We start from the raw sequence: 72,089 nt of genomic DNA, 5'->3' as shown, positions 1-72,089 counted from the left end.
GCACATGTCTAAAAGATGTACAGAAATGGTTTCCCATATAGATGCATAAATACTTAGAATAGCTTAGGTGGTATAGCCCAAGCTCGAACAATAGATGAATTCATATCTAAATATAATAAATGGAAAAAAGGATATAGATTAAGTTGGAACTGCACATGTATTTGAGGTTAGGCATGATAAAATTGGAGAGTAGGGGACGGTACCCAATGAGCGTTGCTCCTTTCCTGTACAATCAGATACAACACAGGCGTGCGCGTGCGGCTCGACGGCGCAATGTTACCGTTCGCAACCGCTAATCCAGCGGCCTGAATTCGATTCCCGCCTAGGAATTAAATAATTTCAGCATTGCTGTACTTCGAGCCAGCAATCCAGCTCTCGTGGGCAAGGAGTTGGTGAGGTGTGTGTAAGGTCATGGAATGAACTATAGATTGGGCATATATAAGGTCTGAGCTCTCATCTGTACGGATGTAGCTGTCGATCACTATCCCAACACGTAATCCAAGACCATAGTGAATTACAAACATATACTAAAGGAGGAAGTAAAGAGAAATCACTAAACTACAAACCAATATTTCTAGCCATCATTATAGCAAAATCCCGTGAAAAAAATCTTGAAGATTGGTGGGTCTTGAAGAGATCATCATTTCTTAGAACTAGATCATGAGTATCAAGAAATGCATGAAGAGGGTTAACGTGCAGCAACAGATGGTTGGGTGGATTGCGTGTACTTAAGATCTAAAGAAGGCACTCGACAAGGTACCTCACATTCTATTATGGGAGAAGTTGGAGCATATAAAAGGATCCCTCGGGATGGATTAGGATTTCCGAAAGACGCATGAGAACAGAGACGTGTGGAGCATTATAAGGTCTGCCATAACCCGTGGATGTTGTTTATGAATGGTAGAAAAATCAACCGAGGAAGCTTATGTAGATCTACCAAAGCGAATACTATTGAAAGCTATTTTTTTTTTTTTTATCCAGCATGTATTTAACACACTCGGCGACCTCTTTGCACTCCGATTCCAACCTGAACAGTCATTCGATTTAACATTAGGTCCAATATAAGACCTCTCTTTGAAGTGCGTCGTCTCCAGGATTTTATTCAGTTAACGCTGTACTTTATCATTCACATGGTAAGATCACCTATTCTTTTATGGCTAGTTATGAACTATTTCGTTTGAAACTTGAATGTGTCGTCCAATGTTATTTTTAATAAAGCTTCAGTTGGAAGAAAGAACCACTCCTTAGTAGGTATAAAAACAAAGCTTCAGTGGATCCGAACACCTAATCTCAAACTTATGTAAAGTTTAATTTCGATGACTTTTGCGGAAATTAATCAAACGACATATTTCTTACCATTTATTAACAAAATATTTGTGTACAAAGATTATGTCACGAAATACACAAGAAAACGTGACCTGTCACTCCTATCCTTGATACAAGGCATGCTAAAATAACAAAAATAAATACATTTATAAATAAAAAGACAGATAAATGATCTATGACAAATACAAGACGGAATAAACTGACCGTGTATTCCGTTCCTTTCTCCTTGGGGAGATCCACGCCATCAAAATATTCTGCCCTGCCCAAAATGAGGAAAGCTCTTGACAGACGTTGAAGAAAACCTTGAAATCCCCTTTACAGCCTAAATAAAGCACATCATATACGTTTATACAAGTATGCAGTTACGGGATGCTCCATCGCTGAAAAGAGTATCACTACGCTGCATGGGGGATCAAAGCTTCAAAGTCATCTTGAACGAGATGTCTCCCTAACAGGATTTTACATTTGGCAACAACAAATGGGTCAAATCACGGCATTATTGCCCAAGTCCACACGTACTCGTATATCACAGACCAGTGAATTCCCCCGCACTGGATAAAAAATCCCCACATTTGGCACACAAGTAAAACTAGTTACAAATAGTCCTATATACTACATAAACTTACGCTACAAGGGCGAATTTACGTAATAAAGGCTAAGTTGACGTTAGTGTCATAAACACTTACAAATGCCCATAAAATACAAATTATATGTGCGCTGGTAAAATACCTGTACACTAGGCCATAGTACATAAACAATAAACTAGCAACACAACAAACTGTGGGTGAACAATAGATAAACGGTAACATGTATTACAATAAGCACCAGTTTAATATTCAACATTTTACAGTCTACACACAGTGTATGTATGCATGTATAACGTTTGATCAATGCCCCATTAATAGTCATGTTTTGCTCCCCTTTTCTTATCCATTGAGTGAAAAAGGCACTGTTTGTTATCTGACTATGAACTTATTTTCAGCGGTATAAAAAAGGGCCCATAAGTATAATACCATCATATAAGACACTGAAATTTTAAGGCCAACGGTGATGTTACAGAAATAGAATCCTGTTCATACTCATGAGTAGTGGTAGGAACGTATTTGTCGGAAGCGGAGAGTAAAATTATACTCTCCCTTTCGCCGGGTGGACACACGGAGGATGGAGATAAAAATCAATCAGAGGAGCATAACAGACGCAGCACAACCTAGCGCGATACACAAAAAACGGGAATATATTTAGTTTTAATCTGCCTTACCGTCTCACCGAGGCAACGCGACATGACATCACAAATCTTGTACAACATACCTCACAAGGCTAGGAGAAACAAGCAGGATTCTCTTCTCTAAGGTGTTAGAAATCCGGTCGAGGACATGATGAAAAGGCGAGTAGCTAGAACATCTGGTCTGCTGGAGTAGACCTGTGAGTTCCCGGGAGTTCGCTGTAGGAACCGTAATGGCCGACACATATGTTGGTTCCTGCTGCTGGTACACCCGGAAAAGTGTTGGACTTAATCTTCGAAGTTCTGTCAAATAGGGTCTCCCTATGATAAGTGACAGCGTGATGAAGTAGAGGATGCCGTAGAAACAGTACAAAACGCGTGTGCTTGATGTCTGTCCCGGCTCCAGGACAAGGAAGATCAGGTAGAAAAGTATCATCCCGAAGAGGGCCATGACTATGAGTTCGTGGAAGGACGCGAGATTGCTCCCGAAGCCACGGCTGGCGACGGGTTCGTGGAGGGACAGGTAGAGCCAATCCTTGTTAACAGGAACGAGCTCCCCTCGACGAATGCTGCAGTTTATTCTTGTAGACAGCAGAGCGCCGAGGGTGCGAAGAAATCCCGGGTAGGGCACGACCACGTCCCAGATGATCGTCATGTAACGAGCCACCGACACCTCCCGCGCAAGACCGAGGCAACCAAGGAAGTCACGACGCTTGATGTCCTCCTTGTTGAAATGCTTCGAGCTGGCGTTGTTGGAGGTTGTTAGGACGGGGTAGTAGCGGGACAATATGTCCAGTTCGGTGAACTCATGTTGGGAGGTGTTGCAAATGAACATTCCAGAAGACATCCCTTTGGAAACGGACACAGAGCGAACATTGGCATCCACTTCAGTAGCAAGTTGAGTAAGGACGTGGTGCTTTTCGTTTCGAGGACTCTTCGCCAAGACGACAATGAGATGGTCAACCGTCCCCTTCAACTGTTGTTCGTGGTAATAAATGGACTCCTCCATACTCAAATTGCCCAAATGATGAATAGAGCCAACTTTTCTGAATTCTTGTTTAGTATCCTCAATTATACGGTTCTCTATATCACTACGGTAATTATAGAGTGAATATATTTTACCTCCAGACAGAGCTGGAAGCAAAAAGACAAGAACAATAAAGTAAAGAAATATCAAAAATATACTATAGGGCGTCATTTTGTTTCCTAAGGTCACCGCTACAAAAGATGCACTATTTCTAACTCGATGTGCTTGTTACTTCGGACACCAATCTAATTCTGATGTGGAGTTTAGCCTACGCCAGGGGGCAGGTTGTGCATATCGAACTGTGGCAACTGGTAATCCACGAGCCATCGTATACTTACGAGGTGGGAATGAATCCGAATGTGCCACCACGGCACATCGAACGATCCTGAAAAAAAAAAATAAACAATCTTCAATGAAGGAGGCTCACAATAACACAAACTAGAGCATAAGAATGGAGGGGATTACAAGAGACCATGAGGCCTACAGTTCCATACCCCTTACCACCTTTCACCCCTATCCATAAAGTTATCTAATTTTCTCTTAAATTTAGTTTCAGCGCTCACTATATTGTCACTAGATCTATTCCACTCGTTAACCACTCTATTGATAAACCAGGTCTTGCATATTTCCTTCTTAAATCTAAATTTGCCCAAATTAAATCAAATTCTACGAATCTTTTCCTGCTATAATAACATGATGACCTTCCCTGCATCACCTTTGTTAAAGCCCTTGACCTATTTGAATACCTCTATTAGATCACCCTGCATGCTTCGTCTTTACAGAGAGGAAATTAGTGCCTAACCCTGATGGTCAATTTCAAAACCCGTGTGTTATTTTCATTCTCTTCTGCATTGATTCTAGTTAATTAATATCCATTCTATGGAATATGTTGTCAGTAATGTTAATAGAAATATCAATAACTGATTGATGTAGTATAATCTATAACACTTGGCGTCGCACGATGTTCTGCGTAACTATTATTCTTTCCTTCCTCTTTATGAATTACTCATTAGACCGCGCTCTTCTTTTACGCTTGTGAGCAAAACTACATTTTCCAGACGCCCTTCTCAAGTGATTTTTTTTTTTTTTTTTTTTTTTTTTTTTTTTTTTTTTTTTTTTTTTTTTTTTTTTTTTTTTTTTTTTTTTTTTTTTTTACTAAATCTAGTCTTGGCTTGGTCTGGCGACCCAAAATGTGCATAAATGTAGTTTTAATTACCAGTCATTTAGATAAACTATATTTTTAGTTTTATACGTTATGATTATCATACTTCCGTTTTTTCGGAAACCGTTCAATAAGCCTCAGAAACACGACCTTCATTTGGTCCGCAACCCTCACTGATCACGAATTGCCGTAGAACACCTGAATTCTGACTTAATAAATCGGTTTGGGACAAAGAAAACTTAAGGCCCTGTTCACACTAGCAGTCTGAACCGCAGCGATTCAATTACAATGTAAGTCACTGAAAGCGTTCACATACAACCACGGTTTTTCCTTGACTATGCGGTACCGCAGCGATTTCCGCGTGTCTCCTCCTTGACCACTCTTCAATAGTTATAGCATTTTTTTTCTAATGGAATACATTTCCCTACAGACATTAAGAATTCTTGTACGCTTACCTTGTAAAAATCATCAGGGGAAATTATATCTCAACTACTGCCAGAGAAGCTTCACTGAAATTAGGTTTTTTGTACAGCCTGTAAAATTCTTATACGCTATGCAACAACAATATGTAACTTCTAAGCTACCAGAAGAGGCTGGACGACCGTGTTGTGAACAGCTGCCCAGGATGTAACACTTCACCCCATACCATACAACACATAATGGAAGACTGCATTATACACAATCATGCACGCAAACAACACAACATACACTCTATAAAGGATTTGTGGGAAAACCCAGTTTCGGCTGTGGCATTCCTTGGGGAGACGGGACTGCTCGGACAGACAGTCTAGGGAACGACAACAACAACAACAACTGTTTCATCGACATAGCCTTAATCCCACTGACGAATGAATCAAGGTTTCTTCTCACTGAGCAAAAATGTCGGGTGTTATCCAAAATAAAAATGTTAAATGTGACGGCACTCCTCAACATGTTAGAGTTAATAATTAAGAATAAAGTTTAGTCATACTGATGTATACGATAATAGTTTGAAAATTCTAATATATTTTCTTATCAATGCTAGGTCCTTTCATAAGAAATCGAATGAAGTGAGGGAACGATAATGAAAAATTTTGTTCAAGATACTCTAACATCACGTGCGGTAGCATAATTAATCGAAAATATGTATTTTTTGCATTTGACCGCGTGTGTCTTGCGCTTCCCTCAAGTCTCCAGTTCCTAGCTTTGTCTGTTACCTGCCTCTACAATTCAAGAGCATAGTGAAAAGGTGACTACTTTGATGGTACCAATCCCTCTCACGTATGCTCTTTAAAATTAGGAGAAGAAAACAATCATCGTCTGAACTGCCAGAATACTTCCCTGTACCGCAGGGAGGGGAAGGGGGAGCGGAACAAGAGGCCCATAAACAAACGGTAATCGGTGATGGGGCGGAGTGATACTGCAAAACCATGATACCAGAAGAGTTGTGAGATAACGTTAAAACTTGGTGGAAAATACTGTAAAATGTTGAATGTCCTGTGTGTAAATAAAAATAATGAATGGTAGATGGTGATAATAAGGCGTCGGAGGATAGCGAGTTCTGACCGAAGCTGGTCTAAGGAAAGGGATGAAAGAAAATGTCGTGGTTGTACAAGACATGAATACGAGAATGAGAAAGGGCGGTGAAGGATATGAGTAGCAGGTTTGGAGGTCGAAGTGAAATAAATATATTGGGAGAACTGTTCCAAATAAGTGGATGGAAACAAATAACAAGAGGAACGCGTGCTTCATAACAACCGCAGATGTGAAGCACACTAGGCATTCCTCGCTGGCGTGCTACTTGCTTTTGCGATTCTGTTTTTGGTATCCAATGTCAGTAGCATGCTACTGACTCTTCCTGCTGGGAAAAGTGGATAACTTGCTGGGAAGAACTAACGGCAAGTTTTGCTACTCACTTGAATGCTTAAATGAGCCACTATTCCTGGGGTTATGCATACAACATAAAAAGAAGCGAGCATGCATATTATTGTTCATACGTGTTTGTTTTTCATTTGACTACGGCAGTAATAGACTCGTTCGTAAGCATAGCTGGAGAATTCTTGGCAGGAAGCTTTGTTGTAGTTTTCGCTAGCTGCTAGCCAAAAAGTCATCAGCAAAACATTCCCTGTGTGACGTATGCGCGTTTGCATGCAAAGCAAGTAACAAAAGCGAGTAGTGTGCTATCCAGAAATGCCTGGTGTAACGCCACCTTATTCAAGAACAGTCTCTATGTTCAACGCCTAATTCTTACTTTGTACAGTTGACCATGAAAATGATAACATCGATAAAAATGCCCAGGTTATCAAGAGTTGATTGAACCTTGTAAATCACGTGAAGATTAATGAACTGTTCAATAAATCATGTGTTCATTGCATCGATTTCTACTCTAGCTATCGCCAGACACTTCTTTTGACTGGAAGAAACCTCCACTCCTTAGATTATTAAAGAATTTACATTCTGTTTACTTCTTAGTTTTGTTAATTCCCTGGTGTTTTTATCCAGCTAAAATTAAACCCCGTGTTGATGGGCTTAATATGTTACATTACCACACAAGTCCCTCACAACTATCAGAAATTAATAAATGTAAATCGGGCACTACAAATTTTCTTGCAAGTGGAATATATTTCTCTTTGCCATGGGCCTTTTCCACCTCATGGGAAGTATCCAGCCAAGACACGTACCCACTCCCATCCACCACGATTTTTTGCAAGTAGAATAACGTGTACCAATGCCAGAAATCTTTATTTATATTGAAAATAAGATTTGACAAGGTCCCTCATCGCTACCGCTAGCTATGAGGTATTTATTCTGCTGGACATTTTTCAACCAATTTTGCATCATTGTTGTGGTTTATTCTCCTTCCCCTGCGTAAGGTAATATTTTTTATTATTATTCATTTATATATGTTTGTTAGTTTACATATCTTGTGGCTAATGTCACATGTTATTCAATTTAGAGTGAGTCATCGAGGTTGAAAACGGATATCCACACAAAATACCAAGTGCTTGCAAAATTTGTGTTTAGTTGAGTAAGTGGCAAGCAGACTTTTGTGTTCTTTTATTTTTTTATTTTTTTATTTGTTTATTCATTCAGAATTAAAGTTCAATAAATCAATTCACATAGCTTCCGGTCATCTGAGCTGACAACTAAAGATGCGGTGCTAAGCAGGAACTATCCTTTCTCATGTGAAGCTTTATTTACTTTTTACATATTCGTGTTTATGAATCATCTTTATATTTTTATGTCTTCACTGCAAGGTATGTAAACTATGTTCGTACGAGTTTCTCTCTTTTATCTATTTATTTATTATTTATACTTATTAAAAATGTTCTTGTTATTTAAAGACTTCCAACATTTATTCCAGTTTATTTAGTTGTGGGACCACCCACACTGCAGGAAAAATATTTAAATACATTTCATTACATCTTACGCTGCGTTTTACTTTGCTCCTCCTAGCTAGCGTCAGGCGATTTTGTTCACTAAGGGAAAGTCATTCAATGAAAGTGAATGAGGCTCGGTGGCTTTGCAATCGTCAGCCTTCCACTTCTCGACCAGTTTGAACAACTGCTTCCCACCACTTACCTTCATTCCCATGCCGCCCACACCAGCTGTTACAGCCAAATGGGCATTGGATTACTGCAACCTCTATTCTATTTTACCCGTATCAGTAAATTCATTTTTAATTCCGTGCTCCTTTTAACACAGCCCTAGTTGACATGAGTGATCTAGTATTTAACTAACGTAACAGCAACACGGGAGGAGGGGTGCAAGCAAAACAAAAGCACCCTGAGGATGGGGTGGCGTGCAAACCCAACGGGAGCGAGTGTATCCGTTCGACAAAACCTACGACAGTACGAAGGCGATCTGGACATCAAACAACCGACTCTTGGGCATGATGTTATATGCTTATTAACAGTGTCTTACCTCCACTCCTCAGCACTTGGTAGAGACGACACGATGGCGTTCTCACGACCCACCCACATATCCTCACAAACCGGGTGCCAACTGCTTGCAGCGCCATCTATACGATATACACGAATGATGCTGCCATAACGGCGAGCTTTGTAGTGTTTTTGTTTCAGCTGTTATCATTATTGAAACATTAGGTAAAATACAGCCAAGATTTTCAGCAGAGCATTTACACTTGTGAGAATTATCGGCCAATGAAATATATACATAGGTAGCACAATTAGTCACATTTTATGCTAACCGGCAACTGAATAGCCTCCATTTACCCGCTCTCCCTCCACTCACACCTCCGATTCAATTGTGAGGTTGTCCCTGTAGTGAATGATAAGTAAAGATAAGGTGTAGATAGTAAGACTCGCAAGCAGCAACGAGCATAGAAGAGTGGCCATGTTCATCGTATCAGTAAATGTTATGGTATTTCATGTGGACAGTCGCTGAGCATAGAAACTTAATGGGACTTGGATATGTTAGTTGGTACTGGAGGTTACTGACAGACGCACCGATGAGACACATACGCATTTAGATTTACATCTGCCTATACACCGTAACACGCCAAGTTGCAATAACATAAAGTCTGCCTTAGATCAATGAGGCACAGAGTATCGTTGTAAGCTGCGTGCAGTGCGTGCATTGCCCCGATTAACAATACTCTATGATCAGATAACTAATCATTGACATCATATTTGTAAACATACTCGGAAAAATGTGGTTGGATCGTAAAACATGGGTGTTCAGATCGTCAATATTATTTCTTTATGTGAACGCACATGCCTTTTCCACAAACCACCACTATTAACTCTTTCCCATTTATTACCTGTGGTAGAAAATATCTATAACATTGACTCGGTTATAAATCATTTTACTATGTAAATAAATCCTTATGACCATGAATTATCCCATTTGTTCCAGGTGATACATTCCTACCTAGTAATATTGTCGATAAATAGATAAATGAATAAATAAATAAAACCCACGATGTATGTTATGCACATGTGTAGAGGTGCATTATGGAACAGCGAACCCTTGGCTGGCAAGTCTGCCAGGATAACTGGTTAGCCTTAGCTTCGTCACGTTGTATGCAACCTACCAGGTAGGGTCTCGCTCTGCTTACAGCGAAATGGCTGGGATCAGGCAGCCCGTCATTACAAGGGTACTCAGGTAGACAAATATTTTAGTAGTCCCAGTAAGGCTGGTAATATGTACCCTAAAATGTTTTAGCTGAAGTTAGGATTGGAAATTTCAACCTTTTCAGTAGAATTGAATAACGAGTTATGGAGTTCATTGTGAAGAAGTAACTTGAAACGGTCCAAACTAGTGGCATTCACTGTTCTTAGAGAGCGAGTTCCACCGCTCTACACTATCAGCGTTTCTCAACCTTTTACCCTTGCGTAACCTTTAAAATAAATTGCATGTCTCAAGGAACCCCTGCGCAAAAAAACAAAAAACAAAAAAAACACATATACCATATCTTTCTCATTTTATTTTCATTGTAATAATAGGTTAGATAGGATGATGTCTATACTACATTATTACAATAACCAAGATTACGTCGTGCGTGTTTAATTATGCATATGAAATTAAATCAAAATCAAAAGTGCATTAACTTATCTCACTTGTTCTCGCGGAACCCTTAAAGACCTTTTGCGGAACTTTAGGTTTTCGGGGAACCCTGGTTGAGAAACGCTGCTCTACATAATAACGTTTCCTGACATCAGTTCCACTGTACTGGACTTGAATTTTGAAGTTATGTCCTCTGGTACCAAGATTTTGTGCCATGACAAACATATCTAACATAACTATATAACTATATAATATCTATATAACGCAAACTATGTAACATGGATAAACATCTAAGCAATTTATTTTATAATATATCTAATTTGTATTGTTACTTCTATCTTATCTTATCTTATCTTATCTTATTGTCTTTATTATCATTATCAAATGTTGTTATTATTTCACTTATGTATTTTTTATTATTTTATCTATAAATGTGTGTACACACACACACACACACACACACACACACACACACACACACACAAACACACGCACACACATATATATATATATAAATATATATATATATATATATATATATATATATATATATATATATATATATATACATATATCAAGGACTACTATTACACAGGACATGCGCACACAGATTCCTGGCTCCGCTAGCGAGGCCATTGCTTTCTTTGTAACCTAACATTTTATATTGGACAAATATATCAAAACTAGAAACCTATTATTGTATATAGGAAAAATATATCAACTATTGACTTATTCAATGCAGGATAAGCTAATGTAAACTTTTATAGTGAAATAAGAAACTATTTTTAAGTCACTGTTATGCGTTGAAATGCCAATTTTAGCTGGACTTAACAGGTATTATTGTATGAGGTTAGTGGACACCAGGGTTGGCTTTTTTTTTTTTATAAAAATAGATTTTTTTTCAATAAGATTTATTTGATTTAAATATATATGTATGTATATATATATATATATATATATATATATATTTATATATATATATATTTTATAGATTTTCGATATTGTTGGATTGCTATCTGATATGCGATCTGATTGCTAAAGGACATTTTTAGCATATCAATATAAGGAGCAGGCCACAAGTATACAAGGAACGGTATAAGCCTACATTTAGTATACATCACTGTGCAGCCCACAACAAGTTTCAACAAGATTCTTGTTGAAACTTGTTCTAGGTAAGCAGCTTCTCACAGAGTCAGTTGCTGCTTTGGAATAAACCAGGAAGGATGTCTTCTGGACCTGGCAGAGTGGTTCTTTCAGGCAGAAAAAAATAATCCTTTCTGGAATTATTTTGAAAAACTACTAACAACTTCTGGCAAAGGGTACCGAGCTAAATGCAAAGACTGCAGCCAGGAACTACAGGGCATTGTGTCAAGATTAAAATCTCACAGAGATAAATGCCAATGTCAGCCACAGCATACAGAAGAAGAAATTGATGACCCAGGTAAATAATTTTACTTATATTGTGTGCATTTCTCCCTTTTCATACGCAACTATATAAATTTGCTGAACAATGGAGAGCACGTGCAATAAAAATGTGAAGGCCTAAAGAGATGATACTTCAATTTCATTACTTCTAATTTTGAGTAATGACTATATCACTATAATATACTGTATCCACTCAACTTTGGGGCCTAGATGATTGTTATTCATTTCATTCAACATTGTGTAATATATTTCATAGGTTCCATTGGAATTCAGCCCACATGGGATTCAGCCCAAAGGGATTTAGCCTAACCTAACCCAACTAACCTATTATTTTTAGTGAATTTAAAAGTGGACTGAATCCTGTGTGGGCTGAATTCCAAGCCCACCTATTTCATATCCTGTGTGAATATGATCTTATCTAAAAAGTAACTACTGTACTCAAAAGTAGTCTAAATCACACTGTATTCATTAATTTATTTATTCATTTATGAATTTTGCAATATGCTAAAAAATTCCTGTTTCCATTTCAGGATCTGCATCAACAGCTTCAATCCCTTCATCATCGGCTCCACTTGAATTATCTGCAAACCTGACTCCACCATAAAGATCACTATCAGACTCCTCCACAGGCGCCACTTCTGCTAAATCATTTTCATTTAAAAGAAAGTCATCAACATCTCTGGACAGATTCATCATAAAAACTTCAGCCTCTCAAAAGGAAAATCTCGACAAAGAAGTTGCAAGAATTGTATTTGCTACAAATTCACCATTTCGTCTTGTTCAGCATCCTCAGTTTCTCAAGATGGTTCAGAGCCTGAGGCCAGGTTATATTCCTCCATCCAGAAAAGATATTGCTGATAAGTACTTGGATCTTGTGTATGAAAAGGAATATAAAAAGAGTGCAGATGACCTGAATAATGAAACTGTATGTCTTTCAATTGATGGGTGGTCTAACATCCATAATGAGCCCATAATATGTATCATTCTGACAACATCCACTGGTCAGATTTATTTAGTTGACACAATAGACACATCAGGGAAACCTCACACTGCTGAATATCTTCTACAACTTGTACAGAATTCGATCAAGAAGGCTGAACAAGATTTTGGTTGTCACATTGGAAGTGTTGTGACAGACAATGCAGCAAATTTCACCAAGATGAGAAAACTCTTGGAGGAATCGAGTGAACATGAGCATACCGTCCTCACATACGGCTTATACAGTTCCTTGTGTACTTGTGGCAAGTCTATATAACATTGCTCCTTATAATGATATGCTAAAAATGTCCTTTAGCAATAAGATCGTATATCAGATAGCAATCCCACAACATTTAAAATCTATAAAAAAAATCTATCTAAATCAAATAAATCTGATTTAAATATAAAAAAGTATATCTTTTATATTAAAAAAAAAAAAAAAAAAAAAAAAATCGCCAACCCTGGTGTCCACTAACCTCATACAATAGTACCTGTCAAGTCCGGCTGAAATTGGCATTTCAAAGCATAACAGTGCCTTAAAGATAGTTTCTTATTTCACTATAAAAGTTTATATTAACTTATATTGCATTGAATAAGTCAATAGTTGATATATTTGTCCCATATACAATGTTAGGTCTCTAGTTTTGATATATTTGTCCAATATAAAATATTAGGTTACAAAGAAAGCAATGTCCTCCGCTAGCGGACACAGGGATCTGGGTGCGCACGTCCTGTGTAATAGTAGTCCTTGACACACATACACACACACACACACACACACACACACACACACACACACACACACACACACACACACACACACACACACACACACACACACACACATATATATATATATATATATATATAGACATATATATATATATGTGTGTGTGTATATATATACATACATATATATATATATATATATATATATATATATATATATATATATATATATATATATAATACACACACACACACATATTGGCGCTGTGGTTAGAGTTCTCGCCTGCCACTACGGCGGTCCGGGTTCGACTTCGGCTCAGAGTTGAAATAATTTCAGTATCGCTGCGCTGCGGAGTGTTGCTCCAACTCTCGCGGGCGGGGAGTTAGTGGTGGTGGTGTGTATGTAAGGTCACAGTACTACCCATTGATCGGTCATACGAGCTCTGAGCTCTCACCCGGGAGGTTAATAACTGTCGATCACGAGTCCACACGTGATCCAAGACTATGGTGAATTACACACATATATGTGTGTGTATATATTATGTATATATATATATATATATATATATATATATATATATATATATATATATATATATATATATATATATATATATATATATATATATATATATATATATATCTTTCTCAGCAGACACAAGGTAGATGCCTGCCATTGTCCGGCCTCTACGAATATTCGCACAAAGGCCTTTGTGCCGGAAGTCCTCATCTTTAATTATTTCTTGCAATTTTCTTCCTCTTTGTTCAGCAGATTCTTCCACTCCCTGTGTCCTTCGTTTCCTGGGGCGCCCTACCGGTCTCCTACCAGGAGGAACCCACTCCAATAATTTCTTTGCGTGTCTTGTATCTTCCATTCTTTAAATAATGCTCACACCATCTCAAATTGTTCTTTTAAATTATCTTCAGCACAGATGTTATTCTTGATCTCTCCCTAATTTCTTCATTTCTAATTCTATCCCGTCTAGTCACTCCCCGGATCATTCTGAGGACTCTCATTTCTGCTGTTTGTATGTGCGATGTTCTTGGTGTCAGTGTCCAGTTTCCGACCCACAAAGAAGTACTGGTCTTAATATTGTTGTAAATATAATGGTTTTGGCCTTTGTTGGGATATTTCTATCCTGTATGGGATATAATACATTGACACCTGCATTGTATTTCTTAATTCTATTCGATATTTCTATGTTTTGCCTGTTTATATATATATATATATATATACATATATATATATATATATATATATATATACATACATACATACATATATATATATATATATATATATATATGTGTGTGTGTGTGTGTGTGTGTGTGTGTGTGTGTGTGTGTGTGTGTGTGTGTGTGTGTGTGGTGTATGTGTGTGTGTTATTTTTCTTTTTTCATCCGACATAATTATGGACTAAAAGTGGTTATATGTTTAATTTTCAAATTACTATTGTTAATAAAAAAAAAAGAGTAAAAAGAATGGTCCAAACATTGTCGATTATTTACACATTTTCATTGCATATATAGTTCAGATGGAGAAAAGACATAAGAGCAGGGGAAATGAGTGTTGTATTTTTTTTTCTTTTTTTTTTACGAAACCTGAAGTTCGATGCTTCACATTCGATTCGAAACCTTTCGTGGTCACTACATTGCGAACAGTACCGGCCCAAGGCATAAACGAACTGAGCGACTGCTTGGGGCCCCCATCCCACCAGGGGCCCCCATGAGCGCCTGAAAAATAATATATCAATCGAGGTTCATCTTCGCACCTACCGCTTTCGTACATATTTTTCAAATATGATCGTTCATTCTAAATTTTGAACCATTACTGTTGTAAGTTGTGAATATTTGTTAGTTTTGTGCACATACTCAAGTATTTTCTCAAGCAATTTACACATTTATTTATTTCTACAACTTCTTTTTATGTACTAAAATACATCTATGATAGTTTTATAGTATTGTTTTAGTTGTGCACACTTACGCGATATATCATTAGAAAACTAAATATTAATTTTGTAAATTATAATACATGAACGTAATATGCGATTTTCTTGGCAGAAATAAAAAAAATTGCTACAAGCAAATTTATTAACGAACGAAGCCGCTAGGTTATTGTCCAGACGCCATGCCAGTCCAGTCACTATCAGACGGTGGCTTTCACGTTGTGGACCAGGTATTCTCCAACTCCAGGTGACGTTAATAAGCGCTGTTACAAAGACAATAGAGCTTCTTTGGATTTTATGAGAGAACACGGGGTTCTGCCGTCGTATGTTAATTGCCCGAGGTACAATAATAATTATATAATCCAGGCCGTCAGCATCCGTGACGACGACAACCCGGATGATCTCTAGAATTTGAGGTACCGAAATACTAAATATTGGTTAAGTTACGTAGGTAGGTTAGAATAAACTAACTTATCATCCTTTCATTTCTTCGACCTTGCCATCTATCAAAACAAACATGGGGTATCATTCAACTGCCGCGACTTCGTTCGTTAGTAAATAGGTTTTAACTTTTTTTTTTTATTGATTTCCGTCAAGAAAAATGCATATTACGTTGATCTATTATAACTTACAAAATTAATAATTAATTTTTCTATTATCTCGCGCAGGTGTGCACAACTAAAAATTTACCGTTTTTGTTTGTAGTAGGAAATTTTTGTTTGTAGACTACAGACGCTCAATTTTTTCAAAATATATGCAATTAAGCTAGTCAACTTTTGTTTTAAATGCCATGTCTTGGCTATTGATCTGTTCTGTGACAAATTCAAGTTCAATGTGCCATACAATAAGTCGCTGAAAATTTAAAGTGCACACAATACTAAAGCACATTGTGAATTTGCTACTCCTCTATGATTGAAAAAAAAAGAATATCCAGTATGACACCGGTATATGTAACTGAATGCTATAAATTATATTGGGTGGGCGTGTTAGTGATGCATTTATAGTGTATGAAATGATCAAGCACAATTCATAGTTAAGCACTGGGAGAGGTGACAATCAGGGGCCTTCCAAACCAATCCCGCTTCGGGCCCCAAAATGGCTTGGGCCGGCCCTTAATTGAGAGTAGAATGGTAAACCTCCTGTACCTAAGGCTAGAGTGCCTCAGAGTTCTGTCCTTGCCGCCACTCTGGAATCCATATACGAATGATATACTAGATCACGCAACCGGTCTCTCGTATGCGAACGACACTAATCACATTAGCAAACACAAAACACTGTAGAAAGTTTTACGCGTAAAGCAGAACATACTCGACGGGGCACACGCATGGAATATACAGTGGCGCATCAAGACTAATTCGTCGAAATATACTGTAAAGCTGTATACTTCTACTGCAACAAAACAACAGAACAATCACGAACACCCCTCTTAAGATAACACACACATCCCAGTGAAATACCACGCCTCTCTGCTTAACCAGCCACCCAGCCACCCAGCCACCCCCGGCCATGCCTCTTCCTCCCCAGCCAGCAAGCAAGCAAGCAGGGGAGGTTTAATAGCTCTAACCTGGACTATACATTACCGTATACAGGGAACGAGGGCTAAGGCTGCGCTTGGCAGACTGAAATGCCTCAAAGCTCCAACACTACCCACCAAACGTCGATTGTACTTGGCGCTAGTCCTCGGGATCGAGTCGATGACAAGCCACACAAACAACAACTATCAAAAGGTTCAAAATACCGCAGGGTTCAACACAAGTTTGCGGTGGTTTCAGAGGTCGCTCTTTATTTTTAAGGAAAATTTGGTAAATGTAAAGTTGTTTGCCAGCCTCCTAGATACAATTCTTACCTATATCATTGGATACCTCCTATCATTCTGATTACTTTAAACCCCATAAACAAGTACCGCAAGTTAACAGTAGCGTCAGTAGCGCTTTTTTCCGGGGCCTGCGGTGGAGAATAGCACAACCGCACATAACCTAAACTAAAAACTCTCATTTTTAGTGTTACGGTTCAGAATAAGTAACAAATCTATCCTCATATCATCAAAGTTCACACTCCTTATCTTCCCCATTTTTTATTTCTTGCTCTTGATATTCCATATGCAGGGATGCTGCTTCAATAACTGTAAAATATTGGGTGTGGCTTCTCGTCCACTCAAAGGGGCTACCAGAAGTGCCCATGAAGGAGAACGCGACGCATATATCCTCTCTCGGGAAAGGCTAAGGTGGCACTGGCGACATCTCCATGCCCATCAAATTGAGTCGGTTCAAAACAGATCAGCAGTGCACTTGCTGTGTTGTAAACCTCGATTTGCAACAGCGCCACTAACACCGCCATGGTCATGGGGCACAGGGTGGGCGGGGACTTAGCCCTCTTTTCCTGAGGAGTCCAGGTAAGGCTAATGTCCAGTATGCTACCTAGCACACAGGTGAACTTTCCTGTCCTTTTGTCCATGTCTTAAACCAGCAAATCAGGTCGCCCCTAGTCTAATAGGTGTCCCGCGATGACTGCATGAGCCACCATCGCATTGTGTGTCGTGTGGTGTGAGAAGTCCGCTCTGTGTTCCCTCAGGCGTGGCTCCAATCCTTTGCCCATTTTGCCACCAGCGTTGTATACTCCATCCCACGTGGAACATGTGGCATAATCTATGTGTTAAGGTGGAGGAAAGACTTTACTCCATCAACCACCAAGTGGGAAACCGTGGAATGAGTCCGTGCGATCGCGGTCTGGAGCTGTATCAGACGTTTTATTGAACTCCGCGCGTTCTTCTTGAGTAAAAGCGCGGGATGGCGTAGGGATCTGTTTAGCCAGGTACTGTAGTCGCCTCTATGATCGCCTGTTTCCAGGAACATCACCATCTCTCCTGTTCCTACTGCACTGGCAAAGACAGAATTGCTGTCTGAGTCCGCCCAGTAAACTTGACTACCAGGCAGTTGGCTTCCTGTAGAGGCTTCTGGTACCTTACTTGTGGAGGACAGTGAGACATTGCGACGGTCTCCAGAGTCCGATGGGTGAAGTATAAGTCCCAGACCCGGCGCACCAGTATTGCCAGTTCTCACGTTCTCGGTGAACCGTCTCCCTTGCCATCTCAACCGTGTCCCGAAAACTGGCGAGGCTCTACGGTGTTTGATGACTCCTGAGGGTCCGGCGAAGCTCGTTGACCCAGTGACCGTGCCTTTTTATTTCACCATTGTAGTACTAAAGGAGGGAAGGTCGCCGTGTAAATAAAGTGGCTGGTCCTGCTACGGATATGCTGTGTCTTACTGCATTTCTTCTAACCCGGGCAGTGGGTATTAGGCAGGGATGACCCTTCATCCACAAGAAGCTAAGAGGAGAGGGAAACAAATGAGTGATGGATGGAAGTGGAATGGGTGCATGCCTTGACTGGTTACTTTCCTTATAAGAGGGAAGAGGCCCTTGGTACATAGATAAATAGTACCAGAAGTCATTACGACCTCTGGTTCTACATTTGATTTCGGCGTAGCCGTCACCGCTGAAGTGAAATGGTCCTCCATGAAATCGGTATTATCCTCAGGATGCTCGTAGATGGTTACCTACTCCGTTAGTCTGAAAGAGAGGGCCAGATGGCGTCCCTCGTCCTTCAAGTTGGTGAAGGATATACCGAAAGAGGGAGTGTCACCTGGAGCGCGACGACACTTCAGAGGGAGAGGGAACAGTCTGTGCAACCAATTCGAAGGCTACCCTTGTTTGCCTGGTTTTCTGAGCTCGCAAGGATGGGGGGCATTGCTTGCATGGCCTGGCTATGAGAGCCTTACAAGCACCTCGATTGCTGTAGGCCGTTATTGTAAACCTGTTGGAGGGATGAGCTGAGGAGGTGGGGGCCTCGGAGGTGGAGTGAACACGCAGGACAAAGTAGGAAACTTTTCCATAAAATGATCTGCATTATGGATGGCAGGCCCAAGCGTACTACACCCCCATCCTAAGAAAATGAAACTCGTCTCCAATGTTAAGAGTAGTTGATATAGGACTTTATAAGAAAAATAAAGAATCTAATACCTTCAATTATGATTCAAAGAGGGTGAAAAATCAAACAAGTGGACGTGCCAGCATGCAAGATATCAGAGAAAAGAAAAGATCTATGCCCCATGCAATGCTAAGTCTTTTGTTCATACAGAAACAAGAAAAAACAACAGATCACATGAAGAATCACCACTGGCTTTATACGACTATCAAAACAATTATTTAGCTCTTTGTCATACTGCTGTTATGTTAAATTGACATTCGAAAGAATACAACTGTAAAGGGCATTCTTGTATCGAAGGAGTGGGAATTATCTGCACATATTTTTCTTCTTTGTTCTGTCTCCCTCTCATCTCAAATTAACATAACACTAAAAGAAGCAGTTATTCTTAGTCAGGTAAGGTTTGGTGATAAATTTCGTCTGCAAAATGTAAGATATTATATGACAATTGGTGTGTGAAGGAGTACATATTAAAAGTGTTTCCTAGAACCTTCCATATTTTCGTTTTACTTCAAATCATTATTCTACTGCATATTCTGTGATTTACGATATTCATATGATGAATATACATTAAAAAACATAAGTAAATTATGGATTTGCATGTGATAATTACTATGTAGTTAAATGTATTAATTTGTATTTTAAAGAACTACTCGCATTCCTTAAAACAACTTCAGACGCCATTTGCAAACGACCATAAGTTGACGTGAGCACCGATCTCCAAAGCGTGTATTATTATCGTAAGTGTTACAGTTAAACCTACCGAATATATCCTTGTATTAGCATAATGCATGTGGAAGAGAATAAACTAGACATGGTATAGAATTTGAAAAAGATAGGTACTCTGACATGGGAAATTAACAATGCTTGTTCATTTAGTTGTTGTTATATCCACATAAGGGAAACACATTTGCTTATTTACAGCTAGCTAAACATGATTATCTTCGGTTCGTAGAAATTATTTCAGATTTTCCCCAAGCAGGATAAGTAATAGTAATATGCGTGCAACTAATTGGGAAACTTACCTTTGTGTAAAATATTAGATTTGCCCCATTCTTCAGGTAAGGACCTGAATGTCTTCCGCTTTTGTTGTTGCTGTCCAACCTCACTAGGGGTACGCGACGTATCATAAACAAAAGGACGTATAGTTTCCTTACATAAGTAGTTCACGTTCTTCATTCTATAGAAGTCATTCTAGAACCTTTTGTGTATGTGTAGTAATGCCCCTAGAGAATAGAACCACGAAACCAATATATGGATAGTGATGTAAACGAGTTGGTATTGTTTAACTTTCTCGCATGCAAGTCGCCTAACCCACATGAACACATCACTTATGAATGAATAATGGAAAAGTTAGAGCTCTTCAGTGATACCCATATACTCGGCCATGAATGTACTAATTGCCAACCTGTTAAATATAACTTGTGTGGAAATTGGCTGTTGTTGGGGCTTAGACTACCACTTAAAGGAGAACATTTCACTTGTCATTTACCTGTATTACAGACCACCTTCCTTTAATAGTTGTTCTCCAGTAGTTTGGCTTTATTATGTGAGAATGACCCTGTAGATTGGTTGTGCTAAGCTGGAAGAATTAGGTATTCTACTGTGATCATCCTGAAGACCATGCATGAACTTGTTTCATTCTTATTTTCTTATATTCTGCTGATCACCGAGTGTTTTTAGACAAAGGCATCAACATCTTTCTTTTTAAGGGAACCTTTGTGAATTCAGAACTAACTTTATTGCTCAGTGTTGTACTCTCCCTAAAATTTTAATTGGATCAATAAGTGTCCTACTAGGTTGAGAGCAAAGCTGACCATTTTCAAATCCAGCAACCCTCTATTAGGAGGTGCAGCCCTAAGGAGCTGACTTGTGGTCAATTGGGTTGAAGATATTTATCAACTTTTAAAATTCTTTAACAAATGAGAGCTGACAGCAAGTGTTCTTTCCCTACCACTTTCTGTGGGTGACATAAATAGTCCCACAGTAATATAACACAGGCAGCAGTCTAAGTTTTCTTCAAAAGAGGTTTGTGGGAGTGTCCAAGGACATATGTCAGTAATGGGTTTTCCACTTGAGACCACAATTAATTAGAATTTGGGTATCCCAATATTCCTTTTTGTGTATGGAGATCAGCACTGCACATCATTATCCAGAATTGGACATAGCTTGTTGATTATTGTTTTTTTATGTTCATTATCTTATATTTGTCTGAAAGAAATACCCATTTCTTGCTCCAGTCATGATTTCCTTATGTCTCAAATTCAAGGCATTTGACATGGTCCCTTGATACATGCTGTACAAGGGCATTGAGATACATTCATAGTAGCAATAGAAGGTGGTCAACTATATAGTAGGAAGATGGTGCCACTGGGGAATATTGGCACCTCAAGGGTTAAACCAAAACATTCCAACTTCAGGAACAAATTGGAATCCTCCCTTGGGACTATTCAATTTCACAAGTGGTCTCTCTTTCTCAAAAGCAGAATTGAGCACCAATGTGTTCTCTTGTGAAGATGAATTGACAATTTTGGTCCAGCATAGAGAAAGCAGAATTGTAGCCAAGTTGACCCAAGCACACTTGAACAAATTAGAGCATTGGCCTCACCCTGGAGGACTATAGTATTGCTCACTCCAGACAACTATGAATGAAATAACTTGCTTCTCAGCCTTCCACCCATACCACACAACATATTCACATTTGGATCACTAAAGGAGCCCACCATGACAGGCCACTCAAGAGAAGTCAAATATGCACACTGGCATATTTGCATTCAGGACATTCAGTGTTAAAAGAGTACTAACACTGAATAGTTCTAGCCACAGATTCTAACTGTGCAATCACCCCACAATCAATCAGTCAATCAATCCATTGCCCCTGATTTCTCTTTCTGAAGACCTGGAGCCTTCAGATAACCATTAACAGCCACCATGAGAAGATACAGAACACCTCACACTACAGTGCTCCAAAGTAATGGTTCATAGACAGTAACATATTTCTTCCCTTACTGACTTACAGGCCTGCCTGGTGGCCATTGCCAGTTACCTGGGAACCATGTGTCTCCTGCAGGAGAGACATAAGCAACAGACTGACTTACTGCCTTACTCTTCATGTCTTGAAAGCTGACATCTGCCTCTATCTCATTTGTTCTATATATTTTTACATCACAAAATGGTTGTTGATTCCATATTGGGAACTAGATAGTTGGTATAAACAAGGAACAGGACAGGTCATATTGATCCTTGTGGAACTCCGCTCAATACTTGTAGCCAATTTGAGGGAGACCCTCCTTTTTGTAAGAAAAATTTGAATTCATCCTTTCATTTTACTCTTTACTGTGTTGAGTTTAGTGCTCAGGCTTCTGGGAAATCCTACTGATTTTTTGCAATCAAAGGAATCTATATATTTTCCACTGTCTACACCATTTACAAGATTATTGTGGTAGTACAATATATTTGTAATGCAACTAGTATCCTTGAATCCATGTGGATGGTGATGAGTCATGCTCAGGAAGATATCAGACTATTTCATCACAAATTATCCCTTCTAGCACCTTGGAGACTGCTTGTCAGAGATACTGGTCTATAATTTAGAGAATTGATCTTGATGCCTTTCTAAAAGATGAATGAAATGTTTGACATCTTTCATTTGTTTGTGATAGTGCTGATCCTTAGAGAATATCTGAAGATGTCATGGAGTGGGTCACATAAGATATCTGAACACTGAATGCTGCTGGCAACACTGCTTGGACCCAATTCCTTGTTAATATTGAGGTTGTTTAGCTGTCATTTTAATTCCTCCTTAGTTATCTTGATGTCCAGTTGTAATGACCCTTCAACCAGTGTCTGGAGTTGTTTCCCCAACACTGTCTTCTCATAAACATACTTTTAAATTCATCACCTGTGCATTTTCAGTTTTCATCTGTGAGGTGGCCATGCTGTCTTGATATTTAAAATTTTGTCTATGATAGTAATTTTCAATCCAACACAGGACCAGAAGTTTCATTAGTTGTTGAGTCCATTGCAACTTTATACTTTGTCTCTCTAGTAACAGTTTCCTATTGTGTTATACTTTTCATGCCTTGGTGCCATATTTCGGGCTCTTACCCTTTCCATGTTCCTCTTTCCTTGTTTATCAGTATCCTTGGGTGTCCATCCAATTGGGAGTGTTCACTTCCTTTTCCGTCTGTATATTGGCAATTCTGTTATATTCTGGTATGAATATCATCCTCTTTCTCACAACAGAACTATCACAGAATGTTTTCCCATTCAGCACTGGTAAATGGTGCTTACATCCCCAGATCTACATTGTGATAGTTGAATATTGTCCAGTTTTATCAGTTTGAATTGATGGTATATTCTGCCTTGAAGCAGAGCTGAGATGTTTACTTCATCTCGGTGGTGCCAAATAACTGATTTCTTCCATAGTACCCTCAGTCTTGAGGATCAAATTAAATTTTTGAAGGATTTTTCCTTCTCATACAAGTCTTGCTTGTCCAAATGTTGTCACTGACCTCTGGGAAGTTATTGTCCTGACAAAATTGAAGTTCCCTTGGACTAACATTTGCTTCACCTAACAATCATAAAGGGTATCATAAAATTTGTTGTAGTGTAGGCTTTTTAATTAATTTATAATATTATGTATTATTATTTTATGCTATTACAACCATATGTAGTTTCATTCTTTACATTTATTTTATGCTTTTTACGTAGGTCTACATGTTTTAATGCATTTCCTGTACACAAATTGTTGCAAATGAGCTGTTTTGGAGATGAATTTGAGTTACTCAATTATTGGAATGGAATGAATTCATGTCAGATGTTCCACATGTTGTCTTGCATGCTCATGTGTATTTCATTAATCCCACTCACAATCCCCACTACAAGCTGATTGGCTGATAGCATGTGATGTCATTGTGTTACATAGTGAACTTTCTTTTGATTTAAAGAATTACATTTGAATATTCATTGTCTCGTCCATTTCAGCCAATCACATTTGTACTTTTATATATACAGTTCAAATAAAGCATTTTTGATTGCTACAATAGCGTCAGTAGAGCGTGAGATAACCTTCATGGAGGACCTCGGCATCTGTACGCATCTGTACACTCATCAGGTAGGTGTGGATATTGCACAAGTGATTATAGAATAGTTTTCTTGAATGCTGCCATTTTGAACCTTGGGAATTTCATGCATACTTGAACTTTAGATTTATCAGGATCAATCAGTCTGTTGCCCCAGGTCTTGCAGGAGACCCATGGCCCCTAAGTAACTGGCATCAGCCACTGGATTGGCCCACAAGATGTACATAGAAAAGATATTGGATTGTTGTCTGGGTAAGGCTAGACTAGAACAATGTGAAATGGTGTTTGATGTCTTCAATGTTCTACTTGTGTTGGGGACAAATTGAAGCACTGTACCAGACAGGCAAAGACACAAAAACCTATGAGTTATTGCTGTCCATTGTTTGACCAAACAGGGCACTCTTAGAAATAAAAAATTGAGGCACTGGCATCTTGCCTGCCTGACACAGTTGCCTCATTTGTAACCAATGTTAGGTTTTCACTGTGTTGGCTTTGTTTTAGAGTTGAATGATTGCCTGAATGCAGATGTACTGTTGTTGTTGTTGTCATTCCCTAGACTGTCTGTTGCTTGTAGAAGTGATTTCTCAGTAGGACTGATGACTTGGAAAGTAAGTTTGTAGAGTTTGGTGGATGGTCTTGGAGTGCTTGTGGTGATGTTTGTGTATGTGTTTTGTATGAATGTATTGTGTGGTGCAAGTAATTGTTTGAGTAGTATGCTTTTTTCTTCCAGATGTGGTCAGCTTTTATGTAATGGGATGGATATATGGGAGTTTGGGATCTTGCATAGAACTGTGTGGCTATCATTTTCATGTGTTCTATGGGGAGGATTTTTGTTTCGGTGTGTAGATGTTCCTTTGAGATAGTTTTAGCGTACCCTAGTATTACTGTTATTATTAACACACTGTGGTCTGGAGATTGTGGGGCATCTATGTATATTTGATTGTTGGGAGTCATGCTACGTAGTAAAGTGGTTTGTAAGAACTGTTTGTAGAATATGATTAGAATGTTGTACTCACCAAAACCTGTGCTTGCCAATCTTGTTATGTTTATTTTATTTATTTGTATATTGAGACATTCTGACAGGTTGACATTAGTGGGAGTAGGAAACCCAGGAGTCTTACCTGAGTTTATTCTTGACTAGTTTTGCAGGCATGGTTTTTCAAAGGAATGGTGTACAAAGTGGGCTGTGGCCATTTATACATGAGGGAGACCTCACTACCTCCCTGCATTGCCAGAGTTTGTGACAAGTGTGGACATTATTGAATGACAAAATTTATTATAACTAACAATAGCAATGTATGACTGCTAACAATAATAATAGTAGTAACAACAATAACAATAATATTTATAAAAACCATGATAATAACAATAATGATATAATAAAAATAATAGTAATGATACTATAATAATGTAACAAGATGATAATGAAAAAATAATAAATGTAGTGAAAAGAGAATGGAGGATGCATGACTTGATAGCATATGAAATAGAAATATGGTAGCATGGTATGTGGATAATCGATAATAAAGTGGAAGAAAATGGAAAGGGTAAGTAAAAGTGACAAAGTTAGGATGTGAAAGTATCTACTTAGTCAGGAAGACTGAGAAGCCATTTTTGGAGGGCAAGTGTTGAGGTGGATTTTGTCTATTTTGAGTCCCCAGTCCTCTTGTTTGTGTTTTTGTAATTGGCAATGTAAAGGGATTCAATTATTTTCAGTTGTTTCTTGTGTAGACTTTTGGCTAGAATAGTGGTTCCCTCCCAGTTTGGCAGGTGTACCTCTGTTTCGCTCTAGTTAATCACATTGACACAGATGGACACCTATGAAACTGGAAGGGAACCACTATTCTAGCCAAAGGTCTATACAAGAAACAACTGAAAATAATTTAATCCCTTTACATTGCCAGTTACAAAAATGCAAACAAGAGGTCTTCCTGACATCTAAGTAGGTACTATCATGTCCCCAACTTCATCACTTTTACTAACCCTATCAATTTTTCTTCCATTTACCTTATCAATTATTCATATACCATTCTAACATATTTCTATTTTATTTCACATGCTATCAAGTCACATATCCTCCATTATTATTACTGTTCTTTTCACCACATTTATTATCATTATTATAATTATCATCATTATCATTACCTGTTATTATTGTTATTAATCATTGTCATTGTTATTTTTAATCATTGTCATCGTTGTTATTAATCATTGTCATCATTGTTATTGTTATCATTTTATATTATCATTATCATAATTTTTATCAACATTTTTATTGCTGTTACTTTTAGCATTGTTGTTATTAGTACGTTGCTAATGTTGGTTAATTATAATGAATGTCACTCGATGATACCCACATTTGTTACCAACTCAGGTAATGCGGGGAGGTAGTGAGGTCTCCCTCATGTATAAATGGCCACAGCCCACTTTGTACACCATTCCTTTGAAGAAAGACCTGCAAAACTAGTTGGGAATAAACTCTAGACTATTATTTTATTTATTCATTTATTATTATTATTTATATGAAGCGGCCTTGCTATGGATGTGCTGTGTCTTGCGACACTGCCTCTGACCCAGGGCAGTGGACAAGGTGCAGGGATGACCTGTCATCCAGGAGGTGCTAAGATAAGTGTATTTAGGGATGGAATGGGTGGGAATGGTTTTATGCCTTTTTCTTTTTGGCTAGCTCCCTTGTAATGGGGAAAAAGCCTTGGTGATATTTATGTATGTATTTATTTATTTATTTTGTGTGTGTGTGTGACTTTCAAATCTCTGGGTTATTATGTAACTGATATTAGGGAGGTCTGGAATACTTGAATTTTGCACTGCTTTTCTGTATCTTTATCAAGCCATTTTGGACAAAGCTGATTCAGAGGCTGCCTTTCCTTACTTCCAATGAGCATGTTTTGAAAGGTCTCTTCCACTGGTTTTTGATCTTATGACTTCTAGTCTGTGATTTCTTCCACTGGTTTTTTATCTTGTGACTTCTAATCTGTGATCTGAAGCTCTTGCCAGTGGTTTGAACACAACTTGATTGCAATCACAAGATGCAGTTATTTTTCAACTTCTACACCACAGTTATTGCTCAGTTGATCAAATGTATTTTCTTGCTATGTGGATTATTTTACAGGATGCGTTGAATAATTGTCAGTCTACAACCTACATTACCAAACTTTTAAAGTTGAGCAGTTAACATTATTAAATTTCTTTTGTATTTTGCCATAAACTTTGGATTTATTATTATTCATTTGTGGTGATTTTGTGATTAACAAATTTCATTGAAATAATAGATAAAACAAAAACATGGTAATTAGTACCCTTAAGACTCTGAGCACTTTATGCTACACAGTCCCTCACTCACTCTAGACAACAGTAATCTCCTGACAGAGTGACTAGGCTGAACTGGTGGCTGTGGCTTGTTTCCTGAGGGCTGCATGTCTCTTGAAAGAGAGCTGGGGAAATGGATTGATTTATTTATATGTAATATTTAGAACGATCCATTAGAATGAAGCAAATGAATTTAAGGTGATGCTTAGAATTGTGTAGTTGTACAATGGTATTTTTGTTCTTCTACACAATTAATTATTTATTTGCAAGTGATGGAATACTCAGACAGTGTTATTTGTTTTCAGGTGATGGAAGACTCGGACAGTGTTCCCCTGCCAGATGGTGACTCTGGTGAAATGAACATTCCTATGCCACAAGACATGGGGGAAATGAAGATGGATGAGAATACCATGGATGGTATCTTGGAACCTGAGGTAGCAGAGGACACAGTTCCTGTTGCATATGAAGTGGAGGAGGCAGTTTCTCAGGTAAGAAGAAACATAGAAAATATGGCATTGAGTGCAGTGAAGGTAGAAATGGAGAGTGAATGATTTGGAGTGAAGGTGGGGTGCACCAATGTTGTGTAATATCACCTTTGTTCAACATGTATATGGATAGAGATTGTGAGTGAATGTGGAAGGAAGCAAGAGTAAACCAGTTGCTTGTGGATTACCCTGCATTTCTAACAGTCAGGAGGGATTAAAGCAATGTCAGTTTGGAGGGCACATTAGAGTAGAAAGTAAATGTGGGGTAGAAGTAAGGTGGTGAGATGTACAATGTGAGAGGGTGCCAATTGGAGATGTTTTAAGTGAGAAGCTAGAGGAAGTAAAGAACTAAATGAATATATGGTCATATATAGGAAGGAATGCAGGTGTTGGAGTAGCTCAAATTATGTGGTAAGAGAAGAAAGTAAATATCTTGGATTTATAAACATGAGAAATAGGTATTGATGAATGCAAAGAATAGCGAGTGTGCATGTGACACTGTATGGAGTAGAGTTGCAATTTAAAGGAGAATGAAGGGAAAAGCCTCAACATATTTTAGATGATGGGGCTATGAGGATGGATAGAGTGAGAAATGGGGCCAAGAATGAAGGAGTGAAAAGGGATTTTTGCACATAAGCCTAATCTCAAATTCTTTATAAATTGAAAGTCTAGTCCTAGTCTGTAACATGATTTATTATTGTTTTTAAATGAAATGGAAACTAAGGTTAGTTCTTGAAATTGCAGGAGTTCTCAGATTCTGAGGAAAACAGTGGAAGTCTAAAGAGGCCAGCCAGCTGTACCTCACCATCTGAGGATGAACCATCTGCAAAAAAACGGAACAATGAAGTGGAGAAACTGTGGAACAATGTCAATGAAAACCCTAATGACTTTCAAGCATGGACTCTTCTGCTGCAGCATATTGACCAAGTTGTAAGTATTGGGAAATTGTATTTATATTTCATTGCTAATAGTGAGAGGAACAGAGGGAGTAATTGGTGAGGAACAGTGTGGATTTAGGACGGGTAGAGGTTGTGTGGATCAGATCTTTGTGGTAAGACAAATATGTGAGAAAGCTATAGGAAAGGGGAAGGATGTTTTTTGGGCTTTTATGGATCTGGAAAAGGCTTATGATAGGGTAGACAGATAGGCACTGTGGGAGGTTATGCAGATATATGGGATAGGAGGAAAGCTTCTAGGAGCTGTCAAGAGTTTTTATGAGAGTAGTAGAGCTTGTATCAGGATTAGAAATGGAGAGAGTGAGTGGTTTGAGGTAAAGGTGGGACTTCGTCAAGGATGTGTTATGTCGCCCTGGCTGTTCAACTTATACATGGATGGGGTAGTGCAAGAGGTAAATGCAAGGGTAGTGGGTCAGGGATTGGAGATGGTTAAAGAAAATGGAGAAAAGTGGGAGGTGAGCCAGCTGTTGTTTGCTGACAACAATGTGCTTGTGGCAGGATCGGAGGAGGGACTGAGGAAGTTGGTGACAGAGTTTGGGAGAGTATGTGATAGAAGAAAGCTAAAGATAAATGTGGGTAAAAGTAAGGTGATGAGATGTACAAGGGGTGAAAGTGGCAGTAGACTGGAAGTGAGCATTAAGGGAGAGCGACTGGAGGAAGTGGATAGTTTTAAATACTTGGGTGCAAATGTGGCAGGAAAAGGTGGAGTGAAGGTGGAGGTAGAATGTAGATTGAGAGAAGCGAATAAATGCCTTGGTGGATTGAAGAGTGTAATGAGGAATAGACATTTGGGAATGGATGCTAAGAGGAGACTGTATGAAGGAGTGATTGTGCCAACAGCACTGTATGGAGCAGAAACATGGAACATGAGAGAAGGAGTTTGCATGTGTTTGAGATGAGGTGTCTGAGAAGTATGATGTGGGTTACTAGGCTAGATAGAGTGAGAAATGAGGAGGTGAGGAGGAGAACGGGGGTGGAAAGGGAGTTGGGAGATAGGGTTGATGAAAGAGTATTAGGATGGTTTGGACACATGGAAAGAATGAGTGAAGAAAGACTAGTAAAAGAGGTATGGAAGGCAGATGTGGAGGGAGTGAACATGAGGGGACACCCTAGGATGAGGTGGATGGATGGGGTAAAGGGGGCTTTGGGGAAGAGGGGAATGTCTGTTGAGGAAGGACGGGAGAGGACAGAAGACAGGGGTGAATGGAAAATGGTTGTATATGGATGATGATGTGATTGCATGAGGTGGAATGGACGGGGGGATTGGGGTGAGGTAGTATGTGTGAGCAAAATTTGACGCAGCCCGAAGGGATTTCTCCCCGTCTTCTCCTTTTATGCATGGGGGGACGGAGAGGGGGGGGGTCACCAATTTAATGAAGCGGCCTTGCTGTGGATGTGCTGTGTCTTGCGACACTGCTTCTGACCCAGGGCAGTGGACAGGGTGCAGGGATGACCCGTCATCCAGGAGGTGCTAAGATAAGAGGGAGGGTGGAGTGTATTCAGGGATGGAATGGGTGGGAATGATTTTATGCCTTTTCCTTTTATGGCTACCTCCCTTATAAGGGGGAAAACGCCTTGGTATATATATGTATGTAATAGTGATTTTAACCTTAGGGACAATTTGCCTAAGAAATGGAATGATACAAGTGGTTAAGGAGAGATTTAGGAGGATAGTAGAAAGTAGGTTGTTTTGTGTTCAATCATTGGGGAAAAATTGTGGGACAGGTTTGTCTGTTATTAATCCAAGGACAGTAAACATTCCTATATTTGGAACAAGTCTGCCACAGACCATTTGGTTTCAATCCACAGTCATCATCTCTTATTTTCTCATGGTTTTTACAACATTGTAAACATGTTAGTTCTGCTTGTACATTCCATTAAATCAGGGGATGGGGGTGACTTCATCTTCAAGGACCTAAGATACAGGGTCTAACAGATAAATCCGTACAAACTTTGAAGAGGTTTTAAGCACTTAAAAAGTAACATATGGCAATTCTGATTGTTTCCAGATACTTCCATTTGTCTAATAATTTAGCCAGTTGTATACTAGCACCGGTGCAATAAACATTATGCAATGGAACAAGCCAAATGTTCAGCCATATGCGAACTTCGTCGCGCGGGTCACACTCCTAGCGCCATAATAAGGATGCTAAAATACTCCAGACAAACTGTTTACGATGTTTGTAAACGTTTTGATGAGACCGGCAAAGACCAACGAGCTGCTCACAAGCCCAGAAGGGGCAGAATTCTAACACCTCGCTTTTTAGCTGGTCTCGAGAAGTGTCAATGCAAATCCAGCCTTACCATTATCGACATTGGCAAAGAAGAGAGGTGTCAGCACAATGACAATTCACAGAGCATTAAAGAAGTTGGGATTAACCTCATTCTCACAAGGAAAAAGACATCTTTTGACACGAAAAATGAAAGAAATCCGCTTGACCAGGTGCCAAAAGCTGTTGAACTAGATGAAGTCGAATGGCTCAGTCATCAAGTTTTTTTCCGACGAGAAGATTTTCACGGTTGATGCGACTTTCAATAAGCGGAATGATCGCTGGATAGCCTCCTCATCCTCAGAGGTTCAACACAAGACAACGACGAAGAAACCAGCAAGTGTCATGGTGCTCTGTGTGTTGTCAAAAGAGGGGGACGTCTTCACTCACTTCTTCAACAACAAGGAGAAAGTCAATGCCGTTGTCTATTGCAAAGTTCTAGAAGAGAAAATAATACCCTGGATGAAAGATAAGGCTAGTGGCAACCAGTTTGTCTTCCAACAAGACTCGGCTCCAGCCCACACAGCGAAGAGGACCACCAACCTTCTCGAAGGGTCAAATGTGCAGTTCTGGAACAAAGAGTTGTGACCCTCAAATTCGCCAGACCTAAACCCTTTAGATTATTATTTTTGGGCGCGAATTGAGGCCAAGGCATGTGACAAGCCACACAGGAGTATAACAACCCTGAAGACAGACATCAAGAAGGCTGTGGGTTCATTATCAAAGTCTGAGATCATCAACGCTGTATCCAAGTTTCGTAAACGCGTTGAAAGCGTCATAACAGCTGAAGGTGGTTACATTGAATGAAATCATTGTTCTTATTGCCTTTTCTAAATATACGAAAAATTTCATAACTCTCTGTTTATTATAACCCGAGATATTAATCTTAAAACATGTGATAAGAAGCTGTACGGATTTATCTGTTAGACCCTGTAGAAGGGACAACATGGGTTTTTCATGGGTGTGGGATGGGTATAGGGTGGTTATATGTTTTGAATTTGCCATCCACCTTTTATATGAAGGAGAGGGCTTTGTGATATATATATATATATATATGCATATGTATTGTTTATTTTAACATTTATGTTTAATATTTTAAGTTTGATTGCTGCCTTGAAATCTAGATTGCTTAGAATTACACCTGAGAAGGATTTATTGTCGCAGAGTGACTTGGAGTCGGGACGGGAGGCGTATGCATCCTTCTTCAGCCGCTACCCATACTGCTACGGATACTGGAAGAAATATGCTGACCTGGAAAAACGCAAAGGGACACATGAAACCACAATGCAGGTAAGGGTCCAGTGCTCTTTGATGGTTTGTTGAGAACAAAAGATGTGAATATGTTAATTTTGTTCTCCCTATATATAGACAGGTGGAAGGTGAGTAGAGGCCCAAGATGAAAAAAAAAGAAAAAAAGTGGTGTAAGGTGCCACATGCATGCTTGCTGGTGGGATAGTGGGATATGACTTCATGTCAGAATTATGCTGCTGGGATAGATGATGGGATACTTATTAAATACAAATTTATTAATTCAATAAACATTCCATTTCAGGGTTTTAAGTATTTCTTGCAGGACTAAATTTTCTTCCCTAAATGGTATATTATCCTTTTTTTATGGTTGCTATAGGGTTTTGTGTATATAGATTGTTATATTTTTGTGACATTCCTTGGGCTTAACTTGATGAATGTCTGTATGAGATGTGTCTATATATTCTTATAATTATATAATATATATGATGATGCTTGTTGGTAATGATATGGAGATAGTGCAAAGTTTGTAAAATTGGTAATACTGGAAGCTTTGGTGAAGCCTTGATGTATTGCACTGTGTGAGGTTTTGGTGCACATGGTTCACTCTTACCGTCATCAAATGAGCAGCAGGAGGACTCTGTCACCTTGGTGCCGGCGCCCAGGCTAGTGAACAGCGCCCTAAGTGACAACAGTAGGTACTCCCTCACATACCAGCCATCCAAGTCCAACACTTGTTTGGGGTGGTACGGGTGGACATGACTACCAGACTAGTGCAAGTTGCATATGCGACAGTTCTCAGGTTGATTGTGTTACACGAAGTAGGGTCAAAGGTTGAAAATTAAACCTTGCTGAAGGCAAACTTGTTACTGAGTGTTTAGTTTTGATACTGAAAATAGCAGGAGTTCAAGTGAATAATTGGGAAAAATTGGAAATTCATCTGAAATGAGATGAAAGGGTTTGATGTCGTTAGCTTCACACTGGTCTGGTGTCATGGCAGCCCCTCATCCTTTCTCGTGTGGAAGGCCTCGCTGATGAACAAAGTGCTACAACCCTGTGAATTGCTATACAATACTTTCCCTGCATGGTTATGTGGTGCCAGCCTCCTGTCTGGGGAACATAACAGCTACGACTCCATGTGGTCACTGCTCGCACTGCTGCCTTTGTGTTTATCCATAGTACCACTTCATTGGTCCCACGGAAAGACCCCGGCTGAGGGTGTTGGTTTTGCTTACCCAAGTAATGGTTAGGGTTCATTGGGAGCTGAAGCAACATGCTCCACCTTGGTCACTGGGGGGAGTTATTTTTTTCTTCTGAACCCTTTGTCACACATAAAAGTCATATTTATTGTGTGTGCCTCTTTGTGCATGCAGGACCTAAATGAGGAGAGCTGTTGACCCCATCCCTTAACCTTATGGCACCTGATAACCATGACCAGTGTGTCGCATCCTGGTGTCTGCAGTACTAATTTGAGATTTGTTGCTTTCTTTGTTGATAACAGGTGTTTGAGCAGGGTATAAGAGGTGTGAGCCTCAGTGTTGACCTGTGGCTGCACTATCTCACCTTTGTCATGGAACAGTACACCGACAATGAAGAGTTTGTGCGCCAGCTGTTTGAGAGGGCGATTGATGTATGTGGCTTGGATTTTAAGTAAGTGGTTAAAAGTGATTGGATGATTACTGTGAAGTTGATTCTCAACTATTGATACAATTTGCCTTGATGAGCATTGCCATATATGATTTATTTTTAAGTCAAATGTTAGATAACAACTATAGAAATATGAAAATAATAATTGTTGACTAAGTTTCATACATACACTAAGTGGCCCATTCACCCTGATAAGGGGTGACAAAGTCAGATTATACAACCATCCTATATCCATCCTCCACCCATCCCACACCCTAATGCCTTGTGGTTTAAAGGTCATCTCTGACCCCTGCCCACTGCACAGGTCAGAGGCAATGTAGTGATACACAGCACATATATAGTAGGGCACAATAGTTTGAAATTGGATTAGGGAGAGATTGGTTTAGGAGAGGGGGTGTCACCACTTGAATGTAGCGGCCTTGCTGTGGATGTCCTGTGTCTTGTTACCTTGCTTCTGACCCAGGGCAGTGGGTAAGATGCAGGGCATCCAGGAGGAGCCAAGAGAAGTGGGAGGTGAATGGGAGTGAAGTATGTGGGGATGAAATGGCTACCTCCCTTGTAAGGGGGAAAAAGCCATTGGTATATGTATTTCTTCATTACATTGTGACTCCCCCACCTCTCATGAAATCTGCTTGAGGACATTGAGAGGAGAAAAGAAGAGATAATTTTGGGTCATGTCAACAGATGGCTTGATTCATTTTGTCCTTCCCTGTAACCCCAGCATAATTCTCAAACAGATCATTTAGATTTCACTTTTCTGCCTCCCTTGTATTTGAAGCCTGCTCCATAGTGTTGTAGGCACAATCACTCCTTAACCACTTCAATACGAGTTGAATATTTGTGTGTGCATTAGGTTGCCAGGTGTATAATGATGTGTCACAATACATACATACATATACCAAGGCTTTTTCCCCCTTCCAAGGGAGGTAGCCAAAAAGGGAAAGGCATAAAAACACTCCCACCCATTTCATCCCTAAATACCCTCCACACCCCTCCCACCCTTCCTCTCATCTGAGCACCTCCTGGATGACGGGTCATCCCTGCACCCTGCCCACCGCCCTGGGTCAGAAGCAGTGTCGCAAGACACAGCACATCCACAGCAAGGCCGCTTCATTTAATCGGCGACCCCCCCTCTCCGTCCCCCTTTGCATATAAGGAGAGGACGGGGAGAAATCCCTTCGAGCTGCGTCAAAATTTACTCACACATACTACCCCACCCCCCCGCCCATTCCTCCTCATGCAGTCACAACATCATTATACTTGTTCTTTTTCACCCTGATCGTTTATAACCAGGGAATATGCAAGAAAGCCTTTTCACAGAATACAAGGGTCACTTAGCTGCAACTGCAAATTAAATATAATCAGGATGCTGACACCGGCATCTCGTATATCCACTTGTGCCTCATGACACCTGCATAGGCATCATTGTATTCTTCATTCCTAGGTACCTATTTATTATGACACTTTTCGTTTCCCCAGAAGACTTCCTTATCTGTTGCCATAAACTTTTCACATATCTTATGACAAAGATTTTAAGGAACCATTGGCAGGTACCTGCCTTTGGTGATCCTGCAAAATGGACTGCGAAGCTGCCCACTTTCAAAACATGTCAACCCCCTCACCTCCATCAGGAGTTGCAGACCCAAGGGGCTGACATTTGGTCCCTGGACCCCACTCTCATGTTCAGCTGTCTTTCTTACTCTGTGTTGCACATAGAGCTGAAAACTGGCAATTGGTCTCTTGACCACTTTTAGCCAGTGACACAGAAACAGTCCCACACTAATTCAACACAGATTAGTATAAGGTGTCTACCCAGAGAGATCTGTAGAAGGACCTGAAGACCATTGCCAACCCCTTAAGGGCTGTGGGTTTTCCCCTTGGTGAAACTAGAGACTACAATTAATTGAATTACAATGTCTTTTATCCACTCACCTCTTAAACCTACACTGTTCTTCTCCAATTACTCCTATTCCCTTCCAAATCCTCTGGACACCCTCCCATGTGCCTTTCCAAGTACACTAGACAGACAAATCCCTCAAAAACTGCTACATTCATATATGTTCCCATTTCATTTTTAAAGTGGAACTTTACAAACACTTCTCCAGTTCTACAGTACGTTGCAAACCTAAGGCATTCATTAAACAACTGCACAAGCCAATCCAATAACAGTCCAGCTATTTGTCAGACTCCACATGACACCCAAGTGCTTTGCTAGCTTTCACCACTTTCAATGATCTTTGTTTCTTATCTTCTATAGCCTGGTTATTTTCTTAGCACCTGCCACTGCCGCATCCTTCCCTAACCTACACATTCAACAGTTCTCAGAAATTATCTACCCACCTTCCTTTTACTGCTTATACTTTCAGTGACATCTGTTCACCTGGTTCCTATACTCTTTCCTTTCCACCTGATTCCTCTCCCCCACTTCATCCTAAAACATCTTTTTATTATTTTTAATATTCTGTCAAACTCCAAGTTCACTTTACATCTGCCCTCCTCTTTGCCTCTCATCTTGCATTTTGCTTCTCTTCTTGTACATACATACATATACCAAGGCTTTTTCCCCCTTACAAGGGAGGTAGCCAAAAAGGGAAAGGCATAAAAACACTCCCACCCATTTCATCCCTAAATACACTCCACACCCCTCCCACCCTCCCTCTCATCTGAGCACCTCCTGGATGACGGGTCATCCCTGCACCCTGCCCACCGCCCTGGGTCAGAAGCAGTGTCGCAAGACACAGTACATCCACAGCAAGGCCGCTTCATTTAATCGGCGACCCCCCCTCTCCGTCCCCCTCTGCATATAAGGCGAGGACGGGGAGAAATCCCTTCGAGCTGCGTCAAAATTTACTCACACATACTACCCCGGCCCCCACCCCCCCGCCTATTCCTCCTCATGCAGTCACATCATCATCCATATACAACCATTCTCCACTCACCTCTGTCTTCCGTCCTCTCCCTTCCTTCCTCAACAGACATTCCCCTCTTCCCCAAAGCCCCCTTCACCCCATCCATCCACCTCATCCTAGGACGTCCCCTCATGTTCACTCCCTCCACATCTGCCTTCCATACCTCTTTTACTAGTCTTTCTTCACTCATTCTTTCCATGTGTCCAAACCATCCTAATATTCTTTCATTTACTTCCCAAGTTCCACCTTGCAACCAGTCCTCAGATGCTTGCTTCTTCTCTACCACTGGCTACATCTCATCATCCCAATTTTCACTTCTCCATCTGTTACCTCCCTCCCTCCTCATTCCACATACCGTCTTTGTCCACCTTATCACTTCCTCTGTGAAGCATACCTGTTCTTCTACTTCTGTTTCCTCCCATCCCTCACCACCTCCCATACTTCTTGTAGCTTCTGGTATTATTTAACTTTTTCCTTACAATTTTATTTGTTTACCTGAAGTACTTTCCAACCTCCCTCTCATTTCCTCCTCCCACATTTTCTCCAGTCTCAATTTCCCTTCTATCAATAAAAATCTGATGATCCCCTGCGCTCAACCACAAAAAACGTAAACATCCAGAACTATTCCAGTCTTCCCTTTAGGTACCACTAGATAGTCCATTACTGCCATTCTTAAATAATGTTTGCTATAAACTCCAAATACATCAATACATCATCTCTCCACCATGACTCTTACTAGGCACCCCAAACCTTACTACATCTACTGATTCCTTTACTTTAGCAGTGAGATCCCAGAACAACACTACACTCCTTCCAATATAATGTATATTCTTTTCAGGAGTGATAAGCTGTGGGAAATGTATATTAGCTGGGAAAGTGCAGGGAAGCGTTGGAAGAATGTCACACTGCTCTATGAACGACTCCTAGCAACACCACTCTGCAAATACCTCACACACTGGCAAAAGTAGGTCTAGCTGTACAATACCTGTCATTTGGCTTTAGATTACTTTAGTTGGACGTAGTGGAATTTTATTTCTTGATTTTATTTTTCTTGCCATTTTAATCTTAAGTACTGATACTGTAGTTGAATTGTATTTCATATGAAAAATATGGTTGTAATATGTTAAGGAATGATTTCACTGGGACCTACTAATTTCACTCTTGCATTTTCTTGGAATGTTTGTTTATTTTCAAATGTTATGTTTCTCTTAAAATTGGCTGAGCAAAAGTGCATTCCAGGAGCTTCCAAGTGCTCCACTTGACCCTGATGCTCAGTACTTTGTTAAGACAGGTAGTTACTCCATTAGGGATTGATTTAGAAGAGAACAAATAAAAGACATAAGCTTTGGATATACCTTGAGAGAGAAGAAAGAAATTACTAGGCCCTGGTGCGATGTAATGCAATCTGGGCACAATGCTGAGCATCTTGAAGCTGTATTCTGATTGCCTGTGGACCTTCCCAAGCAGACTAAAGTGCTGGGCGCCTTTGGCAGCTGTGCTCCATGTTGGCTGATCTGCATTGCTAATTGGCAAATTTTTTGGTAAAATCTGGAGGATGTACATACAAATGCCTTGCATAGTGAGAGTGAGATTTGTGATTATTATTGAACTTGGACATCAACATACAGAAATAGGACTCTATTGAGTTATAGAGCTGTGGTGCAATAACATGTAAAATGGTTATTATATGTAGTTTTTATATTGTTTCATGTTGATTTCTTTGTGTTGTCAAGTGTCGTCACAGGTGCCTAATAAATTGCGTGTTCCTTAATGCACAGGTTCAAGGAGCACGTCAGGAGTCATTTGCCAAGTGAGGTGGTTGGGGTTGATGAGTTCCTAGACCTACGACGGGCTGTCCTGGCTGAACTCAATGGCACAGAAGGCGACAACCCTGATGAGACTCCACCAGGGGTAGAAGCAGCTCCGGGCGATGAACAAATTGGCAACAACGTGGTGAGGGAATCCCGTTATGGGGGGTTATAGGGATAGAGCATCTCATGGTCTTGACACATATCAAAAGGCCTTTTCCATCTTATGATAGATGAACCATTCAAAGCATCCCACACCATATTGTTGTTGCTTCTATCTGCTCTTTGTGGATGAAGGGTCATTCTGGTTCATTTAGTGCTTGAGTCAAAGGCATTGCAGACAGCACCTCTACAGGAGGGCCCGACAGCCAAAGCTGGTTTACCACTCTCTGCTTCAACCCTTTTTTACTTTGCTACCTCCCTTGTATGGGGGAAAAGCCCTTGGTATGTAGATAAATATCTTCAACCCTCTTAAAAAAAAAGAAGGAGAAAATGCCTTTTGGTATAAATGGAAGTCCGTATTACATAGGTTTGAAGTGGCACATTGGTATTGAAATGGAAGTAGTTACAGGCTGATTTTGATAATTGTATTTCATGAAGTGTAATTCTAGCATAGAGAAATAGTTTTATTAAAGTTTTGATGGGACAAACAATGGGTGCTTGCAAGTGATGGACCTAGGCACATGCCCATTACCACTTATCATCCCTATTCATATTATTCGTTAATCACTGTTGGTAAACCAGTTCTTGCCTCTTTCCTTCATAAACCTAAATTTGTCCAAATCCATTACAAATCTTGCCCTGCTGTCTTAATTTGTTTGCATCACCTTTGTTTTAGCTCTTGACCCATTTGAATATCTCTTAGATCACGCCTGCACTATTAGTCTTTCTAGAGAGTGTATGTAAGGTGCATAAGCTTGTCTTTGTATAGTAAAATTTTAAGCCCTTGTGTCATTTTGGTCATTCACTTGTGTACTGATTGCAATGAATAATATCCATTCTAGAAAGAATCATAATGTGCCACCCATCTTCAAAACCATACAATGGACAATAGATTGATGTGGAAGAAATATTGTGTTTTCTGGGTATAGATGGGTTGGACAGTGTAAGATTAGGTATTCCAACTCTTTGTGATGATTGTATCTAGGGTAATGTGTCATTGGAGTCAACCCCACTCATTGTGGGAAAACAGCCTCACAGTTGCTGGCAACAGTCATTGGGCCCTTCCACAGATCTCTCAGTGAAGAAACAGAGTTCTATTAGTGTAAGAGTGTTTCTGTGTCACCAGTTGGAAGTGGTAGGGAGATGGGAGTAGTTGCTGGTTGTCAACTCCTTGTGTTTGAAAAAAAGTGTAAGAAATACTATTGAAGTTAGAAAATCTTGGGTCCAGTCCAGAGATAAAGTGTCAGCCCCTCAAGGCTGCATTTCATGAGGGAAGTGATGGGAGTCACAGGTTTTGAGAATGGGCAGCTGTGTTGTTCATCATGCAGGTACCTGTCATTGGATCCTGACCATATGTGAATATTTTTCCGTTTTTATTAGGTTGGATTAGGATGGGATAGCTTACTTTTTTTTCTCTCCAATTCTCAATTCATCTTGTCTGGTCCAAGGGCTATTTCCCCCTTGTAAGTGAGGTAGCCAAGTCAAAAGGCACACATCCACTCCCATCCACCACCCTCTCATCTTGGCTCCTCATCACCTTATCTGGGGAAAGGAAGCTCAGCTGGGAGTATGAATAATAATAATAATTAATAATAATAATAATAATAATAAAAAAAAAATCACATTTGTATTATACTTATGGCAATGGTTGCCATATAAATGGTTTAACATTGCAGGACGTTGAGACGAAGAAGCTACGCGAGAGCATTATTGCTGCCCGTCAAAAAATTCATGATGCCAACACAGAAGAGGTCAAGTCACGTTGGGGTTATGAAGAAGCTATCAAACGCCCATACTTTCATGTCAAACCCCTTGAGAAGAGCCAGTTGAATGCCTGGAGAGTTTATCTGGACTATGAGATGAAGAAAGAAACTGACAAAAGGATTCGTGTGTTGTTTGAACGCTGTCTCATTGCTTGTGCACTTTATGAGGAGTTCTGGATGAAGGTGAGTTCTCACTTGTTGGGATAAGGGTAAATGTTAAGGCTGCTTTAGTTCATTCACCCTATTACAGGTTATTCTCTGCTGCCATGTGTGTACAAACTCCTTTTCACAACTGACTGAAATGAGAGCAACAGACCCAATCCTAACTGAAAATGTTGGGAGGGAGTGGTTATTTTATGTTCACAATACACTTGCAACCTTATACATTTATCAAAGACCCTTTTGTGTGTGTGGGGGGGGGGGGGAAGGGGGTTAAGTCAGAGCATACCCACCCATTACACACCTTACCCAAAAACCCATTCATTCCCATCATTGTATGATAATGTGGTCACCCTCTCTCCAAACAAATAATGTGGGAAAATTCATGATTTTCTCTCAGGCTACTTCCCAATATAGATTACTTTGGCCTAACTGCCAGAGCTGGATTACCCCCCACCAATTTATTACATGGTAACCATCCCACCTCATCCACTCCAGAATACATAGCAAACAAGAAGAAATATCTTTGGGCTGTCATTTTTCATTTGTTCTCAACCACTCCACTTACACCTATCTCATGCCGCTTTCTTCCATGCCAGACATTCCCTTTTACCCAAGGAGGATTCTGTCACCCCATCCTACACCCCTATCTCTCTCTCTCATATATCTATCTCCTGTACTCATAGCATTAATTCAGAAGTTGAAGGATATCTCAAGTGGATTTTTTTCTCTTCCAGTATATTACCTATCTAGAAGAACAAGGGTGTGAGGAGGATGAAGTGCGGCAAGTTTACCACAGAGCGTGCAATATTCACTTGAGGGATAGCCTAAAACCTCATTTAGCCTGGGCAGCCTTTGAGGAACAGAATGGTAAGGGTAATATAAATGGCATTTATAAGGTTTTGTTTGTCTATGTCTAATCCACACTTGAAGCTAAAAGTTGACCAGGCAACAGCCCCTTGGGGCCAGAACTTCATCTGAAAGTGGGTATTTGTAAGCTGCTATGAACAGTAGTAAAATTGACAATTCCTTTTCAGGGATTATGTGCATTTTCTGCAAGAGGGATGTCACCGATTAAATGAAATGGCTTTGCTGTGGATGTGCTGTGTCTTACAGCATTGTGTTTGACCCAGGGCAGTGGGCAAGATGTAGGGATGACTCATCAACCAGGAGGAGGGAAAAAAAAAAATAATAATGGAGGGAGAGGGATTGAATGGGAGTGGAGTATGTGGGGATGAAATGGGAGGTAGCCAAAAAACAAAGGCATAAAATCCACTCCCACCTATTCCATCCCCACATACTCCACTCCTTCCCTCTTATCTTGGCTCCTCCTGGATGACGGGTCATCCCTGCATCTCACCCTCTGCCCTGGGTCAGATGCAGTGTCGCAAAACACAGCACATTCATAGCAAGGCCACTTTATTAAATCGGTGACCCCCCCTTCTCCGTCTCCTCATGCAGAAAAAGAGAAGATGGGAAGAAATATTTTAATCTATACTCCCTCTCATGCATCACAGCATCATCCATACACACCCATTCTCCATTCACCCCTATCTCCTGTCTTCTCCTGTCCTTCCTCAACAGACATTCCCCTCTTTCCCAGTGCCCCTTTTACCCCATCCATCCATCTCATCGTAGGTCACCCCCTTATGTTCACTTCCATCTCTGCCTTCCACTCCTTTTACTAATCTTTCTTCACTCATTCTTTCCATGTGTCCATACTGTAACCATAGCTCCAATTCTGTGTATCAGTATACCAAAAGGCCCTTTTCCCCCCCTGTATTCTTTCCATTCCTCTCCAAATATCCATTCATTGCCCCTCCCCTCCAAATACCTATTCATTGCCCCTCCCCTCCAAATACCTATTCATTGCCCCTCCCATTGTAGCTCTTTGTGGATGAAGGGTAAACGGTTAACTACACAACAAAAAGAGGAAAAATTCAAGACATCCAGACTTTAATACAATTTTTTATATTTTTTTATTATTATTATTATTATATATATATTTTTTCCATTAAGTTTTCTAGTCAAACTTTAAAAAAAAAAATAGTATTTGGAAAATAACATGTTCAAATTTTAAGACAGAAATAGCAAATTATGGCTATATCAGGATTAGTTCCTGTCTGGAATAACTAAAGGTATATAAATGTTGCAATAACAGTTTTTGATTTTTTATGTAGCAAATTATGCGCTTTCCAGGTTATGCCGATCGATCACTTGAAATTCTCAAGGATGTGAGAGAGAGAGTGATCGGGGGTCTGGAAGCTTGGGTTCAATCAGCTGGTGTAGAGCGCCGACGTGGCAATTTGGATGCAGCCCAGAATCTGTACTTGACATGCTTAGAAGACTGCAGAAATATGGACAACAAACCTAGTCACTCAAATATGTCCCTCAAGTATGCCAGGTTCCTGTGGCTGGTGAGTATTGTATTTACTAGTTCCCATGGCTTATAACCTCTTCAATACAAGTCAAATTTTCGCACGCAGCATTGGATGCCTAATGTATGATGATTCAATGATGCATCACACTACTTGTGTTATTACTCGTTCTCTTTTACTCTGAGTAATAATAAACACAGAAAATGTGATCAAGCCAGTTCACAGAATTTGAGGATCACTCGGCTACAACTACAAAATAAATACAATCAAGGCACTGACACCGGCATCCTTGTATAGCCACTTGTGTCTCATACCGTTTATGTAGGCATCATCGTATAGAAGAGGTTAATATTGCCATACAATGTAAATTACATGTATCAAAGGCCCATATTCCTTATGAGAAGGACAAGTCAAAGTGTAGTGTGTATTATACCCTATTTGGGGTATTGGCTGTATGTTATTATGAAGTTAAAAGCTGTTCAGTAGCATGCAGCTGATATTAGGGTCAAAATGGGGCACCCCTATAGACCAGAGCCACACATAATTTTGTCTGTGACATAGGAGATATCTGTTCTGTACCATCTCTCTGAATGTTCATATCAATTTTTGCTGAACCCTGTGTTAGGGGTGAAAGAATACTGCCACCAAGTGTTCCTACTTGGGTCATAAAAGGTGACAAAAGCAGGACTGGGCAACCTTATCTTTGTAGCCCCAAAGGGAAAAAAAAAGGGGGGGGGGGGTCTAGGAGGAGTTTTCCAACCAGAACACTAAGGTTTGGGTCTATTAATGTGCATGGATGTGGTACAGGTGAGAGTAAAAGGGAAGAGATAGGCAGTATGTTTGTGAGGAGATAGATATGTTGGTAATGAGTGAAACTAAGTTGAAAGGGATAGGTGAGTTTGAGTTTGGGAGTGTAGTTGGGAGGGTGTCAGGAGTGAAGAGAGGATGAGGGAAAGAAAGGGTGTTCATATTAGTAAGTGAAGAGACAGGTAAAACATATGGTGGAGTGGAAGGAGGTTTCTTCAAGGTTAATGTGGATGAAGGTGAAACTGGGAAGGGAGGTGTGGTTTTTTTGTATGTGCATACGGATGTGGTAGTGAGAAGAGTGTAGAGGAAAGGGAGGCTTTTTGGATAGATTTAAATGAGTGCATAGAAGGTTTGGGGAGAAATGTCAATATAGTGTGGTATTTGGAGATCTCAGTGCTAGGGTAGGAGATGAACCAATAGACAGAGTGGTTGGGAAATATGGAGTTCCAGGAAAAAATTGTCGAGAAATATGGAGGCATATGGATTGTTCTGTTGTCTAGAATACAATATCTAAAAAATATGTATATAATAATAATTTGGATTGACCTGTTTTTTTGCATATTTGCACAGTTCATGGGAGATCAGACTGAAGCCCTTCAAGTCCTCAAACAAGCCCGAGAGTTTGATAAGGTAAGAGTAAAAAAATGAGGAACTGCTACTGACCAGAGCCAAACTATACATTCTCTCCCCCTTTCTTCTATCTTCTCTCTCACAACTTCTCCACCTTCACATAAATCTGCTTTGTCAGCATCTTCATTTAACATTGTTCATAAATGTTATATAGCTATTTTTTTTTTAACATGTATTAATTTATTCAATATCTTTATCATATAGGAAAATTCAACACTTTTGCTGAACATTGCTGACATTAGTCTTGCCTGCCACCCACCACGCTTGGAGGAAGCTGCACAAGCCCTTAAAGCTGGAACTGAAGATTCCATGGCCTCTGAGGTGCGGATAATGTTTGCTCATCGTTACATGCATTTCCTTAACGAGTGTGGAGAAGATCGCAAGAGCATAAAAGAAGGCCAGCAGCTATTGAGAGAGGTACAGAAGGATGTTATGGCCAAAAATGTAGAAATGATGGACTCGCCTAGCAAACAGTCCACAGATGGAGGAGGCATTGCAGTGTAAGTTATCTGACCCATTTTGTATGAAGCCAAAAGTCCCCTTTTTTCCTTAACATAAATGTCTTTAAATTCTAACATTGCCTATGATAATGACTTGATGTATAGAAATTACCAAAGCAGCAGTATATCATGTTTTTAGTCATTACTGTATGGACTTACTGACCCAAGTCCAAGCATACACTTGTGTTATGAAATGTGCATGGTTGTGGTACAAATGAGAGTAAAGGGAAGAGATTGGTAGTATGTTAATGAGAAGAAAGATGGACGTGTTGGCATTAAGTGAAATTAAATTGAAAGGGAAGGGAGAGTTTGAGTTGGGAATAGGCTGTCAGGAGTGTGTGTCCATGTGGCTTTCCCATTCTATATTTTTATCTTGCAATAAAAATATCAGAATGCTTTGTACATTGGTATACATTTAAATACAGGTATCCCAAATACTTTCCTGACATCAGGTTTTCTCATTTAAATTTTTTCTCAGTGTGGAGACACGGAGAGACCAGAAGCGATCAAGTGACAAGAACAGCAGTAGTGGCAGTGTCAATGGTGCTGACAAGAATAGTACAACCAGTATGAACAGTCAAGCCAGCAATTTCAATAATAGCAGTAATAATAACTTCCAGCAGAGTTACGGACCATATCAAGGCTATGGACCAGGCTATGGAACACCACATTACCAGAGCTGGGGCTACCCCCCTCAGCAAGGTGGTTATGGATACAATCAGCAGGGTTGGGGCAACTACTCAAATTACTATGGCCAGAGATAAATAGGAGTGCGTTCGTGTGTGTGCATAGCCAAACCAAGCATCCGTACCGTACTGTGATTCATGAGAGCATACAGCATTGCTGGTTGTGGACCAACCAATAATTTTGCATGAGAGGGGTGTGCCAGATTAGAGCTGTTAGACAAGCAGTTGTGCCATGTAGCTCATGTGACATTTGTGGCATGGACCATGTGACGTGCAAATATGGTTGACCAAGCAATTACTGTGAGCCTCACTTTTTCTCACTCTGTCTCTATCAGTCTATCTCCTGTCATTATTTTTTCTTAAGTCTTATTGCTTTTGCTCTTGTTTGTCAAGACTTGGTAGTTTTTAGTGATAAGAAAGTTCATGTAAAAATAGACTGTGGAACTCAGCCTGAGAAGGCATTCCAGTTTTGGTCCCATGCAGGACAGAGAAGTTTTGTATCAAGAATTTCTTATTACTTTTTTTTTCTCACTCCCTCTCTCTCCTGTATGTAAGGAACTTGTTAATCATTTCCAGGTACCCCAGAGACGTGGAACTGCAATTCATGTTGATGTACACTGAAAGACAAATCCTGTATGTATAGGAACATCATATGCATATGTGTTGTCCTTTTATTCATTTGTAAATAATAAAGAAAATTTCTTGAGCAGAATTTCTCTGAATTCCTTTGATCATAAGTTTGATGAAGACTTTTCTGAAGTTAGAAAATTAAATTGCAAGAAAAAAAAGTGGAAGGAAAAGTTTCAAATTGAAAGTCCTTGAGAAGTAGAGATATAGTAGTGGGTTTTAGTGAGAAAATAAATAGGGATATAGTAGCAGACAGGCCAAAACTGGTAGAGGCATGTGTGATGCTTAAAAAAATGGTGTAAGATCAAGAGTAATTGTGTAGAGTACTGTGCTAAAGATAAATGTGGGTAAAAGTAAGGTGATGAGATGTACAAGGGGTGAAAGTGGCAGTAGACTGGAAGTGAACATTAAGGGAGAGCGACTGGAGGAAGTGGATAGTTTTAGATACTTGGGTGCAAGTGTAGCAGGAAAAGGTGGAGTGAAGGTGGAGGTAGAATGTAGATTGAGAGAAGCGAGTAAATGCCTTGGTGGTAAGAGTGTAATGAGGAATAGACATTTGGGAATGGATGCGAAGAGGAGACTGTATGAAGGAGTGATTGTGCCAACAGCACTGTATGGAGCAGAAACGTGGAACGAGAAGAAGAGAGAAGGAGTTTGAGATGAGGTGTCTGAGAAGTATGGTGGGGGTTACTAGGCTGGATAGAGTGAGAAATGAGGAGGAGAACAGGGGTGAAAAAGGATTTGGGAGATAGGGTTGATGAAAGAATATTAGGATGGTTTGGACACATGGAAAGAATGAGTGAAGAAAGACTAGTAAAAGAGGTATGGAAGGCAGATGTGGAGGGAGTGAACATGAGGGGACGTCCTAGGATGAGGTGGATGGATGGGGTGAAGGGGGCTTTGGGGAAGAGGGGAATGTCTGTTGAGGACGGAAGACAGAGGTGAGTGGAGAATGGTTGTATATGGATGATGTTGTGACTGCATGAGGAGGAATGGGCGGGGGGGTGGGGTAGTATGTGTGAGTAAATTTTGACGCAGCCCGAAGGGATTTCTCCCCGTCCTCGCCTTATATGCAAAGGGGGACGGAGAGGGGGGGTCGCCGATTAAATGAAGCGGCCTTGCTGTGGATGTACTGTGTCTTGCGACACTGCTTCTGACCCAGGGCGGTGGGCAGGGTGCAGGGATGACCCGTCATCCAGGAGGTGCTCAGATGAAAGGAAGGGTGGGAGGGGTGTGGAGTGTATTTAGGGATGAAATGGGTGGGAGTGTTTTTATGCCTTTCCCTTTTTGGCTACCTCCCTTGGAAGGGGGAAAAAGCCTTGGTATATGTATGTATGTATGTACTGTGCTGAGAGTTTCCCAGCACCTCTGCACTTGGAAGTGCATAAAGAAAATTGAGAAGAAATAAATACATAAGATAGAAAAATGGGTAACATCAAAAACTCGAATTAGAAGCAGTTGGAGCAACCCAAGGGGCATCACCTAAACAGCAATGCAGATCCCTAGCAAACATTCTAAAGCAAGTTCTCACTGTTCCAGAATAGAGAAAAATAAAATACTAAAAATCAGACCAGACTGAGCCCACCCCTCCATTAACAAAAATGTAGGAGGAATAAACCAATTAACCACTAAAGTATGATGGCACCTACGTAGGCACGAATGGGTACACAATCCTGGTGTCAGTGTCTTTAATATATATATATTTTTGTAGTTGTACATGAATTACCCTGGATTCTGTGAACTGGTTTAATCACATTTTGTGTGTTTATTATTATTCAGAGTAAAAGAGGACACAGTACAGCAGTGACTTTATATTTTATAATGCGAGTACTGTAGTTTGATGATTCGTACTTATGGCATCTGATGCTCCATGCGAGATTTTGACTCGTACTGAAGTGGTTAAGAATCAACCATGCTAGGGCCCAGGTAAGATTTGAAATATCCATCTAAAGTATCCAGGCTCAAAGGTAGTGAAAGCCTTAACTGATTTTTTAAACCACACCTAGTTGCACTATGAAATTAAAACCTCGTCTAGGGTATGGGCTGCATGTTATTGTGGGGTTAAGGATGTACATGTTCTAAGGGTAGAAAGTGGGGTAATATCAGATATTTTTTGGTGGAAGGTAAGTTGAGAGTGGAGGATAGATGGAGAAAGGAAAAGAACAGAAGGTAGGGAGGTACTTAAACTGCTTAAATGAGAAAGAAAAGGAATACAAGAAGCTGAAAGAGGAGTGGAAGTGGAGGACAGAGTAGAACTAGGAGTGGAGGAGGAATAGGGATGGTTCAAGGAGGGAGTCACAAGGCATGCAAAGATGGTGTGTGGAACAAGGAGGAGAGAAAGAAATGCAAGGGTAGTGAGTGGTGGGATGAGGAAACAAAAAAGGTTGTAGAAGAGAAGAAATGACCATTCACTTGGTTACAAAATAGGAGTAGAGAATCATATGAGAGGTACAAAGAAAAGAAGTAAAACATAAGATAAAGAGGAGAGCAGATGTGAAATGGGGTAAGAGTATGACAGAAAATTTTGAACATAAAAAAAAAAATTGAAAGCAAGTAAGAGAGGAAGAGGAGGTGAATCAAGTAGAGAAGAAAAGGTAAAAGGTGCAGATGGAGAGATGATAATGGAAGAGACGGCAATAAGAGGAAGATGGGCAGAGTATTTTAGGGAATTGCTAAATGTGAAGGAGGATAGGGAGGGAAAGGTAGTGCTAAGAAAATGACAGTGATAAGTGAGGAAAATGGAGGAGAAATAAGGAAAGATGAGGTGAAGGCAGTTGTTAAGATGATGAGAGCAGGTAAGGCACCTGGGTTGGATTGGTGTCATGCAGAATGTCTAATAAAAGGAGGTACAGTGATGGTGGACTAGCTGGTAAGGTTATTTAATTTTTAAGAGAGGGTGGAGTGCCAGAGGACTGGAGGAGTGCCTGTATAGTTCCAGTTTACAAGGGAAAAGGGTACAAGTGTGAGTGTAGTAGTTTCAGAGGGAACAGTTTGTTAAGTGTAGTTGGGAAGGCTTATGAGAATATTAGGAGAGGAACAGGGAGTAATTGATGAACAGTGTGGGTTTAGGACAGGTAGGGTTTGAGTGGATCGGATTTTTGTGGTAAGACAGATATGTGAGAAAGCTTTAGGAAAAGGTATGGATGTTTTTTGGGACTTCATGGATTTGGAAAAGGCTTATGACAGGGTAGACAGGAAGGCACTGTGGGAGGTATTGCAGATATATGGGATAGGAGGAAAGCTGTTAAGGGCATTCAAGTTTTTATGAGAGTAGTAGAGTTTGTGTTAGAATCAGAAATAGAGTGAGTGGTTTGAGGTAAAGGTGGGACTTTGCAGGGATGTGTTATGTTGCCTTGGCTGTTCTATTTATACATGGATAGGGGTGGTGTGAGAGGTAAATGCAAAGGTAATGGGTCAGGAATTGGAGATGGTTTAAGGAAATGGAGAAAAGTGGGAGATAAGCCCGTTGTTGTTTGTTGACGACACTGTGTTTTTGGCAGGATCAAAGGAGGGATTGAGGAAGTTAGTGACAGAGTTTGGGAAGGTCTGTGAAAGAAAGAAGTTGAAGATAAATGTGGTTAAAAATAAGGTGATACATATACAAGGGGAGAAAGTGGCAGCAGACTGGAAGTGAGCATTAAGGGAGAGAGACTGGAGGAAGTGGATAGTTTTAGATACTTAGGTGTGAATGTGGCTGGAAAGGGAGGAGTGGAGGTAAAGGTAGAATGTAAATTGAGAAAAGCAAGTAAATACCTTGGGGGATTAAAAAGTGTAATGAAAAATAGACATTTGGGAATGGATGCTAAGAGGAGATTGTGGGGGATAGGTGGTTAGGGAATATGTGTGAAAAAATTTGACGCTGCCCGAGGGGATTTCTCCCCGTCTTCTCTTTTTCTGCATGAGGGGATGGAGAGGGGGGTCACCGATTTAATGAAGCAGCCTTGCTGTGGATGTACTGTGTCTTGGGACACTGCTTCTGACCCAGCACAGTGGGCAAGATGCAGGGATGACCTATCATCCAGGAGGAGCTAAGATTAGAGGGAGGGAGGGCGGTGAATGGGAGTGGAGTATGTTGGGATGGAATGGGTGGGAGTGGATTTTATGCCTTTGTTTTTTGGCCACCTCCCTTGTAAGGGGGAAAGCCTTTGGTATATGTATGCAGAAAGAGCAAGCCACTTGAAAATGATGCAGTGTAAAGATGAATCTCCTTACTATTTGCCATATCTAAGTAGAAGGAAAGATTAGTAACTGAAACACAAACTACCTGGCTCCCATAACCTAACTTTTCAACTCCAAATGACCTACGCATCCAATCACCTGTCTTTATTCACACAAGATATCCTTCTAGACCAGGAATGGTAGGTAGTTTCAGACTAACACCACAGTTACTATTTCTAACTTCTTACAGCCCTTATTACCCCAAACTCCACAACATTGTTGTTCTTTCTCCCATCCAAACTGGAAAACTTCCAACATCAATATTCACAACCAGAACAGTAGAAGACTACAGAACAATTGACACAACAATGAGTTATCACATGACTTCTGCAGCACTCCTATCATTCCCAAAAACTCATCACTAAGCAATAGTTTGGATCAAGTTAACTCACATATACCAAGGGTTTTTTTTCCCCTTACAAAGGTAGCCAAAGTCAAAGGCATAAATCCACTCCCACCCATTTCATCCCCACATACTCCACTCCCATTCACCACCCCTACCTCCCTCTTTTCTTGGCTCCTCCTGGATGACAGGTCATCCCTGCATCTCACCCACTGCCCTGGGGTCAGAAGCAATGCAGAAAGACACAGCACATCCACAGCAAGACCACTTCAACTCACTGTACATAAACATGTCAACTCTGCACATATTTATCATTATATAATACATATATCAACAGTTTTTTCACCCTTACAAGGGAGGTAGCCAAAAACAAAGGCATAAAAAACAACTCCCATCCATTCCATCACATATCTAATGAGTATGTCCTCCACAGTTCTTATTTTAGGGGGAAAACACTGCTCTTTTACCATGAAGTTGCAGATTATGTAAGAATAATCTGTGTGTGGTGGACAGTCATTATGTGATTTTTCTATACAAAGATTGCCATCTTTAACACAATTATGCTAGTCTGTGAACAGATGATATTGATAATGAAATGTATATATCCCTTCACAAATTTTGTAACTGGCTAGATGATTGGGATATCATAGACATAGTCAGTGGTAAATTAAGCAAGGAAAAATGTACTACAATAAGATGTACTACCTTAGCAATGATCGAGGTAATCAGTTATTGGATAAATGAACTGAAAATGTCTATGCATTAATAGCAAAATTTCAAACTGATCAACTTGAGGCCAGATTCAGCCAATATTGCCAACTTGCTGGCTGTAATTATAATGTTTCAATGCAACTGGTATTTGAGTGAAAAAAAAAGCTACGACTTATGTCAACACTGAAAATACCTCTCAGAAACCAGAACATGGACTTAATTGATTTAAAAGAAATGAAGTGGGAGAAAACGCACAGTGATGATTTATCTAATTTCAATAACTTTGATGTAGAAATTACATTGAATGATATTGAAAAAACATTAATTAATTTCCAAGTCTCATATATTTGGCAGGCTATGTTGCTATGTGGTTACCAAAAAAAAATTAAATGATATTCATGTAAAGACTTCCTAACTTGTAATAAAAATGTTGAGGATTTGCCAGACAGTAACAGCTACACACAAGGAATTACCAGAGGTTCTCTTCTCTACCCTGATGAGCGAGTAGTCAATATAGTTATATATAATTATATTGCAGTCAACAAGCTAACAGCAAACCCAGACATTACACATTTATTGAACCATAGGAATGTCGCCACAGAAATAACAATAAACATTCTTGCAAATATTGATGTTTTCCTACAATTAAATAGTTGTGGTAATGAACACAGTATAAATAAAGTTCAGAAAATATTAGTATGGACATCAACAAATGGCTTGCTCAACAATTTCTGTACCAAAGAAAATGATTTCATACACCAAAGAAAACTGGAAAAAAAAAAGGAATCTTCAGAAGTTAACAGGACAATTTTACTGAGGTTAGTGTCAATCATATTCATTATTCTCTTCTCTGTAATAGAATTCAATTAAAATTTGTAATCAAAACCATGTTGTGGGTTTCTTTATCCCAATTAGAGAATTTAGAATTTCATGCCAGGGTAGTTGCATTGAATTACTAATGTTGATATAAAACTGTGGTAGTGAACACAAGGGTTGGGTCCAAGTACATGTACTTGTATTTGGATTTAAGTACAGATTTTCATGTAAAACTTGTACTTAGACCCAAAGTACAGTACTTGAAAAACACCAAGTTAATTTAAGCACAAACAAGCAAATTGTTATTAATAAGAAGTTATATATTGTATATATATTCTAGCAATTTTTGTGATAATAATATGGAGTAAAGGCACGTATTTACCTAGTTGTATTTACCTATTTGTAATATACGGGAGGGGAGCTATGCTCGTGGGGACCCGTCTTTGTATCTCTCTGCATCAAGTTTTATCTTAAAATCTTGTACAGTATAGTGTTAGCACATACTGTTTTGTTGTCTAATTTGTTCCATGTATTTATCGCTCTGTGTGGGAAACTTCCTTTTCAATTTTTTTCTATAATTATCCTTTTTCAATTTTTTTCCGTGTCCTCTTGTTTTACCGTTTTCCCACACTAATAGGTTGTTCCTGTCTAAAACTTCCATTCCTTTCATTATTCTGTAGATAGTTAGCAAATCTCCTCTTTCTCTTCTTTGTTCCAGAGTTGGTAGGTTCAATTTGGATAGTCTTTGCTCATATGTTAGTTCGGCAAGTGTCGGTGATAGTTTGGTTGTCGCTCTTTGTAATCTTTCTAGTTTCTTAATATTCTTTTTGGTACTGGGTGTCCAAAGTGATGCTGTGTACTCAAGTTTTGGTCTTATTAGTGTAGTTAGTATTTTCCTTATCATTTCTTCGTCCATATAAGTAAATGCCACTTTGATTGCTCTCAATAAGTTGTAGGTTTCTCCGAACATCTTATTTATATGCTTATCTGGTTTCATGTCCTTTCCAATCATCACTCCAAGATCTTTTTCATAGTTTTTTTTTTCTTCTTCCCCAATTCTGTAATCTTTTGATATTCTATTTCTACTCTTTCCAAATTCCATTATACTGCATTTCTTAATATTGTATTTTACTTCCCACTTTTGAGTCCAATTCCATATTGTGTCCAGATCTTGTTGCAATGAGTTGCAATCCTCTTCCGTTTTTACTTTCTTAAGTAATTTTGCATCATCTGCAAAAAAAATTATATAGCACTCCACGCCTTCATTCATGTCATTAATGTATACAGCGAACATGATCAGGGCCAGTACTGATCGTTGCGGGACACCGCTTTTTACTTCTTCCCAGTTGGAGCATTTTCTCTAATTACAACTCTCATTTTCCTCCCAATCAGGAAGTCTTTCATCCATTCCAATAATTTTCCTCTGATGCCACCTTTTGACTCTATCTTATTTATTAGTTTCCTATGAGGTACCTTATCAAATGCCTTTTGCAGGTCCAGAAAAGTACAGTCTGCCCATCCATCTCTTTCTTGTATTATGTCTACTAATCTTGAGTAAAAGCAGATTAGATTTGTTGTACAGGATCTCACTTGTCTAAATCCAATTTGATTTGGGTTCAGTATAGATTTTTCTTCCAGGTATTTAACCCATCTGTTTTTGATCACTCTTTCACAAATTTTTGCTATTGTGCTTGTTAGTGAGACCGGTCTGTAGTTAGATGGATCTTCCTTATCACCTCCCTTATAAATTGGTACAATGTTTGCTTTTTTCCAGTCCAATGGCACTTTTCCTTCTTTAAGTGAGGATTTAATTATATCATATATTTTGTCTGTTAATTCTTCCATGCATTCTTTCAGTATCCAGTTAGCTATTCCGTCTAGGCCATGTGATTTTCTGACATCCAGGGTTTTAATTTGATCACTGATTTCTTTTTGTGTTACGTTTATTTCTTTCATTGCTGGGGATAATTCTATCTCTCTAACTTCACTGTTAGGCGAGTTTTCTATTGTTAATACTGATCTGAAGTGGTTGTTCATTATTTCAGCCATTTCCAGTTCTTCTGTAAATTCCTTTTTATCTTGGCGCAGTTTTTCTATTTCTTGTTTGTTTTTCAGTTTTCCATTTACATATTTGTAAAATAGTTTGGGTTCTTCTTTACATTTGTCTATAATCTTTTTTTCATAATTTCTCTTTTCATCTCTGCGTATTTTTACATATTCGTTTCTTAGTTTGATGTACGTTTCCCATTTGCTTTGTTTCTTATCTCTTTTCCATTTTTTCCAAGCCTTGTCTCTTTTTTCCTTTGCTTCACTACATCTTTTGTTGTACCAGTTCTTTATGTATGCCTTTTCCATTTTTTGTTGTGGTACAAATTTTTTCACTCCTTCATTATAAATTTCTTTTAATATGTTCCATTTTTCTTCTATCCCTGTATCTTCGTTTTAGAAATTTTCCCAGTTTGCATTGCGAAAGAATATTTTAAGTTTCTCAAAGTTTGTTTTGTTATACATAGGTCTTCCTATTCTATGTTTATCATTTTTGCTTTGGTCTGTTCTTTCAATTCCATTTCTATTAGTACGTGGTCACTTTTTCCTATCGGAGTTTTGTAAATAATATTTTCAATTATCTCAGGTTCTGTCGTAAGTATTAAGTCCAATTTTGAGGGTTCTTCATTTCCTCTATATCTAGTATTTTCTCTAATCCACTGGGTCATTGTGTATTCAATGGTCAAGTCAAGGAGTACATTGCCCCAGTGTTTCTCTCCCCCTTTCACTGTCATATCTTCCCAGCATATTTCTTTTGAGTTAAAGTCACCCATAATTACTGTATTTCCTCCATCCTTCAGTGTTTCAATTAGTTCTTCTTTTGTATCATCTAGTAACTCGGCATGATCCCTTTCTGTCCAGGCTTGTGTTTTAGGAGGTACATATACCACTGCAAATTTTTTCTTCATTTTTTTACCTTCGACTTGTACTATAATTGATTCTACATTATTTTTTCCTTCAGTTATCTCCGTCTGGGGTATTGGCTCCTCTCCGTCTGCGGTATTGGCTGCTTGTTATTGTGGCAAAGTAGCATGCAGTTGATACTTTAGGGTCTATATGGGGCGCCCCTACGGACCAGAGCCACACATCATTTTGTCTATGATAGAGGAAAACTCTGTTCATAGAGAAATGATGACACTTTTATACTACGACTGTCCCTCCGTTATGCTGTCCTCTAACCCCTTGTTGCTGTCCTGTACCATTTCTCTGAGTATTCCTTTTCTGTGATGGGGGAATTCCCTGTGGTGGGGGAAAAGAATACTGCCACCAAGTATTCCCACTTGGATCGTAAGAGGCGAGAAGAAAGGGATGGGGATTGGGACTAGGCATCCTTCTCCTTGTAGCCCCACAGGGGAAATTAAAAAAAAAAAAAAGAAGGCATAAGAGGGGCTGGAAAGCCTCGAACCAGCACCCTAAGGTTTGGGTCTTTTAATGTGCGTGGATGTGGTACAGATGAGAGTAAAAGGGAAGAGATAGGTAGCATGTTTGTGAGAAGAAAGATGGATGTGTTGGCTTTGAGTGAAACTAAGTTGAACGGGAAGGGTGAGTGTAAGTTTGGGAGTGTAAGTGGGAAGTTATCAGGAGTGAAGAGAGGGCGAAGGAGGGAAGGGGTGGCTATTCTAGTAAGTGAAGAGATAGGTAAACGGGTAGTGGAATGGAAGGAGGTTTCCTCAAGGATAATGTGGATGAAGGTGAAACTGGGGAAGGCGATGTGGGTCTTTGTAAGTGCATATGGGCCTGGCAGTGAGAAGAGTGTAGAAGAAAGGGAGGCCTTTTGGATAGATCTAAATGAGTGCATAGAGGATTTGGGAAGAAATGTCAATGTGATAGTACTGGGAGACCTTAATGCTAGGGTGGGAAATGGTCCAATCGATGGAGTGGTTGGGAAATGTGGAGTTCCAGGAAAGAATCGTAGTGGAGAGTTGATGGTGGAAATGTGTCTAGAAAGAGAGTTGATGATAGCAAATACAGTGTTTCGGAAGAAAGTCAAGCATAAGTACACATGGGAGAGGGTGGTGGAGGGAAGGGTGGTAGATAGAGCGCTAATGGATTATGTGGTGGTAAATAGGATTATGATAGGAAGAGTTGAGGATGTACATGTGCTAAGGGGAGAGGGTGGGGGAATATCAGATCATTTTTTGGTGGAAGGTAAGTTGAAAGTGGAGGATAGATGGAGGAAGAGGAAAGGGACAAAAGGTAGGGAGGTTCTTAGAGTGAACTCTTTGAATGAGAAGGAAAAGGAGAAGGAGTACGGAAAGAAGCTGAAGGAGGAGTGGGAGTAAAGGGTAGAGTAGAGCTGGGTGTGGAGGAGGAATGGGGATGGTTCAAGGAGGGAGTTAATAAGTGTGCAAGGATGGTGTGTGGAACAAGAAGGACAGGGGGAAATAGAAGAAAGGGTAGTGAATGGTGGGATGAGGAAACAAAAAAGGTTGTAGAAGAGAAGAAGCGAGCTTTCACAGATTGGTTACAAAATAGGACGAGGGAGTCATATGAGAGGTACAAAGAAAAGAAAAGAGAAGTAAAGCAAAAGGTAAAGGTTGCAAAGAGGAGAGCAGATGTGAAATGGGGTAAGAGTTTGACAGAAAATTTTGAAAGTAATAAAAAGATGTTTTGGAAAGAAATTAAGAGAGGAAGAGGAGGCGAATCAAGTAGAGAAGAAATGGTAAAAGGTGCAGATGGAGAGATGATAATGGAAGAGAAGGCAGTAAGGGGAAGATGGGCAGAATATTTTAGGGAGTTGCTAAATGTGAAGGAGGATAGGGAAGGAAAGATTGCTGCAGTGGGATGTGCGAAGAAAATGAGAGTGATGAATGAGGAGAATGGAGGAGAAATAAGGAAGGATGAGGTGAAGGCAGTTGTTAAGATGATGAAAGCAGGTAAGGCACCTGGTCTGGATGGATGCCATGCGGAATGTCTGAAAAAGGGAGGTACAGTGATGGTGGACTGGTTGGTGAGGTTATTTAATGTTTGTTGGAGAGAGGGTAGAGTGCCAGAGGACTGGAGGAGTGCCTGTATAGTTCCTCTTTACAAGGGAAAAGGGGACAAGTGTGAATGTAGTAGTTTCAGAGGGATTAGCTTGTTGAGTGTAGTTGGGAAGGCTTATGGGAGGATCTTGGTTGAGAGGATTAGGAGAGGAACAGAAGGAGTAATTGGTGAGGAACAGTGTGGATTTAGGACAGGTAGAGGTTGTGTAGATCAGATCTTTGTGGTAAGACAGATATGTGAGAAAGCTATAGGAAAGGGGAAGGATATTTTTTGGGCTTTTATGGATCTGGAAAAGGCTTATGATAGAGTAGACAGGAGGGCACTGTGGGAGGTTATGCAGATATATGGGATAGGAGGAAAGCTTCTGGGAGCTGTCAAGAGTTTTTATGAGAGTAGTAGAGCTTGTGTCAGGATTGGAAATGGAGAGAGTGAGTGGTTTGAGGTAAAGGTGGGACTTCGTCAAGGATGAGTTATGTCGCCCTGGCTGTTCAACTTATACATGGATGGGGTGGTGCGAGAGGTAAATGCAAGGGTAGTGGGCAAGGGATTGGAGATGGTTAAAGAAAATGGAGAAAAGTGGGAGGTGAGCCAGCTGTTGTTTGCGGACGACACTGCGCTTGTGGCAGGATTGGAGGAGGGATTGAGGAAGTTGGTGGCAGAGTTTGGGAGAGTATGTGATAGAAGAAAGCTAAAGATAAATGTGGGTAAAAGTAAGGTGATGAGATGTACAAGGGGTGAAAGTGGCAGTAGACTGGAAGTGAACATTAAGGGAGAGCGACTGGAGGAAGTGGATAGTTTTAGATACTTGGGTGCAAATGTGGCAGGGAAAGGTGGAGTGAAAGTGGAGGTAGAATGTAGATTGAGAGAAGCGAGTAAATGCCTTGGTGGATTAAAGAGTGTAATGAGGAATAGACATTTGATGCTAAGAGGATGCTAAGATGCTAAGAGGAGACTGTATGAAGGAGCGATTGTGCCAACAGCACTGTATGGGGCAGAAACATGGAACATAAGAGAGGAAGAGAGAAGGAGTTTGAATGTGTTTGAGATGAGGTGTCTGAGAAGTATGATGGGGGTTACTAGGCTAGATAGAGTGAGAAATGAGGAGGTGAGGAGGAGAACAGGGGTGGAAAAGGAGCTGGGAGATAGGGTTGATGAAAAAATATTAGGATGGTTTGGACACATGGAAAGAATGAGTGAAGAAAGACTAGTAAAAGAGGTGTGGAAGGCAGATGTGGAGGGAGTGAACATGAGGGGATGTCCTAGGATGAGGTGGATGGATGGGGTGAAGGGGGCTTTGGGGAAGAGGGGAATGTCTGTTGAGGAAGGACGGGAGAGGACAGAAGACAGGGGTGAATGGAGAATGGTTGTATATGGATGATGATGTGATAGCATGAGGTGGAATGGGGGGGTGAGGTAGTATGTGTGAGCAAAATTTGGCGCGGCCCAAAGGGATTTCTCCCCGTCCTCTCATTTTATGCAATGGGGGGACGGAGAGGGGGGGGTCGCCGTTTTAATGAAGCGGCCTTGCTGTGGATGTGCTGTGTCTTGCGACACTGCTTCTGACCCAGGGCAGTGGCCAAGGTGCAGGGATGGCCCGTCATTCAGGAGGTGCTAAGATAAGAGGGAGGGTGGAGGGGTGTGGAGTGTTTTCAAGGATGGAATGGGTGGGAATGATTTTATGCCTTTTTCTTTTTGGCTACCCCCCTTGTAAGGGGGAAAAAGCCTTGGTATATGTATGTATGTATTTTTGTTACAGTTGAATCTTTCTTGGCCAAAATTAGAACTCCTCCGCCCTGTTTGTTCTTTCTATTCTTTGTCCAACAGTTATATTCACCTTGTCCCACAGTGTGGGGTGTTAGTATGAACTTTAATTTGGTCTCTACAATTCCCATTATGTCTGTTTTTTTCTAATACTAGATAATTGTTTAATTCGTTTATTCCTGAGATTATTCTGTCTATATTTGTGTAAGCTATTTTTAGTTTCCTTTCTCCTCCTCCCCTTCTGTCTTCTTTGTTTCCATTTTCCCTATGACTATGTATTTTTTCCTCAGCCTCATGTCTATCACTCTCCAAAAACAACTCCTTTTCTTTTTCAGTTCTATTCTCATTCCTTTCATTTGCCTCATTAGTCATTCCTATGTTCCTTTTCTTTCTCTTTTTCTTCCTCACTCATTTCTTTTTTTATCCATATATTTTTGTACTGTTCACTGCTTGCTAATCTCATTGTTCTAGTTAAAATTCCTTCTACACTTGATTGCAATCTAAGTTTTACTTTTAATGGTCTATACTGCTTATCTTTAGAGTACCTGCCCATTCTATGAGTTTCCTCGATTTCTCGGTCCCAGCCTAACTCATCTGTTTGTAACTCCTTTAGTATTTCTTTGGCAATCTCTTTTTCTTCCTTTTCCCTCTGATATCTTGGTACATTGTGCTTTTCTTTAATGCCATAGACTACTATACACCTTTTTCTATCCACTGTGTCCCTAACTAGGTTACTTTTCTCTTTAATAACCTGAATTAGTTTCTTTTGTGTTATCTTTAACTTGTTGTTCCATTATTTCCTTTAGGGATATTTCCTGACTTTCCTGCTCAATTTTCCACTGTTTTTTTATTTCCTGTAGGTCATTCTCCTTAATTTTTTCTTCCACCTTTTCAGTCACTTCTTTCATTTGACTTTTAATTTCTCGTTTCAGAGCCTCGTTCCTACTATCATCCTCACTTTTCAACCTCTCATTATCACCCTTAAGCTGTTTTAATTCCTTTTTCAACTCGTCTATCTCCCTATTGTTTTCTTCGTTGGCTTTCCTTAGGTTTGATACTTCCTGATACATTATCTTATATTCGCTTTTAAGTTCTAATAGTTCATCTACGATATCACTTAGATCTCTACTCCTCATTATGTTCCTGTATCTGGGTTCTCTATCCATCTCTACTCTTAGTAATCCATTTCCTTCTCTTTCAAACCCGGAAAATCTACTTACGTCTAATCTTTGGTATTCTCTTGGTGTTGAAGCGAAGCATGATTTTTTTCTCACTACTCCTAGTGGAGTTTCGATTTTTTGTTTCTTCCAGGCTTCTTTTAGTTGTGTCTTTGGATTTAGGGGTTTCCATTTTTAAGAACAATAAAAAAAGTGAAAAAAAGAAAGTAACGGAGATACAATTTCGACCTACATTGTTTCACCACGATTGCACAGCACACCCCGCGTATAAACAACAAGGCCTACGCCGATCGTTTCTTGTTTATATTTTCGCTCGTAATCCAGCGCTCCGAAAATACGTGTTGCTCCGACCAAGATCTAAGAATATAAGGTCTAACCACTTCCGACCGAATTTCGAGGGAGTTGGCGCAGCGGGCCCGTGAACGTCACCTGGCTGCTCAAAGTGGGGTTAGCGGGTCCTATAGCTGTCAGTTGAAGCTGGTCCGTCGTTCAAAAATGACGTTGCCTTCGCTCGCACTGCTCCACGCAATTAGTTATATTCTGACAAATATTATATAAAATATATATATAAATATATATAAAATATTATAGTTCCTGTCTATATATATGAATATATATGATATATAATATATATATATATAATATAAAATATTATAGTTCCTGTCTTCCTTGGCGTTTCACAGTTTTCTTTAGTGTATCACAAAGATAAAATGGACTCAGCCAAATGACGTCAGATGCTGCGCAGAAGAATTCCAACGGTCTGACCTGTATATTTAGACCTTGGCTCCGACCGTGTCTGGACCGTGTGTATCTATTATATTTTGTAATAAAACTACCAGGTATATTATTGATATAGAACAAGGGACATTTTTAATGCCCTGATACTTACCTTTATATTCTACTTTAAATTTAGTGTTATTACTGATATGAAAAATATATGGATAGTCTTTTGCAGTTGCAGCATAGGGAATATTACTTATTTAAGTTATTCATAAAGTATATGTTCTTGTTTTGCATATGATAAAAGCAATGATGTGCCAAAATAAAGTAAAATTTCTATTTATTATTTTATATTGAATCCCACTTTTTAACAATGAATTAATTCATATTTATATACAAAAACTACTAACTTTTGTGTTGTACAAATATGTGACAGTTTTTATTTCTATTTAGTAAAATAATTGTATTTAATTACAATGGCATATACTTGGACTTGGACTTAAGTATACAGCAAAATGACTATACTTGTACTTTAAAAATATCCAGATGCTTGGACTTGGACTTAAGTGCAGTTGCCTGTATTTGGACCCAACCCTGGTCAACACTGATAAATGCTAAAGAACTAATTATATTTAAGTTACAGAAGAATTATGATATACATTAATCATTTATGAAGTATATATTTCTATATGATATATGTGGCACCATGGCTGACGAGTGAGGGAGAGGACTGAGCTAGGGAGATGACCGAAGTTCATGACATTATGGCCCATTTTTCAGGCCCTCTATATAGAAGGCAATGCCTCAATGGATTGTCTCTTTATACTTAAGGAATTTCAGCGAGCTTGCAAGATGAGCAATGATACTGCTCCAGGTAGTGACAGGATACCTTACTCCTTCCAGAAGCAAATGGAGCCATCTGGGGAGCTGGTAGCACTGGCACTCATCAATGCCTCCTAGGAGGCAAAGCAACTCCCGGTAGAATGGAAAAAGGTAGATGTGGTGCCAGCCAGATGCCCATATACCTTCCATCCTAAATTGGCAAGACCACTGAGTGGATGGTCTTCAATCACCTCTTGTGGTGGATGGAACCCTTCCATCATAATATGTATGGTTTTATAATTGGAGTGGTAGTAATTGACTGTGACTGTGTGGCAACCCTTCTTAGATTGGTTGGTAGTCAGCCTGCCAGTGTGGTGTTTCTGGATCTGGAAAAAGCATTTGTGCTAGCAAGTGCTTCTGCAATTCTTGCATTCATATCTACAAAGAGGGCCCAAGCCAGATTCCTGACCTGGGTTTCAGACTACCTCACAGATTGTAGTGAGAGTGCACTTCCAGGGACACCTATCATACCACAGGATGGAAAATGGGATGCCACAGGGTGGTGTTCTTAGTCCTATCCTCTTCAATGTGCTCAAAGAGAACCTGGCTCTCTTTGATCTAGGGGAGGATGCTTGACTCTGTTATATTACCTAATTGTTATATAGAGGAAAAGAGCAATACTCATTGGATCCTCTCTCCTATTCTCTAGTTTTCTAACATACCTAGAATCAAATTCATGTATGGTTCCAACTTAATCTATATCTTTGATTTCCGATTATCATATTTAGATTTGATCTAATGTATTAAGTTTGGGCTATATCACCTTCTAAGCTATTCCACAAATTTAATACATCTATATGGAAAACTGTATTTCTTCACATTCTTTTGACATGTGGTCTTTCTTAATTTACTTCCATGACCTCTTAAATTGCTCCCATCTTTAATCAGGGGATCTCTTCTATTAGTGCAATCTCTCCCCTTTAGTGACCTGAACACTGTAACATGACACCTCTTTCTTTTCCATCTTTCAAAGTCAGTAGACCCAGTACATTTAATCTTTCCTCATATGGTTTATCTTCCAGGGTGGGGACCAGTTTGGTTGCTGCCCCTTGTATTCTCTCAATCTTGTTTATATCCTTTACTCTGTGTAGGGACCATTTTCCTGATATATATTCTAGTCTTAGATGTATCAGCGTTTCAATGAATTTTTTCATCATCTCTCCATCCATATAATGGAATGCCATTTTAATCTTCTGCAGTAGTCCATCTGTCTCTCCCACAATCCTGTTGATATGTATGTCAGGTGACAGGTTGTTTTTTATCAACACTCCCAAGTTGTTTTTGTAATGTGTTTGCTTCCCATGAAATAGTTTAAGGATGGCCTTTTGCTACTATTGCCCATTTCCAGTACTTTGCATTTTTTGGTATTGAACTTCATTTCCCATTCTTGGTTCCATGCAAAAATAGTATTTAGATCTTTTTGCAATATTCTACCATCTTCCTCATTTTTTACTCTTCTCATGATTTTTGCACCATCTGTAAACATGTTGGTATAGCTTGTTATTCCTCCCATCACGTCATTAATGTAGACAAGAAACATTATTGGTACATGTACCGAACCTTGTAGAACTCTGCTCATTACTGCTCTCCAGTTTGACATCTTGTCTTTTACTACTGTCCTTATCCATCTTTCCTTCAAAAAGTCTTTAATCCATTCTAGTATTTTGCCTTTCAGTCCTCCAACATGTTCCAATTTCCACATAAGTCGACTAAGAGGTACTTTATCAAATGCAGATGATCTTGCGTTAGTGGTCACTGGGGGCAGCTGTTTACCTCTTCCAGGAACATGCATGGCTGGGACTAAAGATCTCAATGGCCAAGACCAGAGCAATGAGTCTGAGGACACAGAAGCAGCACCCACATCTTACTCTTCGAGGTAACATCCTCTCCTGAGTGCCCGCCTATCAATACTTGAGCATCTGGATCAATACCAGGCTCTCCTTCGCTCTGGAGGTCAGGTCCCTCTTTGAGGCCATGAAAATGAGATTAAACCTCCTCAGAGCCATGATGGTACAAGGTCCTCTGGACTTACTATATTTAACCCCTTCAATATGCGTTGAATACTCACATGCAGTATTATGCTGCCTGATGTACAATGATTCATGATGCATCATAATACATGCAATATATAATATAAAGTTACAGTAGTAATACTCATTCTCTTTCACCCTGAATGATGATAACCACAGAGATCAAGTCTGTTCACAGAATACAGGGGTCACTCAGCTACAACTACAAAATAAATATAATCAGGATGCTGACACTGGCATTCTTGTATACCTACTCACACCTCATGACGCCATTGTTGGTGTCATTGTATGCTAAAGGCTAAGTAGTACATTCAGTGGTGGACTATACCACAGTGGCTTTCATCACCCTCCAGCTCAGCTTGGGACCAGCTTGAGGTCCTCCAAAACCAGGCTCTGCACTATAATTGCAGCCCCTCCATGGAACAGTGTGGTGAATCTTAAGACAGGAGATGGGAGCTACCTTTCTTTGCCTATGGGTGGAGAGACTTCTTCACATCTTCTTATCAGACTTCTGACCAACCCAAGGGAGAGTGAAGTGAAGACCTCCCTTCTGAGTGTCCTAGACATCAAGGGCAAGGGAGAACCTGATCACTCCTGGAGGGCCCATGTGCTCAGTTCAATCCATGTCATTGAACTCTGGGAATTAGACTGGCAATGTGCTATAGACAGACCTCATCCTGAATGTACACCACCTCACCGGGGCGATCTCCTTGTGCCAGCTTCCAACTTTTCCACCTCCGCAGAAGGAAGGCTGACTGCGACTCATGGTCCTTGAAGCCATATTAAGGCCCATTAACACGCCCTACCTTCACTAAACTTGTCATTCTATGCAGATAGCCCTGTGGGCCTCCTCATGGGAAGGTGTGGCACAGCTTTTACTACTGATTGAGTGACTGCACTATGAAGAGTGAGTGATGGAAGCTCCACTCTACAGATGGAGCTGAAGGGGTGCTATTGACATCATCTGGTTCAGGAAGACAATGGATGTCTACTTAATGCCATCAATACAGCACTTGCTGCACCTTTTGGACCAGCATGAGAGGTCTGCAAAATTTCACTGGATCCCCAGTCACACTATTATGGATGATACTGCCAAGGCAGCAACAAAGTTCAGCAAAAGCATACTGCCCCTGGTACCCACAATCACAAGATCAAGAGTATCACCATCAACAAGGCCAGATTAGTTATTTACCTAATTGTAATATACAGGAAAGGAGTAATACTCATTGGGTCCTATCTCCTATTCCCTAATTTTCTAACATACCTATACTCAACTTAATCTATATATTTGATTTCCAATGATCATACTTTGATTTGAAATCGTGCATTATTTGAGCTTGGGCTAATCACCTTCTAGGCTATTCCACATATTCATACCTATATGGAAAACTGTATTTTCTTCACATCCTTTTGACATGTGGTCTGGACTTTCTTAATTTACTTCCATGACCGCCTTCCCATCTTTAATCAGATCTTTGAGAAAAGTGTGAAACTCAAACCCATGACTAGAAAGATGCTAGACCCACATGCTTCCACTCTTTTTCTTTTTTCTTATAGTTTACTTGTTAATATATTTTCTTTTTTAACCTTGGCCATTGTTGCAAGTAGATCATAAAAATAGAATACATTTACCAATACCCAGATCTGGTATATTAAGAAAGTCATTATCTGATAAAAGTTTATTATGTGCATGTAATAATGGAAAGTTCACAACCAAAACAATTCTAATCTTATAAAAGACATACAAATTGACTAAAGTCCTGCAATACAGGACATGAACAAAAATACCACATCCCTGAAGGTTTGTATGAAAATAAACACTGCTTTTGAACCAAAGGGAAATCTGTATAGATTTATTTCTTTCTCCTATCAATGTTCCTATTCCATGCAACATTTAAGTTCTTTTTAACCTAGTATAAGTATTATCTTTAATGTCATCCTTACACTATCAGGTACAATGATATACTTAACTAAATCTTAATCTCTTTTTTTCAGGTGCATTTGTTTTGAAAATTTTATGTGAAATATAGGAATACTAAGCAGAGCTTTGGAATTGGTGACTAAGAGTGTAGGGAAGTGGGAGATGATCCAGTTGTTGTCTGCAGATGGCACTGGATTTATTGCTGATTCTTAGGAAAGACTCAATCAGTAGGTGACTGAATTTGAAAAGGTGTGTTCAAAGAGAAAACTAAAAGTATATGTGGACAGAAATAAAGTAATGAGAAGTACAAGGCGTGATGGTGGTGACAAGATAAATGTGAATTTGAATGATGTGAATGATGTGGAATTATAAGTATCTGGGGTTGCATGTGGCAGTAAATGGAAGAACAGATGTGGAGATAAATTATAGAGTAAATGAGACAAGTATTTGGGTTGAATAAAAACTTTTATGAGGAATAGTTATCTCAGGATGAATGCAAAGTGAAAGTTGTAAGGAGTGATTATGCCCACAGCACTACATGGAACAGGGACTTGACGTAAAGTGTTTGAGAAGTATAGTAGGTATTACAAGGATGGGTAGAATGAGAAATGTGAAAGTAAGATAGAAAACATGGATGGAAAGTGAGATCTCAGATAGGGTAGATTAAAAGTGTTGAGGTGGTTTGGGCATATGCAAGAATGAGTGAGGAAACATGCAAAAAGAGTGTGTAAAGCAGAAGTGGAAGTGAATTAAAGAGGAAGACCAAGAATAAGGTAGATGGACAGGATAAAGTGGGCATTGGGTACACAAGGAATGTCTGACCAACAGGGAGAGACTGTAAAAGACAGGAGAGAATGGAGAGCAATTGTGAATAAATGAATGATATAGACTGAAGGGGTGTTATTTGCTCTGTAAATATTTTTGAGTGGATGAGGAAGGGGTAGGGTTGCCATAAAATTAGACAGTGAGGGTAAACCAGATCTGGCTGTCACACACTACTGAGAAGTTGTGTCTTGTATTTCCTCTGATCTGAGCAGCATAGCAGGGGGATATGAATAATATTTCATCAGCCTCTCCACAGAATCAGCTAACACAGCATACTCTACAAATAGCAATGAATTCACTTCCTAAGTCCTTCCATCTCAACTGCCAATTCCAAAATTCTGCTTTGCATTCCAACATTTACCTCCCTTTCCACCCCATCCATATACATATTAACAACAGTATCACACAAGTATGACACAACCCTACATTTACCTCAAACCATTCACTGTCTCAATTTGTAACTCTTACACAAGCTATGCTAATTAAAACTTTTGATCTAGTAAAAAAATATAATAAATGCTCCCTCAAGTTTCATAAATAAAATCTGTAGCCTCACAATTACAAGCAACAGTCTATGGCTCCTTCCATAGATCACACTGGAATGTAGGGGTGGAATAAAAAGTACACACAATTCCCATCCTAAAACCAAATCACCTGAAAACCTGGTATCATACAAACCTATCCTCCTCCTATAGATCAAATCCAAACTGATGGAAAGGCTGATCTGGGAAAGAATCAAACCAATTACCTATCTCCCCAAATCAACATGGATTCCAAGAGGTCCATTCCACAAGCACACTGCTCTCAAACATCACTCAACAAGTGCTGGAGGGCTTCAACAAGAATGTGCCACCAGATAAAACAGTAATGGCTGCAATAGACATAAAGCTTTTGACAAAGTCCCTAAACATATTCTATCTAAAAAGACTAATGAGACAGCTATCTACAACAACAACAGCAACAACAAATGGCTGACAAACTTCCTAACTGGCAGAGAAAGTAGAGTATCTCAGAACAGCCATCTATCAGGAACCAAAAGATTATACAGTGGAGTCCCTCAAAGAGTAATACTATCACTAGCACTGATTAATCTATTCACAAGTGTCCTCTTTACCCCAAATCCAGAGCATAATAAGGAAACTCTCACCAATACAGTTACCTAAACAATCACACCCAGTACAGCAACTACAAAACAGCAGCCAAAAACACACAAATTTATCTTGACAAACTGGAACTGTGGCCAAGACAACACAAAATGGCAGCTTCTCCTCATAGATCATCAGTGACAACCAAGATTTAAAGAAACATCCAACAATCAAACTGAATGGCTAACTTTTACCGCTAGACAAAACCCTAAAATACTAGTAATAATATGTTCTTCAGCTCACACATCCAGGACCTGACCATGAAAACAAACAAGAAACTAAATATACAAGATCAGCAGCATTGGTTTTGGTCAGCAAAAAGATGCACTACTCACATTATTCAAACAACTCATAAGAACAACACTTGACTATGCATTCACAGCATGGTTCCTAACAATCATAAAAAAAAGATCTCACAAAAAAGTATAAAATACAATTTATTTATGATTACCATATGCATCACAACTATCTCAAAGACATCTACACGAAGAAAGTTAAATCCTCCCCATAGAACAATACATTAATATAATAGGCACACAGTTCCACACAAGTCCTCAGACCCAACTATCTACTTCACCACATTATACAACCACAACCGAATGGAGGAAAAAAAAAAAATACATATATTATATATATATTATATACATATATATATAATAATAATAACAATAATAATATTCAAACATCTACAACTTACTACCTGTACCTATCAATGTATACCCAAAAACATACACATTCAGACCACAAAACAATCATATCAAAACAGACTTCCAACCTGGCCATCACCTAGCAGTGAAATTAATATTAATACAGAATAGGCCTGGCCATTGACTTGGATTGCCCCAGATACAATCACCACATAGAAACACAGAACATCTCATCCTACAAAGCCCCACTTTCATTTTATCCAAACAATATAATATCTCTTTGCTGAATGACTTGTGGGTCAACCTGGTGCCCATTGCTGGGTTACCTGGAAACCATAGGTCTTCTATAAAGAGACCTAGGGCAATGAACCAATTTCTCTCTGGTAAGATACATGTGGATCTGTATCTACAACCAGCTGGTAAAAGGAGGGAAGATATTGTTAGCTGAAACTATTATTATATAAAAAGTATAATAAAGATACAAATAAAATTTGGTTAGACTTCCATTTAAAGGATTTCATATTTAACAGACTGTAAATAGACTTTTTTCCATTCCTTGGCATAATTGTATGAAGGGGTGATTGTGCCAACAGCACTGTATGGGGCAGAGACATGGAACATTAGAGAAGAAGAGTTTGAGATGAAATGTCTGAGAAGTATGGTAGGGGTTACAAAGTTACATAGAGTGAGAGCTGAGGAGGAGAATGTAGTGGAAAAAGAGATGGTTGTTGTTGTCGTTCCCTAGACTGTCTGTCCGAGCAGTCCCTTCTCACCAAGGAATGCCACAGCCGAAACTGGGTTTTCCCACAAATCCTTTATAGAATGTATGTTGTGTTGTTTGCGTGCATGATTGTGTATAATGCAGTCTTCCATTATGTGTTGTATGGTATGGGGTGAAGTGTTACATCCTGGGCAGCTGTTCACAATGCGGTCATCCTGCCTCTTCTGGTAGCTTAGAAGTGCTGGGTGGTGGCCGCACCGCAGTCTGGCCAGGTGGACTCTGTCCTTTCGTGGGAGAGAGGATTCAGAAGAGTGGATATCAGGGGGTCTGGCATGCAGCAGTGTGTTGTCTTTCAGTGTGTTAATGGAGCAGTGAGTGATATGATTATGAATATCTTTCCGGAGGCTGGTATTTGGTGGTTGTGGAGGAAGAGAAGAGAGTATCTGTGTGTGATACAGGTCTTTGGGTGTTGTTTTAACCCATTTTTCTGGTGTTTGATCAAACATTTTGGTGTTTTATGATTTTTTGTTTTATTTGACCAAATGACAAGACATCTTGTCATCGGAGTTGAATGGGTTAATGTTTCTTGGTGTGTGTGGGTGTTCTGCTATGTAGTGTAATGGGTGTGATGTGTTTGTGGTGGCTGCGGGAAGTGTTTGTGTGCCTCTCATGTCGAGGTGGTCCTTGACTTTGAGGACTTTTGTTTCATGGTGTAAATGGTCTGTAGGTGTTGTATTTGTGCAGCCTGTAGCCACAGCATCTACGTCGTGGGACCAGCCCCCAACCCCAAGAGTTGGGGGCCAAAGGGCGGCAACCAGCCCTGGCCACCGGCTCTATGCAGGTGGCACCGATCCCCAAGAGGAGCTATGACTGCCTTGGGGAGTACCACAAAAGAGATGGTAGATAGGGTTGATGTAAGAATATTGGGCTAACTTGGACACATAGAAAGAATGAGTGAAGAAAGATTAGTAAAAGAAGTGTGGAAGGCAGAGGTGGTGGGAGTGAACATGGGGGGATGACCAAAGATGAGATGGATGGATGGATGGGGTAAAAGGGGCATTGAGCAAGAGGAGGACATCTGTTGAGGGAGGAATTGAGAAGGCAGAAGATGGGGTGAGTGGAGAATGGCAGTGAATGGATGATACTATGATGCATGTAAAGGAGTGGGTGGGGGAAAGGGGGGGTTATAAGGAGTGGTTATGTGTGAATGATATTTTGATACAGACCAAAGGGGTTTCTCCCTGTCTTCAATGTTACTACATGAGAGGACAGAAGGGTGGGGTGGGGGGTTCACCGATTTAATGAAGCAGCCTTGCTGTGGATGTGGCATCTTGCTGCATTGCTTCTGACTCTGGGTGATGGGCAAGATGCAGGAGGAGGTGCCAAATTGAGAGGGAGGGAAGGATGGAGTAAGGGGTGATAAAAGGGAATGGAATGGGTGTGTATGAAATTATGCCTTTTGACTTTGGCCACCTCCCTTGTAAGGGGGAAAAAGCCCTTGGTATATGTATGTATGCTTGGCATAATAGACCACTGATTTGAAAATATTGGAAAAAAAATTTGTCTTTATATATGTCGTATTTAGACCTATGTAAGAATTTTCATCTCTATAGATAATAATTTAATGATCCAAAGTTTAAGGTTCTGGTTTGAGTTCTCTTCACAGACCCTCTTAAGCCTTGAATTTGTGCACAATGAACATAAAGAGAGCAGGATTCCTACTCCTATCACTATCCCACTTTGTCCCCTTTTATGACTCACAAGGGGAATCACAGTGATACAAACCTTTCTTCCCCCCAGCCACATGGGATATGAAGATGTATAGTCATAGAAATGGTAAAGGACAGTTTCAAGAGAGCAGCATAAGGAAGGGACAATTGTAATACAAAAGTGGCATAATTCCTATATGAGTAGAGATATTACTTCAACATAGACAAATGATGTGCAACTCCAATCCGTACGGGCACCTCAAAACAGTCCCTAAAGTATTGGCTGCATTCTACCATGCAATCACTATTGCTTGACAACAAGCAGTCAATACCCCAGAATAGGTATAGCAAACAGAGCATGGAAAACAGAGGTGGATAGAGTGAACTTGAGGGGATAAACAAAAATGAGATGGATTGGGGTGAAAGGGTTGGACAAGGAAGGGAGAAGGTAGAGGATGGGTGTGAGTAAAGAATGGTTGTATATATATTATTTTGATGCAGCCTGAAGGGATTTCTCCCCATCTTCTCTGTTTTTCGCACAAGGGGACAAGGAGGGGTCATTGTGTTAATGAAACAGCCCTGCTGTGGTTATGCTATGTCTTGGTGCATTGCTTCTGACCTGGGCAGTAGGTAGGAGCCAATGACTGCCTTTAATCCACAAGGAACCAAAATAAGAGGGG

At 39.8% G+C, this 72,089-nt stretch overlaps 2 protein-coding genes across 10 annotated transcripts in view; one reads left to right on the top strand and one right to left on the bottom strand.

Annotated features, from left to right (window-relative positions):
- Positions 1-8,752, bottom strand: part of LOC143038073 (14 kDa phosphohistidine phosphatase-like) — a 50,956-nt gene extending 42,204 nt beyond the window's left edge. The window contains exons 1-2 of one of the 3 annotated variants that reach the window (XM_076206988.1): positions 8,641-8,752; positions 3,914-3,960 (exon numbers count right to left, since the gene is read on the bottom strand). In XM_076206988.1, coding sequence (XP_076063103.1) covers positions 3,914-3,960; positions 8,641-8,737 — 144 coding nt within the window. In that variant the 5' untranslated portion in view covers positions 8,738-8,752. Of the gene's footprint in view, positions 1-1,346; positions 3,961-8,298; positions 8,457-8,640 lie in introns of those variants that run through there. The other 2 variants (XM_076206986.1, XM_076206987.1) reach the window with 2 other exon arrangements.
- Positions 8,753-15,490: 6,738 nt separating this feature from the next.
- Positions 15,491-46,830, top strand: LOC143038071 (pre-mRNA-processing factor 39-like). 7 transcript variants are annotated; one of them, XM_076206978.1, is made up of 14 exons: positions 15,491-15,570; positions 24,292-24,421; positions 28,022-28,204; positions 28,946-29,131; positions 32,592-32,717; positions 34,177-34,325; positions 38,070-38,195; positions 39,010-39,184; positions 40,878-41,147; positions 41,861-41,993; positions 43,323-43,540; positions 44,879-44,938; positions 45,143-45,438; positions 45,917-46,830. In XM_076206978.1, the coding sequence occupies exons 1-14, from the start codon at positions 15,506-15,508 to the stop codon at positions 46,200-46,202; spliced, it is 2,403 nt and encodes an 800-aa protein (XP_076063093.1). In that variant the 5' UTR covers positions 15,491-15,505; the 3' UTR covers positions 46,203-46,830. The 7 variants fall into 7 exon arrangements, with proteins under 7 accessions (XP_076063093.1, XP_076063092.1, XP_076063091.1 ...); XM_076206977.1 differs by having other exon boundaries at positions 32,577-32,717; positions 39,010-39,181; XM_076206976.1 differs by having other exon boundaries at positions 32,577-32,717.
- The last annotated feature ends 25,259 nt before the right edge of the window (positions 46,831-72,089 follow it).

The sequence above is a fragment of the Oratosquilla oratoria genome, chromosome 23 (genome assembly GCF_046742065.1).
Source record: "Oratosquilla oratoria isolate Oo_2021 chromosome 23, ASM4674206v1, whole genome shotgun sequence".
Classification (NCBI taxonomy): Eukaryota; Metazoa; Arthropoda; class Malacostraca; order Stomatopoda; family Squillidae; genus Oratosquilla; species Oratosquilla oratoria.
The sequence above is the reverse complement of the archived record's forward strand: the minus strand, read 5'-3'. Positions and strand labels throughout refer to the sequence as shown.

What these genes read in the sequence shown, in the direction of transcription:
- LOC143038071 (XM_076206976.1), top strand. Translation starts at nt 15,506, where the DNA reads ATGCCAGTCCAGTCACTATCAGACGGTGGCTTTCACGTTGTGGACCAG. An exon ending in TGGAGGAGGCAGTTTCTCAG is followed by an intron (nt 28,205 to 28,945) that starts GTAAGAAGAAAC and finishes TTGAAATTGCAG; the next exon opens with GAGTTCTCAGATTCTGAGGA. An exon ending in AAGCCCGAGAGTTTGATAAG is followed by an intron (nt 44,939 to 45,142) that starts GTAAGAGTAAAA and finishes TTTATCATATAG; the next exon opens with GAAAATTCAACACTTTTGCT.